This window comes from Salminus brasiliensis, chromosome 22 (assembly GCF_030463535.1).
Source record: "Salminus brasiliensis chromosome 22, fSalBra1.hap2, whole genome shotgun sequence".
NCBI classification, from domain to species: Eukaryota; Metazoa; Chordata; class Actinopteri; order Characiformes; family Bryconidae; genus Salminus; species Salminus brasiliensis.
In genome coordinates, this window is record NC_132899.1 from 12,016,004 (window position 1) to 12,087,472 (window position 71,469).

Here is a 71,469-nt window from a genome sequence, read left to right on the forward strand (position 1 = left end):
CTGGACTGGGACTGATGTTGATGGTGTATGGTAGTCTAACAAATACTTCCCAGTAGGGTACCATATAGACTTGTGTGTAGCATAGACAGAGGCAGGGACAGGTTGGCCAATCTAAGCCAATCTGTGCATTTTCAAAGGTTTGTTAAGAGCTTGGTAAAATGACATACTCTGCAATCATATTCCTAATAGGTGGCTTAATAGTTGCATCATACTGGAGGAACAAATATCCTGGTAAATGTAATGGATGTCACTTGTAGTCAATAGATCTAATATTACACATTAAGACAAGACAACCATATACACCATTTTCTGAAACACACACCGTGACTGTGAGCACACATGCCCAGAGCGGTGGGCAGCCAGAGAAGGTGAAGGGCCTTGCTCAAGGGCCCAACAGTGAAAGCTTGCCGAGTCTGGGTATTGAACCCATAACCCTGTCATCAACAGCCTGAAGCTCTAGCCGCTGAGCCACCACTACACCCCACCCACACCCACACACACACACACACCCACACATTATGATTGACAAATATTTTTAGACATTTGACTTTTAATTGTTGCTAAGGCAAAATTAGTTGGTTAGTAGGGTGGTTTCTATGCCATGTCTGACGGTTGCTAGGGCTACTATTGTACTACAATCATGATAATCTAAGGGGCTGCAGAAACTGTTGGCCATAAAGTTTCACCTTTCATTCATAAGATAAATAACTAAAAACTAAAAACCAGGGAAAATGCACTCATAATTGCATGTAAAAATATCACTATATGAAGCAATAAACGAAATGTTCACTGTCTAAAGGCAGAATCCTGTCAATAACATTCTTGCAGCAATCTCATAATGTAAAATATTATAAATACTGGCTACATTTAAGATAACTTCACTTGCCAAGTTATCATTTATTTTTTATAGTGCATATTTGACCACTTAGGCTGCACCAGCCCAGTGGTTATCCATGAATTGGTTTCTTTATTCTAAGAAATGCTTGGCTTAGGGGAGACATATTTCACAGGTAGGCAGCACGAGCGATATGATGCAGCTAGATTTATTGCCATTGGAGAGAAAAGAAGAGGAAAGCATGAGCACTGAACTAATCATAAAACTGGGCTATGCAGATCCACATGCACACAGCAGCTGTGATAGATGAGTCTGTAAAATTAGAGAACCTGTGGTGTGGATTATCAGAGAAAAGTTGCCCAGACTCCAGCCTGAATTTATTACAATGTGACAATGTAGGTTTAGCCAAAAATCTAATTGATACATATTACACCTATTCCCTAATCTAATGCCAATCAACTTACACATTTTTGGTGACGTTTTTAGCTCATTAATTGTAAAAGAACTTAATTTTGTGAAAATGAAAAAATAATCACTGCTAATCTGCTAAATTCTGCTTTCAAGCAGTAAATATTCTAGAGAAACATTTGAATCCAAGGAGAAGAGCTAGCTGCTCTGCACTGCTGTATGATTAGCTGACCGAGCTGACTGCTGGACGCTGTGTTCTTTTTTTGTTGTTGTTGTTGATCGTGTGCAGGTGTGTTTCTGCATAATATTTCAGTAATAATAGAATCACAATAACTTGTAAGCTAAATCTTATACATTCTCAATGATATAATGAAACCGTCTTGGCACTATACACTGCCCTGCTAGAAAATTCAGCATACACCAGCAAACCAGGCTGGCATAAACCAATGGAGACCATTGTAGATTAACATGGAATTCGTGCTGGTCTGAGCTGTTTGAACATTTCATAATAAATGGACCAATATAAATTATCCAAAATACTTGGAATAACATCATTTCACTTTTTACAGTCTTTTTGAATCAACTTAAAAAAAATCAAGATTTTTTCTTTTCCCTGTGAGGTTCCCATTTTGGAGTTAAGGGTTGGTTAAGGTAATGGTATATAAGATTTAGTAGACAGGGGATTTGCTCAATATTACTCAAAATTATTTAATGTGGATATAAGATTATCATAGGATGGGCTTACATTAATCTATAGTTAAGCTTTTCTTTATTTTAACATGGATTTAAAATAACAAGCAATCCAAAAGTAACTGAAAGTAATCAAAATATGTTTAATAAAGTAATCCTTTGAATTACAGTTACAATTCCATTTTTAAACAGGTAATACATTTTTAAGTAACCCTCCTAACCCTCATCATCACACACCTGCCTCAAATCTCATTGAGTTATTAAGTAATGTCATAAGCAGGTCTATGTCAGATTAACATGGTTTGAGGCAGACGTGTCATGATTTAGACATGCAATCCTAACTGATGGCTATAATCTTCCTTCACTTATTAGCCTCATAGTGCTAGTGCAAACCTAAAGTCGCATGTCTATTGTCTAAATTTGGCTAAATCATAGTTTTAAGATCCTTTGCTCAAAATGACACTTTCTCTGTCACATTAATCCTTTATCTATTACTCCACCAGACATATAACCTAACAGTGTTTTGCTGTACTGTACAATCCTGTACTGGTATAATGACATCAACATTGAATTGAATTGAATTGAATTAAATTGAAAGTTTTTAGTGTCTGTCTTTTTCAGCAGCTCTGTCTTCAATGCTTTCTTGAGCAGATCCACTCTTTATAGTGGATGATCTGACTCAGGAATGCCCCTTTCTCTAAAGAAGAAACCTTGAATCTGTCTACAGAGTTCCTAATGCTGGGATACTGTGTGCTTTAATGATGCAAACCACCCTCTGGCTGCGTGTTTCAGTCTCCCATAGCCCCACGTGCATGAATGAAAGATACTGCCAGGGGTGAAAAGAGAGCAGAGAAACTACACACTGCAGTAAATTGCACAATTGCAGTAAACTTGGGCTGGACTCTGGACTCTGGGCAGACTTTTCTCTATAATCCACATCCACAGGAGACACTGTGCAACAGTGTTGTGCAGCATTTCCACTCTGTCTTTGTCCTCTATCAACACATTCTACTGTTGTTCCATGTCTTTCTCAGCCGTGAGGGTTACGAGTATGAGACAATGCAGTTTTCTTGCAAGAATAATGAACAAGTTGTGGGAGATATGTAACTGATTGGTTAGAAACCTTCCCTGATGACAATTAGGCAGCATAAACAATTCCCATGTTGGCGGTTACTAGGGCGGTTACTTATCAGTGGCAGTGGCATCTCTGATGATTACTAGGGTGCTGCTTGTTTGTGTGGGCGTTTTTAATAGGCTGTTACTATGGTAAATCTGGTAGTGGCCATGGTGTTCAGTAAGTGGTTGCTGCAGTATCTCTGGTGGTTGTTATAGACTTGCTAGGCAGTTGCTAAGATCTTCCAAGCAGTTACTTTGATTGGTGTGCCTAGAAGGTTGCTGGTGCATACCAGGTGGTTTCTAGGGCGGTGATTGCGATGGTGTTGCTAGGTAGTGGCTATAATAGCCCAATTGTTATGGCATCTTGCCAGAGTGTTGCTTTTCGCTTACAATGGTGCTATGATGATTCTTGGGCATCATTAGGGTTGTTTAAGGTGGTGATGGACAGTTGCTATGCAATGGTTGCTGATAGTTGCTGGGGTGTTGCTAGTTAGCTGCCATAGCATTCAAAGGGTTTGAAATAGGGTTTCTGTGGTATCCCAGATGGTTGCTAGTGTGCTGCTAGGTTGTTGCTTTTTTTAAATTAAAATTTTCATCCCTGTTTTTTATACCTTTTCCATGAGCTCCTAACCTGCTATACATCCATATTTCTAACATCCTCTGAACTATCCAGCACAGTCTCACTAGACCCAGCTACGGAGTCAGTCTATGAAAAGTAGATAAGAACGTTCAAGGCTGTTACGCACACTAGCTGGTATAAACGATAGTGATTTTGATTAAATAATGATGCTATTTTATACCACTGTTGAAATCACTCAGGATAATTTATTCTATCTATATGAAACTGCATTTCTTGTCATTATCATATCAAATATATGCTGAGTCTGTTAAATGTTAAATCATGATGTAGGAATAGAAGAGCAGTTGTCTTGCTTTGATAGAACAACCTTACTGAATGGGGAAGACCCACTCCAGTCGAGGACACACTTCGTCTACCCTACGAAGTGTAGTCACCAGCACAAACAATGTCACAAAGCTTGGATCTGATATGTTAGACTAGGGCTGGAAGTGAACTCGTAGGATAGTCTCTATTGGATTGTCTCAAATACTTACACTTGTCTGTATCCATATTCTACACTGGCCATCAAAGTATTTTGGAAACTGACACACCTGTTTTGAGTCTGTATGTATATATATATATATATATATATATATATATATATATATATATATATATATACACCACTGTGACACAGATGTGCAAAGGAACACACACACAGCTTATCTAGTCTGTGTAGAGAGATACTAGCATTAGAATAAGACTCTCTGGAGCAGATAAACATGAAACTATTGGCACCATGTCCATATAATGTTTTTTTTACTATGATTCATCCCATTCTGTAATCCTACATCAGTAAAAGAGGAACATGATATGGAAATAAATGAACTAAATACACAGCAGATCAGAAAAGCTGTTAAGACAAATTACGCCACAAGAGGGAGGCATAACGTAATCTAAGAGTTTCTGTAAGGTTTCCCTTCATACCTTAAATAAACTAGGTACAGTTTTTCCAAGGGGCATCCATCTGAACTTCTGCAAGTAATTAGATGGTATTTATGACAACATGATGAGGACACTTAATTAAATGCACACTGGAGTAGACCCATTTTACTGTATCTGAAGCCCAAGCAGTGTGGCAGCTGAATAAGTATTTACTAATCCACAAATATAATACCAGTCAGCTGATCCTGCCTCCCTCTACAGCTCCAAAGCCCATTTTTCAATCCCCAAACAGCAGCTTGATGAAATCAGATAAATCTGACACTAACAAGACTGCCAATATCTTAATCTGGACACAGTCATTATTCAAAGTCTCATAAAATCCAGCACAGAGGGCACAACCTCTCAGTAATGCTGCTGTGGCACTGCAAGCACAGCTCAGCTGGAAACAAAATCCCTGCAGTGTTGAGCATGTTCATCTGAGGAGCTGTCCTAGCTCCAGCTGATCAAGATATGTATAAGAAGTGATTAACATAAAAGTCACATGGTTATAGTTTATTTATTTATACAACACATTAAATACATATAAAGAAAACACATCTAGTCCATTGTTTAAATGCTAACTGATTGCTATGGTATCTCTTGTATCTTCTGTGAGGTACTCTGTGTATTCAGTTCGCAGTGGGTCCAGAGCCTCTTTGGAAATATTGGGTGTAAGGCAGGAATGCCCCCTGGGCAGGGTGTTGGTCCATTGCAGGGTACCACTTACCCTTAACGCTCACACACTCACATCCACACCTTTTAAAAGTCTCTAGAACCGTCACATCACAAGTTTCTTTATGGATCCAAACGTGGGACCATTTGAAGCTCCTTTATTTCTTATGTATGGGTGTGTGTGGCTCCCTGCGATAGACTGGTTCCCTGTCAGTGGTGTAATCCTGCCTTGCGCCCAGAGATTCCAGGCTGGCTTAAGACCTGCTGCAAACCCTGTCTAGGAAGAAGCAGATGAGATGGATGAGGGTGGATGGTGTTTATTTTGACCACCATTAACCTAGATATCTCTATCTCTATATGTCTTGAGTTTAATGATAAACACACCAAAACAAATGAACTGTCTGTTTGTTATCATGGGGCTTATCATTAGTTCAACTCTATATCAGGTACTGTTAAGATCATATGCTGTGCCACTGAAAGGGGTGGATCAGCTCCCAGCAATGAAACCTCGAAGCAGATGCTTGGATGTAAGATACAGTGATCTTACTCCACTGGAACCAGATACCGGCTTTCTTGTGTGTTATGTCCATTAAGACGCCCAGTTCAATGCACAACCCTAAGTGAATGGCGTGCAACACGTAGCTTACCAGTAGCCTACAGTGAAGTTGACAGAAACATTAACTGAGAATGGAGCTCGAAAGACCAAACACTCGCTCTGTGGGCTTCTAGAAGCCTCTCTAGATCCTCCTTCCTGCACAATGTTGAAGATCTGGGCAGGAAGTCAAAGGTAGCAATGCGCCTGAGTGAGGGGCTTCAATGTCATCGACGTTCATGTCCAAACCTAACAAATGGGCGCGTCTGCAGCAGACACTTCTACGCCTGCGCGCGCGCGCTCACGCTTTCTCTCTCTCTCTCTCTCTCTCTCTCTCTCGCTCGCTCGCTCGCACACACACGCGCGCGAGCGCGCACACGCAGAAGGTATGAGGTAATTGTTTGGTCACGTGACTCCTGCAGTAGCTGTCAAAAGTGATACAGCAGCGCATCCCTGACCAGCCCACCCGCTTCCAGCTGATTGGACTGCCGTCAGGTGTTAGGGCTCATCTACAAATTTCATGAAACGTGAAATGGAGGGAAACTCCTCTGCATTACTGGTTAAATTGGAAATAGAAATAAGCCTCCACCCCACCACGCCAGTAAGCAGGAACCAGGAGCTCCTGTCGTGCAAGGCCAGTGTCCTGCACAATGTCCTCAAACATACCCTAATCATGTGGTAATTACATGTTGGTAATTACGCCTGGTCCAGCTGAAGGTAGTGTGTTAGAGCAGGAACCAACTAAAATGTTCCATGTATAAGTATATACTCTCTCTCCCTCTCTCTCTCTCTCTCTCTCTATATATATATATATATATATATATATATATATATATATATATATATATATTAGAAGTCCTGGGCGATCATGACCCTGCTGCTGGTTCACCACTTGGCCTCCTTTGAACTACTTTTGGTAGTTACTGTCCACTGTATACTAGGAACATCCCACAAGACCTGCTTTATATATTGGACATGCTCTGACCCAGATGTCCAGCCCAGTCATGTTTCTCAACCCTCCTGGTTCTGGAGGCTCACTGCCCTGCACATTTTAGTACTTGTGCTGCTTTAACACCCACTTTTACTCATTAATGTGCTGGTAATGAGCTGATTCGTTGGATCAGGTGTGTTGGGCGCAGGGGGGAACACCAGTAAAGTGCAAGTCAGTGGGCCTCCTGGACCAGGGTTGGAAAATACGTGGCTCCAATCCTCCTGCTTTTCCATTTTTCCCGCTTTCGACCCACACACCGAACGAACCTAAAGGACTGTTCATTTGCTGTCTCTTGTCAGTGGTTTTAATGTTATGGCTGATCGGTGTATACACACCCCTCACCTCTGTCTGAACTTTTGCCTCGGTCCCTTCATCTGAAGCGCTGACCCCGCCCATGTCGGGAGTCCTCTCGTGCAGGCTCGAGAGTCAAAGGAGGTGAGCAGCGCTGAGAAAGTGGGGGAAAGTGGGGCAGTGGAGAGAGGGGCGCGGAGGGGCAGCTTTCACAGGGCAGGGCTGATGTCTGCGGGGTTGTAGAAGGTGTGTGTGTGTGTGTGTGTGTGTGTGGGGTGGGCAGCTGAGGGGTAGTAAGGAGTTCGCCGAAGGGGAAAGAGGCACGCGCGCGCGACCCAGGGCGGGGGGAGTGTGTGTGTGTGTGTTGTGTGAGAAGGGGGGAGAACTACTGAACGCCAAATTTGGGAAGCGGGGAGGAGAGATGGTGCTCCAGCCTTCACTTTCTCTCTGCGAGTAGCAGACAGAGCGGGGCGCTGGTGACGCCTGGAGAGGAAGAAGCAGAAGAAGAGGAGGATGATGATGATGATGATGATGATGATGATTTCGCGTGTGTCATGGCAAACGGCACCGGCACGATCATGTTGAAGTGCGTGGTGGTCGGCGACGGCGCCGTGGGTAAAACTTGCCTGTTGATGAGCTACGCCAACGACGCCTTCCCTGAGGAATACGTGCCCACTGTCTTCGACCATTACGCAGGTAAAGAAACACAGTTATCCACCAGCTTTCCTGGTCAGGCGCTCTGAAGTGACAGCCCTGGCCTGAATCACCAACACAGGGCTTATTGTGCCATGTGTGTGGTTAGAAATGCTGAAGAAACTGGTCTGGAGTGTCACTGTGGCTTTGTCTGCTGCTACCCCTGTGATCAAAACCACCTGTGGGCTTCAAGAAAGGAAGGCAGTTGGTGTGTTTTGTCATCTTCCAGCACCCCCACACACACACTTTTATTTTAGTCCAGAAACCACACGCAGTGCCAGCTTGCACCTCATTCTGCGTTATGTAACTGAACGAGTGTGTCCTGTTGTTGTGTGTGAGTCTTGGATGCTGTTGTAAAGTAACCGTCTCCTAATGTGTTTAACAGTGAGCGTGACGGTCGGGGGAAAGCAGTATCTCCTTGGGCTGTATGACACTGCAGGTCAGGTAGGGACCAAATCCTGCTGTCTCTGTCTCTCTCTCTCTCTCTCTCTCTCACACTCTCACTCTCTCTCTCTCTCCCCCTGATGTCCCTGTGTGTTATTGGAAGTGACAGCAGTTCTTTCCCTGACAACAAAACACGGTGAACCGTGTGCCTGTATTCATCAGTGGAGGGAAGTGTCAGCTTCTGCCTCTGCAAGATGGCTCAGTCTCTGAGTCACTCAACAGGTGATTTGTGTAAACAGTAGGGCTGCACAGTATAACGCTTGTTAATCGTTATTGCAGTACAGATGCTGCAAAGGCTGCGATATGCAAATGCAACCTTTGTCATCAGATTTTCTTTAATCTGCACCGTGAGCATCCAGACCGACCTTAGCTGTTATGGATTGGTGTATTTTCTTAACTTAAGAAACTCCCCTTAAGCTTTTAGTCTAGTCATAGCAATGTTCATAAGTATGTGCAACAGCAGTATGTAGCAATGTAATTGCAGTGTGATGCGTGGTTGCACAACCCTACACTCATGTAGAACTGAAAAGGGTTCTTTGAGTATACAGCAATAATTGAGGTGCCATTTATTTGGTGCTGTTTAGATCCACCTTTAAAAGGTTTCTCTCATATTTGTCATATTTGAGTCATATTTGGGTAAAATCCTAAATTATTACTCTACCACAGGGATGGGCAATAGAGGCGGGAGTCCAACACAGTGTGCTGGTTTCTCTGATCTAACAGACCTACTAAACCTGGCAATTAATAAGTGAGTTCACTTGGGGTTCAGGCTTGCTTACAGAAATCCGGCCACCCAGGACTGGAACTGCCAAACTGAGCTCTTGTCAGCTTCTTTCCCTGCCCACAGTTGGTACAGTTGTTCATGAGGGGCGCCTCAATATGTGATTTGTATTAACGGCAGTGGTGTAATAAGTGAATTGCACTCCCCAACTCTAGGGGGAGCCCAGGAGCAAAAATGACCAGTTATCGCATAATGCTGCTTTAATGCATGTAAAAAAAAAAGACATATATATATAATGTGTGTGTGTGTGTGTATATATATATGTGTGTGTGTATATATATATATATATATATATGTGTATATAATGTGTGTATGTATGTATGTATGTATACGTGACCCTTATGTTATGGACTTACGGACTTGCCTGAAATCACTAGACCTTTGGCTAGGAATCTTGCAATGAACAACCAAACGTTGTAGCTTTTTTCATGTTACTAGCTAGGCATAAGGTCCTCTGTAGGTGGTAGAAGACAGGGCCGCCATCTCTCAAAAAACTGGGTCAAGAGGTCATGGTACATCTTAAACTTGAACATTTTAAGCCTACTACCAGAGGATTAACTAGGAGGTTCTATAAATGCTGGCAATCCTTTTTGATATATTTCAAGACTTGCTACATCGATTGGTTTCTTTTATACTCCTTTTCCAGTTTTGTTAAAAATTGTTAGTGTATGTAGGCTTGGATAACTAAGAGTGTGCCAAGAGTGTGTCTGTTTGTCTTCTCTGTCTCCTTGTCCAACAGCTTGGTGTTTCAATACTGCATAATCAATACAAATGCTCAAATAGTAACACTAGATATATGGTTTTGCTCTGGCAGTGGTAGTATAGAACCATTGCTTTTATTTAAGAAGCATTGAAGAACTACTTTTTAAAGGGTTTAGTTATATGATTTGTTTTAAACTGAGTACCTGTCCTAACATTTCCATGCAGATTACATGGAATATTAACATTTTCAATTTGGCCCACTTTCAAACGATGTTCGGCACACAGTCATAATCTGGTTTAAAACCAAAATGGACACATTAAAAACAAATCTGACTGCACTCAGTGTGTAAATCAGGGAAGTAGCCAGCAAAAGTGCAACCAGATGATCCAAAATGAGGATCTGAAGGAGCTCAGGCGCTCTGTGCATTAATCAGCAGTATATACTGTGTCTGCTCTTCGGGTTTGAGAGGAAGTATTTTTTTTTTCTTTCTTTTTTTCCCCCTTCTTGGAAGGTGGTCTGCTTCGGAGAAATTATTCTCTGTAGGTCTGACACACTAATGAGGAGGCTGAGGAGTCATGAGCTGTTGGAATGGAAGCAGATCTCTTGTGCTGTGTATAAGAGGAGCTCGGAGGCTGAGCCTCCTCTCGTGGGCAAAGCCGAGAGCCGGATCTGACATGGCTGCTGTTTTTCATTCAGAGAGCACTTTAAAGAGTGCTCGAGATGAAGGAATGAAAATGTGGGGAGTGGGCCAGATGTGGAGAGGGGTCAGGGAGGGCCAAACGCTGGGATTTAGTTTCAAAGCAGTTTGAAGCCCAAAAGCTGCTCCCCGCCCTGGCTCCCGCACGCAGCTGGGTTCTATTAAAAACTGTACAGCGACTGTGATTGATCAGATGATCAGAGGCTTCGTTTAGATTGAGAGCGAGAGGGTGGGTCTGCAGCCCCCAATTCAACTAAGGCTGAGATATAGAGAACAAAGGCGAGTTTTCCATGTGTGGTGTTCGCCTCTTTGCTAATTACCATCAGTTTCTTTCCAATCATGCTCTCCGAGATGTAGGTTAAGTGCATAGTAAAGGAACCTGATATACAGACACACACACATACACACACACTCCCTCACTCCCTACTTGAAGAGAGATCAAAGCAGCTGCAGCATTTGGCTTTGGGAGTGTAAGGCGTGCTATCAGCTCGGGGAAGCTTCACCCACACACCATCTCCCCTGCCGGCCCACTTTGAACTGCTCCTCCATGCTGCATTGCATTGCACACACCAGGGCATTGGACAAATACCTCGCACAATAGCGCTTTGACTGGTTTAGCTGACAGTGTCCAAGTTTATGGTTTGGTTGCCAAATGATTCCTAATGCTTTGAAGCATCAAAAGCAGCATGGAGAGAAGGTATGGTGTCCAGAACTTTGTTTGCAACAGTGTATAATGTGGTACCTTCCTGTAAAGCAATCACAGAGATTCGTCTACTTTAGTAGTTGGCTTGCTCTTTAATTTTATCTTTTGATTTTTTTCTGTATAAAAGCTGGAGTCTGGAGAGCCAAAATAGCACCAGCGTGTTGTTTGAAGGCCTCTGTTGTGGCATCAAACACCTGTTTTACAGCACTGTGAGCTTCGACTACTAATTCATACAAGGAATGCAACGTGTAGTGCAAGACAGCCGTGGTAGGGGTGTAATTATCCAGTCTCACAGTTTAACTTGGTGTTTTTTTCAACAAAAATATAACATTGTTGTAAATCCACCTAACAGTGACAGTAGAGCTGGAAGGTGTGAGGCCTGAAGAGGAGAGTATGCCTGATGACTACTTTCAAACTTTCAGCCCTAAAATGGTGTTATATGACTGGTCCAGTTAAACCAGATCCTCAGCATGAATGGTCTCTGGCTTTTTATTTCTGCAAAACATCACTCCTGTACTGTATTTTCATGAGGAAAAAAAAAACTCTACTGCCTAAGGAGCCACACAAGCACCGATTTTTGTTTTTTTGCTTACAGGGTATAGGGATGCACCGAAATGGGAATTGTTGGCTGATGCTAATATCCAGTGTTCTTCATGTACATCTCTGCTAATACCACAGTACTACAGACACTACTGTATAGACATTGCGACTAGATCCAACTGAATTAACATAACAGTGAAATGACGTTATTTTTGTAGGGTTAGAAATACAGTAAAATGAATAAACTGCAGATATTTTAGTGCAAAAGCTCAGCATCACCCAACAATTCAGCTCTTCTGTAATTCAATAAATAGCTCATTAAATAATAGTATGGCTTTGATCTTGTACAACCCTACTTATTTTGATTAATGTGCTACTATCTATAAAATGCACTACCTGGGCAAAAAACAAGGTGTTACATAAACAAGGTGTTCATTTGCTGGCCTCAATCAAGGTCCCATAATATTTGACCCCATTTACACCTGGTCACTACATGTGACTAGTATCTGGATTCTGTCCTGATGAAATTGTAGTCACACGCATTTATATTCGGTAGTCAAATGCACATCTGGATAATCGCTGTGTGGGATGGAATATGCAAATTAGCTTGTTGTGTGGCAGTTACTACTGGTGTTTCTGTTTTACTGGGAGGAGTTTTGGTTGTTGAATGTGTCTTGGAAGGATGGATGCGCTTACACTCTCAGACTACCTGCTGAAGTGGTTTAAGTGATGTAATTTGATTCTACGTGCTTTTTTGTTTGTTTGTTTGTTTGTCATGTTTTTCTTCCATTTCTTCCACCCACCCACTCCCCATGGCACAAGCAATGCGCCCGATATGAGAAGGACAATGATTTAACATGCCTCCTCTGATTCGATCTCCAGCTGATGCAGCATCACTGGGCAGCTAACAGACGGCCACATTTAAGTGATTAGGGGAGAAAGCGCCATCCGGAGAGAGAGTGGCCAATTGTGCTACTAATGGCAAAGTGGCATGGCTCAGAATTCAAACTCCTATAGTGGCAGCATGTTGGAATGCTTAAAGTAGCTGAATGCATTCATTAGAAGAGGTGTCCACAAACATTTGGACACATAGTGTACATTGACGTTGTTTAGTGTGGTTGACGTTCTTATCCAGAGCGACTTACACAGGTAGGAGAATGTAGTGTTCGGAGTCTTGCCCAAGGACACTTATTGGTGTAACATGGTGTGCTTTGCCCAGCCAGGAAATCAAACCCCAGGCACAGGCGGTATTGCTACCTATTATGCAACATTGACTGCATTAGTACCATAAAATATTTGGAATTTATGATAATATTTTATCAAATCAGGATATTGAACCCTTCCCCCTCCAGCACTCTTTTTGTAAATGCGTGCGTTTCTCAGACTCTGGTTTTCTGTATGCATGTCTGTGTGTCTGGCAGCTTCTGGGTATGGTGTCTGGGTTTAGGTGGTGATAGATGGACTGCTCCGTCTATCCGCTACACTCCATATTTCCAACATCCCTCGAGACATCACACACTTCTGACTTTATCTGACAGAAGTCTACAGGGCTGCTTGAGACTGTATGCTGGACAGGGCTATGAATACAGTTAGGGGGGATTTTGTTTTTTGTTTTTTTAAAAAAAGGCTGATCGTTAGCTAAGGTAGCCACAGGCAGGTAGCAGTAATATTCCAGCTGGCTGAGATATCTTGTTGGAAATGTCATCTCTCGTCTGTAGTTTCCTCAGTGGCTCGAAGCCGAGCGTCTCTCAGCTCATTGGCAGATGTGCGTCAGTTGAATGACTTCATACACTCTGTCTGATTGGTTCTGACATGTGGAGTGCTCCAGCAGCAATCTGGGAGAGATCTGAGAATATCGCCAGAGAGGGGAATTTTCCCCTTCCCTTCCACTCTCACTCACTCACTCCTTTTGTTTCACCCCACCTCGCTCCTTTTTCAGAGACACAGCAGGAGGGTGAGCTCCACAGAATCTTCACTGAAGCTCATCCTGTTCGGATTCCCAATTCAGCCATTCTCCCTCTTTCACATTCTTTCCTCATTGTTCTCTGCGTCTTTCATTAGTGCTGGGCGGTAATGATAAAACTCATGCACCTGAAACTCTGGACTAAGGCCTCGAACCAAGGTCAGGTTTTTGTTACGTTGTCTACATTTCAGTTTCACTAAAGAACTTTGCATGATATAACTACGCCCTGGCATCATCACCTACGTGGGCTGCGTCTCCATATACTTGAGATTGATTGGTTTGTAGAAGGTCATGCGTCTGATGTTGGCATGTTTTTTTGACTTTCCAGGAATAAATGAATGACCACAATAATTTAATTGTCATTTCACCTATAATAATATGACATTAATACCAGCAGCACCCACTTCAAGCCTCAGACTTGATACTAGTTCCAGTTTGCCATCGTCAGATATGATCGTCACCATGTGCTACCGTCGCCCATTTGACCTGTAAAAGTCTAAACCAATAAAACAATTGTGTTCACACTGTAAACCAACCGTGGTTCAGTTTAATCTGGGCCGGGACCATCTCTTTTGGTCGGACCAAATTTTGTTCTTATGGGCCATGATCTGAGGCACCTTTCACACCTGCTATTTTGGCTTGGACCAAACTGAAGTTTGAAGGTCCAGACAAAACACTGCTAAAACAATGTCTTACATACCTGATATAGCTTGTTTCACTGTTTTCTTCCACTTTAGTCTCCTAAAATTACACCTAATGCAGTCTTACCTAGTGTATTTCTACCAGTGTGATAACAGGAACATCACTACTTTGTGGACAGTTGTGAAGGACATAATGACAACCTTCTCTAATTAACCAAACCTAAAAAACAAGTATCACTGTTTGACACCTGTACCAGTATGTGGTATAGATGATATATGGTGCATTATGCTGGATTCTAAGCAGGCCTGCTGTTGCTCTGTCTCAGTGCCAGATGTGAATAACAGCTGTGTTGATTGCACGCTGATTTCACTCCATGAAAGCGCCCACCTTGAGCCGAGTGACTGCTGGTGCAGTGACTTCTTCCTGAGAAGGCAGGGCAGGCTCAAAGTCAAGCCTTTAGGTTTTTAAACAGTCTAAATCCAGAGGATTCAGGACTCCTTATCTCTGGTTTTCTTCACCATATGGTCTCTTCCATTTAGTCTGCATGACCTTCTGAGAGGGTGGGTCTGCTGTAGGAGTTTAAAATGCAGCTATACGACTTAGCTGCCTCCGTTTCGAAATGTTGGATTTGATTCTAATCAGTATTAATCAGTATACTGTGTGCTTAGTCTGGTTGACCAAGTTACTATAGTGACAGTCCTCGGTGATATTTAAAACTCATCGCATGGCAGTGTCAGATTTCACACAGTCAAACAATACTAGGCAGCTAAGTTAAGATTATTATTTGAGTCAGCAAGTTGTTCTTTACGTTGTGTCCCAGTTTCATGATAAACGGATCCATAGAAATGCCCCTAAATGAAATCTTATTACAGTGACTTCCATTGAAACCTAAAAAGGCTTTTTCCTTCTCTTGTAAAGTTCCCATTTTGTGGAGCTGAGGTTTTAGATGACCGCTACAAAATACCACAACCACATGTTTACTGAACTGTATGAATGTTATTTTATGTGATAATGATTGAGCTTCTACTCGGACGCTATCACTATGTTTGCTCTCAAGTCTGCTTCAGAAGATTTCGCCAGAAGAAACGCATGCTATTATTAGTAGTAGTAGCAACAGTAGTATTTCTCTAAGGACATCTGCTAATGCATTTGGACACATTAATAATGCTGTTTCTGTAAGCATCAGCAGATGTACCTAAATGGAGGTACAGGTTACTGTGGTTACTTTCCACTTTTTTTAAAACCCATAATTGCCAGTTCAAACTCTCTAGCTAGGACTAGCACAACGATGCTATGCTTGTCACATGTGCTACCCCAGAGACATGTAAAGCACTACTGCATCTTTCCAAACGTAACGCAACATCATTACAAGCACTTGGAGGAGAACACCACTCCAGTTCTGCTACTTCTACTAACAGACACTTGTGCTACTCAGCATTATGGTGAGTTATGGGGGCAAAGAGACACCCTACCCACCCAGAGAACGTTAAGTTCTCTGGGAACTGCACTCTCCCAATGATTGGGTCAACACTTGGACAGTTGTGCCACCCTGAAACTGCGATACGACCAGTCTGCTTGGACCAAAATACATTTTTTAGGCTACTTTCTGCTCAATTCTGCCCTCATTGCAACATTGTTTAAGTAGTGCCTGCAGTCACATTTGCATTTTTATATAATTAATTCTGATTAACACCAAAATTAAATCATTAAATTGTGGGGAAACTCGAGATTTCATCACACAACTGAACTGTGATGAAATTAAATTCTAATAAGCTCCTTAAGATGACCTTCTATTCTGAGTTTTCTGGAAGGAAAGACGATTATTGATTTTGATCACAGGAAGACCACATGCACTCATCATCCTAATGCAGTACACAAACCTACCTACTGTGACCCACACACACACACACAAGTGTCATGTCATGTCATAACGCATCAGTCACTGAAGACAGCACAGATGAAGCTAGCTAATCTCAGCTGATCATTGCCCCTTGAGGGAAAGGGGGAGGGGGGTGCATGTAGCATGGTCAAGGTTTGAGTAGAGTGAGCAGTGTGTGGAGATGTTGGCACATGCAGAGTGTGTGTAATCCCAGGTGCAGGAGGCCAAGAGCATCATACCGCGGCAGCAGAAAAAAGGCACAAGGAGGTAGAGCTTTAGCTTCTAGGGAGGGGTGTGTGTGTGTGTGTGTGTGTGTGTGTGTGTGTGTGTGTGTGTGTGTGCATGTCTGGGAGTGTGCTGAAGAGCACAGCAAGCTTCAATTAATCTGCATCGGATGAGTAAATAGAGGCATGAATTATTCTCTTTGGATAACAGCGCAGACCCCCCCCCCATCACCTTTCTTCCACTGCTAACCATCTCCATAGCACTTCATCTTCTGCCTTCACTATTCTCTTTGCATTAGCTCAGATGTAAATATAGCTGCCTTACATTCACTCTCTCCTGTGCTGCCTTATATAAGGAAGAGGGTGCTGTCGGTAATAAAACACTCAGTCGCAGATTAACCCATTTACTGCTAAACAGCAAACGGCAGATTCCCAGGAGTACAGACAGACAGATTAACGGATAATTGCACAACTTTCTTCCAGACAGACCAGACCAGGCAGAGATGGAATCCAGAATGCGTTGTCATGCACACAGAAAGCCAGACGCACACAGGCGGTGTCATGCAAAAGTTTGGCCACCTCTGGTCAAAATGTGTTCCTGTCAATAGCTTCGGATGACGTTCATCAAGGTCACAGATATAAATTAGCTTATTAGAGCTATGGTTTGTTCACAGTCATTAATAGGAAAGGCCAAGTGGTGCAAAGTTTGAAACTTTAGAAATACTCAAACCATGTCCCAGTTATGAGCTCTTTTGTTCAGCAGCTCTAAAATTAATTATTATTATATAAAATAATAATTGAGGCCCACAAAGCAAGAAAATTCTATAAGAAGATAGCAATACCGTTTCTGCCTGTAGTGTTATTAAGAAATGGTAGTTGGAGTGGTGGAGGTCAAGGTGAGGTCTGGGAAACCAAGAAAACTTTTAAAAGGACTGTTTCTATGATTGCTAAAAGGCAAAAGACAGCAAAATACCTTTAGGAAAATTTAGCAGACTCTGGAGTGGTGGAGCACTATTCTACTGTGCAGTGATACCTGCACAAAGATGATCTTCAAGAAAGAGTCATTAGAGGAAAGTTCTCCCCGTGTTCTTACCATACAATTAATCATCAGATGTTTTGAAGGAGTATCTGAACAAAACGTTTTTGCTGCATAAAATAGAAAAGCGTCTAAAAAAAACCTTTCCAACGGATGAATACAGGGAAGAAACAGTCATGAGTAATGCGTTGAAAGTCAGTTTCCATCATAACGACTTGGTCCCACAAAAATCTAAATGCAAAAACACATGCACTTGCATATGTGCTTATAAGGGGCTTAGAAGAACTAGAAGGCATACATACATTCAGTAAAGCAAGCTTGTAGTTCCTCTAGAGATGAATGTTTCATAGGACCAGCAGTGTGAAAACACACACACGTATGCATAGACAATTTTTTCTCTTCTCTCCAGTTTTAGTGGGAATCGGACAGAAGCTCTGCACAAGCTTTGCAGATGGCAATCTGATCTAAAAGACAAGGGCAGAGGTAGGAGAGGACGGGAGTGGCTGCTTTGTGTGTGTGTGTAGAAGTGGAAGCAGATCTCAGCAGTAAAGCATCTTGACTACAGATAACACACTCCTGATCCCAAACCCACATTCAATACCCAACCCATATCAGACATCTCTGTGGGCATGTGTGTGTGTGTGTGTGTGTGTGTGTGTATGTGCATATTTGTGCTGGTGAAGTGTGTTTAAGAACCACAGACAGTGCTGGATGACTGTACATGGTACAGGAATGTGTGTGTATGTGTTTATACAATTGAGTGTATTGTCAATTGGTGCATACTCGAATAGAGAAAGCAAGCATTGAGAGAGAGAGAGAGTGTGTGTGTGTGTGTGTGTGTGTGTGTGTGTGTGTGTGTGTGTGGATGAGTCTGAAGGCTGCTAGCTGTGAGCTGTGCAGGGCGAGTGGCAGCAGCTGGGGAGAGAGAGAGGGAGCGAGAGAGCTTTATGGTAATGCTGGAGGCACCGAGGGAAGGGTATTTCCAGGTTCACTGCATTAGACTGCTGTCTCTGTTTGTTCCAATCCATTTCCCTCAGTCTTTTAAAAGAGATGGGTGAGTGCATACACACTACACACATACACGTAGAAGCACACGCGCATGCGGCCTCCTCTGAAATGCCCTATACTTCATTATTAACGAGATCTAGATTGTTGCCCCTAGTAATCCGTCACAGGGCGTTTCCAAGGGAGTGAAGTGCTGATCTAATAGCCTATTAAATAGAGTGGCGTTCACATCCGTGAGTCAAAATCGGAATCTGGGAGTTTTGTCTTTATGAGTGCACTCTTACATGACATGTAACACACTAATTAGACTAAACAAGTACACACTGCCATGAACCCTTAAATCCCTGGGTTATTACCTGGTCAACATTTCTCCTATGTTTTTGTTTTTCCAAGGCCAGGTGGTGGTGGTGATGGTGTGCTTATGTGGGGCCATCTCCTGTACATGGTCAGGGTAGAATCATTATACATAATAATTATTTCTAAAATGCTGTTATTTAAACATTTATTTTTAATAAATGCAATTCAAGGACTCTTGTTTGTTACTTCAAACAAGCTATTGACCAGTTTATAATTTTTAGATGTTGGCAGGTTTGTGTTACACCTGCCTCTTACTTTCAGTGCAATATCATATTTGATTTCATGTTATTTAAGCAGACAACTGATCTTTTGATTAAAAAAACTAAACAGTTAGCAGGTCAGCCTATTAAAGCAGCATTATGTATTTTTGTAACCTTAAAATAACAGCTTCAAAATCACTGAGATGTTCCACTGACCTGTAACAGAGAGAGTAGCATCTCTATCACTGCTACTCTGGGCTTGGTATGCTATCTACAGCACTATGCAACAGTGATGAAGTACGCAGGACAATGCTTGCAAGATATTGTCATATTATTATAAATTTCTGTTATTTTATTATTTACTATTAGTAATATTACTATTACTACAGTGTCGGTCCACATGCTTCTTTCACTTTCAGTAATGATGCTGTATATCTTAGCTTGGATTTCTGGATTAAGGAGGTGGCTCAACACACAACTGACGTTCTCGACTATAGGGGGAGCCCAGGTGAAATACCAGTTCTTTCATACTGCTGCTTTAAAAAAAACCATTAATGTTATTTATAATATTTATTGTTTATCAGAAATCGTTGTATCCCTACATTTCAATTACTGTACAGAAGAGTTAGGAGAATTTCTCTGAACCTGAATGTGTTATAGTGTACACTGAGACATTTTACAATCTGATTACTGAAGCATGTTTCTGGTTCCTTAAAAGACTGATAAATACTGTTTTGACTTTTAATAGCCAAAGTAGGAAGTTGTTTGCTTATGTCTGCAAACCTCTTAACTGTGCAGTCTCACTGGTTCCCCATCAGTAAAACAACAAGGTTTATTTGAGTTTCACATTTCTTATCATCTATTCTAATGTGCTTCAACACCATTAAAATTGAACACCAAAAACCAAACATTAGCCTGTCAGGTCCATCTGAATATCTGTATCTCATTTATGCTGGTGCTAATGGTAAGGTTTATTTTTCAGTTATTGCAGTTCAAACTGGCTGGTTCTGAAGTTATATAAGGGGTAATATTTTAGAGGCTTAATAAATATTTGAGAGAGGAAAAATAGAGGTAGAGAGTTTAATGCAAATGTTTTTTAAGCAAATATCTGATGAAACTGATCCAATATCATCATGCAACCCCTTATAAAATTAATATGTATGTATGAATGAGTATTTGCTTTATCTTACCAACTAATCTGCATATGTACACTGAAACAATGATACACAATTGTATTGGAAAATACGTCCAAACATAATTATCGTCAAACAAACTCCTCCCTCACAGGACTGCTGTGCAGACATGGTGCTGCAGTGCAAACATGCAAATTGTGAGCTGTCTGGTGAAGAGGAGATCCGGGGAGATATTGGTCGGGTGGATGATGTGTTGGCTTATTCCACTTTTCAGCTGGGCAGAGGCCAGCTGTAAATAATACTCTGCTCTCCCCCCTCCCTGCAGAATGTTTCAACAGGCCAGAGGAAGGGCTGAGGGGTGTATTTATAACGCCACTGACCCAGCGTGCACACATGAATGGTCACACCACAGACACACCTGCTCAGTGTTGTTTGGCCAGGTCCATTTCCAGTAAACATCAGTTTATCAACAGGACATGCAGGACAAGCAGCTCCACAGATGAAGCAACCCGAACTTAGTCTCAGGCTCAGCCTTGGTAAACAAATGTTTGTTTATGAAGCTAAATGCTTGCTAGCCGTTAGAAGCAAGCCAGTGCCTGCTCTGAGAGATTTGTTGTCACAAAATGTAGGCACTATTGAGACATCTACAGCATCACGTCCTTTAAAAAGGATTTGAGGGTGGTGTTCGTAGCAAGCAAATTAGATGTTTTAGGTGTTTGCTGATTGGGCACATCACTTTGTTTCTCACGGGTCTGTTTTTGTTATGGCACTGTTTGACAGTGACCTCTGAGGAAATGTCATTCCAGTTGACAACATGCAACATTAATAAGGAAGTGCAAGGGTAAGCACGTTTTGCTTATTTCCCATCCCTTGTCTTGTAGTACCCATTTTGTCTGGCTGATTAGTTAATTATATTGTTTTAGAGCACTGAGGTACTCACTTGCCTAAATATATCATTTGCAATGAACATCTGAACTCTAACAATTATTAGGCAGTGAAAATATCAACACACAATGCAGTGTTTTAACCATTTCAAATGGCCCCTTCCTTTTAAAAGTATGCAGTTCTTGATCATGCTACAAGATTCTTTGACTCTTGACGGTAGTTAGAAATGCGTCTGCCTTGCGAGGCTAATGCAGACCCAGTAGAAGATCCGCTTGTGCTATTCCTGTGTCTTTTTAAAGATCACAGGCGATATCAGCTAAGGCTGTGTACCAGCTAAGGCTGTGTTGTGTAAAAATAATAAGGCTCATCTGTCTCTGACCTTTGGCAATGTGAGTCAGTGAGCTAGTGTCAGCAGCCACCAGGTTTGTATTCACTATGGCACAGTGCTCTGGCCCACGGGACAAGAGTGAGGTCATGCAGCTTCACTCGAGGGACAGAGAAGGGCAGCGCTGCTCAAAAAAAAGAAACATGACAATAATAAGAGTGAGACTGCAGCCTGTTTGGAGTCTGAGTCACCCGCTGCTGTGTGCAGATGATGAGGTGGTGCATACTCTGTGATCTCACACACAAACACATGAGCATTGCAGAAGCCCCAGTTCTGGTAAATGAAGCTCTGTCTGAAGCACTCCCAGCTTCTGCCTGCCCCTCTGCGGCTTCGTTTCTGGCAGCGCAGGGCCAGTGCTGACAAGTATGTATCACTAATGAAACGTTTATACGGCAATGCCTGCATGGCCAGAGGCACACACTAACAATTTATATGCTTGCATTTGAAATGAGAGTAATGAATGAATGTCTCCCTCACACACACACACACACACACACACACACACACATATATATATATATATATATATATATATATATATATATATATATATATATATACACACACACACACACACACGCACAGGCACAGGCCCAGACATACATGCACACATAAAAATCTGAGCTCCCAGAAATATCAGTCACATGTCTTCAGCAAATCCAGGCTTATCTGTTGTTGTGTATGGGTGTGTGTGTCTGTGTGCTCTGATTTCCAGAGGACACTGTGCTCTCACACTTTTTCTGCCGCCTGTTGGAGGGCGCAGGGGCAGAGGAGAGAAATGCTAGTGAATAAAACACGTCGATCTGGGTCATAGGTCCTAATCTAAATCAAATTAATGGCTTCTGGATCATCAAGGCCATAGTACATTCAGGCCTCTACTTAGACAAGTTATTAATAAATCACCGCTAAGCATTTGCACTGTATGATTTACTAGCTACAGGGTTGGCTGCAGCCATAATTCTTTCCTGATTGTAACACATTAGAGGAGAAAAGAGACCCTCTTGGTTTCAAACTTGTTTGGTGAAGAATTCATATGAAAAGTTATTTGCATAGCACCACTCAGAATGTACACTTTCACAAAGCAGTTTTGCAGAAATTCAGGTCCAAGCCTTGACTGCGTCAAGGAAAAACTCCCTCAGAGCAAAACTCCCTTTGAGCAAGAGGAAGAAACTTTGAAAGAAATCAGGAATCAAAAGGGGAAATCATCCTCATTCTGGTGGACACCAATACGCAGAGCAAGAAATACAAGAAAGCAATCACAAAGACTGTTAACCCTTTAAACCCTAGATTTGTAATTCTGTTATTAATCCTAATGCAGAAACTATTATTAAGTATTTGGTAAGTGTTCAGCATATCTTGTGACGCCCCAAAGGGTTCTATTTTAGGGCCTATGAAACTGATGTTAATTATGACATTAGCATAGTTAAGGGTGAAAAATATTCTAAATAAAAAAGTTGACAGGAACAGAAAAGATACTGAATATGAATCCTCTTATTTCATGTATTACCCTGCTCTTGGTATATGCTAAACTGATGCCTTAGGCTATTAAAGAAACAGTTTGGCAAAAAATCTAATGAACATGATTCATCACTTGCCCAAGATGCAGCTGGTCAGCCAAGACAGATATTTGATATGTGTGCTTCTTCTATTTTATTTTATCAAGGGAGATGCTAGGCTAATGTTGCTAACAAACACTCGACTTATACTTTATATATCTTATCTCTGTAAATGTATGTGAAATCCACATTTTTTTATGATTTACTAAAACAGCATGAATCACCTTATTTGGAATTTAATTATTGTACGCTTAACATCCCACTTTGTAGTCTGGTTTCAAACTGGACAGCCATTGGCATGTGTTTATTGAGATGGGATTGGGGACAGTCAAAGACCAATGTTTGTTAGCAGTGTTAGCCCAGCATCTTAGTCCAGCAACTGAATCAGGGGTAAGTGATGAATAATGTTTATTGGACTTTTGCCAAACTATTTCATTAAAACTAAGCGAGCAAATATTTTCTCTTTATCCTCAAATGATGCATTGTAAGTAATGAGTTTAGTGTTGAATATTTGCGGCTGAAATGGTAAACCATGTATCTTAAACAGAGCTATTTTTTGTCTTTGCAAATCTGCGTCCTTAGGAGGACTATGATCGTCTCCGGCCTCTGTCTTACCCCATGACGGATGTCTTCCTGATTTGCTTCTCAGTGGTGAACCCAGCCAGCTTCCAGAACGTGCGAGAGGAGTGGGTGCCTGAGCTGCAGGAGTATGCTCCAAATGTCCCCTACCTGCTTATCGGCACTCAGGTATTCCCCTCTATCTAAGGATCACATTCTATGGCTGGATGTGTGTCGATCGCTCAGAGATCAGTGAGAAGAGATTAGTACCGAGGACTTCACAATGTATTGTTATTTAAATGTTCCCAATGTTGGCCTTGCTATAATTGAAACCCACTTGCCCAACATTGTGTAGGTCGGTCTCAAGCCGCTAAAAAGCTCTGACCAGTCAAGGCGTTGACTCCACAAGACCTCCTGAAGGCGTCCTGTGGTATCTGGCACCATGCCATTAGCAGCAGATCCTTTAAATCCTTGTGAGGTGGAGCCTCCATAGATTACACTTGTTTGTCCGGCACACCCCACGATTGCTCGATTGTATTGAGATCTGGGGAATTCAGAGGCAAGGTCAAGATCTTAAACTCTTTAATGTTTAATGTTCTTCAAAGCATTCCTGAACAATACTTACAGTGTCCAGAGAACATTATCCTGCCAATGCCATTATCCTGCCATTAGGGGCAATGTTTACTTTGAAACATTTTTGGTAGTTGCTTACCACTGCGTACTAGGAACACCCCACAAGACCTGCAGTTTTGGAAATGCTCTAAATCAGTCGTCCAGCCATCAGTTTCACATTCACGTTTTTCCTGCTGCAAGAACTGCATGTTCAATTGCTGCCTAATATATATATATATATATATATATATATATATATATATATATATATATATATATATATATATATATATATACACAAAATGATCTTATTTTTTTTACTGCCAGTGGTTCAGTGGTTTGAATGTAATGGCTGATTTATACATATGGCTGACAATGGCTGATAATGCATATTTCATTATGCATTACTGTCTCCATCCAACCAATCAAACCAATCCAGTTTCTCATCAAGATGCTCCCTATTTTCTGGAACTGGATCACACATGGCTCTATTCAGTTTGCCACATTCTGCCACCTAACTCACTATTGGCCGTTCTGCCATATTGGGTTAGAAAATCTATTTGTCTGCAAATGACCCTCATTCATAATCTGTTTAGTAGGGGACCTGTTCACTGCTAATCGATTGTCCTTTATAAGCAACAGACATTAAATTAGTGTACTTATAACAATGACAGCGCTGTTGTCACGTTGACTGAGGAGAGTTAATCCAGCAGGTGTTTTTAGCTAAAGCCAAAATGTAGGGCTAGATGAGGGTACAATCCTGGTGACTGAATGTCACGGTCCTCACTAGTAATGACACAGTAACCAAACTATCTACTGTAAGTATTAGTGACTCGTTAATGCTCAGTAATGCTATTTTCTCTTCAACGATTGGCAAATACAACAGTTGGCAATTTGAAGCAATGTATCCTGTGTGGGTACATCAGTGTACATGTCCATCTTTAACCCTGGTCCTGACGGGGCTTGTTTAGTGCTGTGTCTGCAGATCGTATCTTAATAAGATCCCTGTGTGCGACAAATACAGATGCACAAGTAATCAATAGAAGAGGGGGCTGACCTGAGTCACAGAGCCAAAGACCACATGTCTGTGTGTTTACAAACCTCAGTGGTGTAACTGCCGAACCACCAAAATATCAATACTGGAGAATGTATGCTGGCAGTCAAAAAGCATTGCTCTGATGTTGTTCATCATAATCAGATACACAATAAAAATAATGGACAGCTAAGAGTGCCTTTCAGTATTTTATTGGATCTCCTCTCGTCTTGATGACTGTCCCACACTGCTTTGTCAAATTTTCATAAGGTTTTCTTAAGATTATGAAATGAACCACTTCCCACACACTCTTCCCTGCTGTCCACAGACCTCCTACGGTGGTTGGATTTTTCTTCTCCACACATCACAAGACCATGAGTTCTCCATATTGTTCAAATCTGGTGATTTTGTTGCAATGTCATCACCTGAACTTCCTCACTCCTCACCCCACTCAATCACTTGATTAGCGGTGTGGCATCTTGCATTGTCTTTTTTGTAATTTTTTTAGATCAGTGTGACATATGGACATCTAAACAATTAGTTTTGATCAATGTACACCAATCAGCCAGAACATTAACACCCCATGCCTAATATTGAGTAGGTCCCCCTTGTGCCTCCATAACACATCTGACCATTTGAGGCATGGACTCCTCAAGACCTCTGAAGATGTTTTGTGGTAATGGTCACGAAGACGTTAGCAGCAGGTCCTTTAAGTCCTTTAAGTCGTGAGGTGGGGCCTGCCTCCATGGAACACATCAGTTAGCCTTAGGTACCCGTGACACTTACCAGTTCACTGCTTGTCCTTCCTGGGAGCCCCTTTGGTAGATACTGACCACTATATAACAGAAAACCCCCTAAAACCTGATGTTTTGAAGATGGTCTGACTCGGTCATCACAATTTGGCCCTTGCCCATTTTTCCTGCTTTTAACACATCACCTTCAAGGACTGTTCACTTGCATGCCTAATATATCCACCCCTTGACAGATGCTATTATGGATTAATTATGGATTAATTAATGTTATGTCAATTTCCTTTTAGAATTGATAGCTTCAAGAAGACACCATGTAAATTATTCCCTCACAAGCCCATATACACCCGTTTTTTGCCTCAGAATGAATCGTGCAGACTTTCCTTTTATGGTGGGCTCATGGAAAAAGAAAAATACATATATACACCCTGCCGCTATTGTTTGGTTGTTATGGCATATAATAGCACAGTTTTAATGCTAACAAAAACACTGTCAATATTTTTAGTATTCTTGGCCCAGTGTGAGGTTAGCAAACTGAAGAGAATGTAGCCGGATTAGCTTTTTGCCTTGAGTCTTACCAGGGGAAAAAAAGCTGCTGCTTCCCCATTTCGTGTGTGCTTTGCTCCTGTTTGGTTCAGCTTCTGTAGTCCAGTTCGTTTTAAGGGAGTGGACTAGGGCTGCACCTTCATTTTTTAATCAATGAATCTATCTATTCTTTTTTTTTTCTTCTTTCCGATTCGTTTTCCTTTTATGGTGGGCTCATGGAAAAAGACAACTGATGCATGCAGACGATTTTTCTAGCTATAGCTTGCACTACGGATAAATCCATGCTTTCGATAGAAACGGCCATCTTTGCGATGCATCAGCGTAATTTTGTAATCAATTACGTCGACGTGTCGCCCCAGCATTAGATGGTTAAAGCTGGTTGGCTAGCGTTTTGCTTTTAGCCTAGCGTGGCTCCCCATTTGCTGTCCAGTCATAGAAGTACCACACAACACCACCACCATATAGCCCTGGAGTAGCCGTTGCGTATGATCATATAGGGCTATAGGGCTCCAGGCTTTCGTTAGTGTGCTGTGTGTATGTGAAATTTTGTGGGCCTAAAAATAACAAGCAAAGACTGTTACAAAACAGTTTTGGGGTTTTGGAATTGGCCCATTTTCCACACTGCTTATGCCGGAACACAACCTTTTGAGATTCATGTGCACCAGCATCCTATACATCCAGTGTCACCAAGTTTGTGTGATAAAAGAAAGTGCATTGCAGCTGAGTAGGGCTGGAAATCAGTCTGAGCAGTGGGGGAATTTTAATTGGAACCAGGGATATATGAAGAGACAGAGACCCTCCCCGTCAACTGTAATGGAGCTTTTTAGGTGAAAGGGGAACGCGTGCAGACGACTGCCAGCATCTGGCCTTGGGTTAGATTTCCTGGAGCCTTCTGCTCTAAAAACAAACCCCAACATATGGAATCCCATCCACCACCCTCAGAATAAAGACGCAAGGCACTCATGAGATAATGCAGCCCACCATTCCTCTCACTGCCTCTAGCAAAAGTAAAGTCCAAAATTTACTGAAAGATTTCTTCTGTTATTCTTCCATTTTCTTTCTCTTCATGCTGTTTTCTTTGTGGCAGATTGACCTAAGAGACGACCCGAAGACCATCACGAAGTTAAATGATGTGAAGGAGAAGCCAATTGTGACAGAGCAGGGGCAAAAGTTGGCGAAGGAGGTGAGGCAAGAGCTCCAAACTGGGTCTAAATGTAAATATGAGGCTTTTACTGAAATGAAAAAACATCTAAAACGTACCAGTTTCTTCAGCAACACATAGTAAGTCAGTATGTACAATCTGCATAATGTTTTATTGTTACTGTTTTGTGCTGCTATCTCCTAGGACCAAATGTAATTATTTTATTTTTATTTTCTTTCCTACGTAGATTGGGGCCTGCTGTTATGTGGAGTGCTCCGCCCTGACGCAGAAAGGCTTAAAGACTGTCTTTGACGAAGCCATTATCGCCATTCTGGCTCCAAAGAAGGGTGCGTTAAAGCGACGGCTTGGCCCACGCTGCATCAACTGCTGTCTGATCACGTGAGCAGCCTGCCACACCACTTCCAGGGCTATTAGGGGTGGGTGTGAGAGCAAGAAGACACTGATACCCCACTGTTGTTGGAGGGGGAGGGGGGAGTTCAAGAACAACTGACAACCAGGACCCGAACTGTTCATAAACAGGTGACAAAAATGGAAACACGTTGTGAGGCAGGGAAGGTGAAACCTGAATACAAGATCTTTTACTGCTCAGAAGCTGAGACATATGGGGGGGAGTAATGAGAGAAAAAAACAACAACAAAAAAAAACAGAAACACTAAACATGAATGAAGCAACACGAGAAAAATGACATTGACTTTCACAAACACAGAAGCACAGAAAAGAACAACTTTCCAGGGAGAGACGATGAATGGCACACTGGAACACTCTTGATACTAACTGAAATGACTGAAACTCAGCCATATTTCTTGTCTGCTTCTGTATGCATGTTTGGATTGGAGAGAAAGGGAAAAAGAGCCCAGACAGCCTAATGAGCACAAGCAAACTCACCAGACATTTACAGAAGTAGGACTTTATTTGGCTCCAAAAAAAAGGGAAACCGTTATCTTGCAACATGGGGTTGCAAAATGCTTGCCTTTGAAAAATTCTTCCGAGGTCCCTCATTTACCAGAACAATAAGCGGAATGGTCTAACAGGTACATCACCACTGCAAACGTACAAAAGAACAAATAAATTAATACCCGAGGGAAACAGACAGTCATTTCCCTTGCAGTGTTCGACCTTAGAGAAGATTCGGGACAAGCATGTGGAACCTGTTCTAGGTTGGGTGCTTTTTTTTTCCCTGACTATCACAGACCTTTGGCATCCATCGACAACTTGGCCTTTGCCTACAAGTTCCTGTTCTTCACTTGAGCTTGTAGGTGAGCTGTTTGCGATGCCAGCGGATCCAAAGCGGCGCTGCCAGAAGCCCGGTCAGAAAACCAACAGTTGCCCCCAGGGAACAGGAAATGGGCCACACCTAGAGGAAGGAAACAACAGGAATCAGCAACAACCAATCAGTCCTGACCGTCAGCGGCAGGGGCACAACTATCTGGCTGCAACGAACAAGATCACTGTGGTGTTTTAAATGGTCAACTTTTGTACTTAAAGCTTTAAGCTGCATTTTGTTTGGTTTTTTTACTTTAAGGTTTGATATCTGTGTGCATTTCTGAGGCCTTGCCTCTCAGCTCTGCTCTTGTCGATTTGAATCGTCAAATTTTATTTAGAAAAAAAAAAGAAAGAAAAACCTAAGCCAGTGACTAAAAGCATCAGTTGCTATTTTAAAAGGACTTTGTTGCACAGTACATGCGAACAGTGATATGAGTGTTTTTTGAAGCTTCCAGCATCTAATGATTTTTAAAAAACATTATGAGAACCTAAGAATATTATGGAGTAAAGAACTAGTCACTTGCGAGTTGAAATCTACATAAAGTTTAAAAAAATGGCGCAATTATTTTCTTAAAGTAAAAAAAAGCTGCAATGACTTTCTAAGCTCAGTGAACAGTGATTCATTATTTCTGTACATTTTGTTTGATGACTTGCCTCAAAATGATGATTGCTGAATATAAAGTTGTTTTTTTCATAAAGGTTTATCCCTGTTCAGTCTTTCTTGCTTTCATCTTCTCAGAATGTATGTAACAAAAAAGCACACTTACTGGACCTTTTAACATACAGAAAAAAAACTTTTTTTTTTTTGCAAGTAAAACAGCTGCTGGAGTAGCAGGGCATCTGATCTGATCATTGCTTGTGACGCTACATGGCATTTATGTAAGCTTTAATAAATCTGTTATGGTCTGATGATTAATATCTCCCCTAATGGCGACCTTTCAAGAGAAGGAGAAGTGTTTGTTGTGCTCAGTTGTGGCTCGGGCTTTCTGGAGCTTTAACAGTGTTAGGACTGTCATTTCACAGCTTGCAAAAACCTGAAAAATTATGTTGTGCCGTCATGCAAAAGCCTTGCATCTTTTGGCCTTTTTTCACTTTTGATCTAATGTGAATAATGTGGGTAAACACGTCTTCTCCGATACATGTGAAGTCATCCACCGCCTCTTTTTGAACTGCTGGGCAGCAAACATGCTCAGAGGAAAGCACCAGGCCCCCAGCTCCACCACACCAGATAATAGATGCCTGTGCTGACCAACCAATCATCTAAGAGTGATGAGGAGAGAATGAGAACATGGACTCTTGTGGATTCCAGGCGCTGATGGCAAAGTGGCATGGTTCGGGATTTGAACTTGTGATCCTTGGCTCATAGTGGCAACGTATTAGAACGCTGAGCACTCCGAGCCTCTTCTTCACGTGTGTTTCAGTTTCAGGGTGGGCCAAAATAATAGAAAAACAATTTTGTTATGTGTGAGCTGTGGTAGTGCTATGGGCTTCATTACAGCAGGGTGTCACAGTGCTGAGAGTTGTGCGGCCTGAGACCTGGCCTGAGTCACAGCGCACACGCTCTCGCTCTGCTTTTCTACAGCGCTCTGCCATGCCATCTCCTCCATGGTTAAAGCTCCTTTCATCATGCCTTGTTCGTATGAGGAGCTGCTTTATTGCTTCCCCCCCCAGTCTAACTGCACAAACCGCCATTCCTTCACTGCCTGTTTATGTCAGCCGCCATCTCTATGGTCTAGTCTAGACATTCGCTGCGTGTGTGTGTGCGCGCGCGTATGTGTGAGAACGCACACATGGGAGACTTCAGCTTGACATTTTGAGGGCACGCCGAGGACAAACACAAGCCCCCTTCTCTGATCGAGGTCTCCGTACAATGCATGAATAATTCAAGTCGCAGTGCAGTCCTTCCATGCTTTGTGAACTTTTAATTTTTCATGAACATTGCTTCACTCCTAACAAAACCTGCTTTCTGGCACTCATTAGCGATTTCCTGGTCAGTTCTATGTCCAGCAGGGTTTTTGGTTTCAGTTTGACAATATTAATGTTTACTATTTGACTGTGGTTTCTCCAGTGTCATTATTAGGATTATGTATGAAATGCTGTGGCTGAATCTTTCTGAAACTTAAAACTAACTGATCACATTATAGGAGGTGATTTACTAAAGACTGCAGAGTACAATTAAGACATCAAAAAAAAAAAGAAAAGAACAACCACTGGCCTACATTTGAAAGTAACATTACACTCAAAAGTTTGTATTTTAGTGGGTTCCTTCAGAGTCAATCCTGAAATCAGGTCACTTTGCAGGATTTAAAGTAGGGAAAGAGCTAGAGATGTGTTTGCTGAAGGAATGCTCTGACGGAGTTGTTAGAACTGGTGCACGGGATAAAAATAGAAGCCTTTGTGAAATGATCTATCTATATCTATAAAATTGTCACTAATGTAAAAACCTTTTATCTGCATGTTTGTACATCTGACAGTTGTTTCTTGCATTGTTTCAGAATTTCATGATGAATGGACCAATAGAAATGCTTTACTTTGAATAATATTGAATAACACTGGCTTTCATTGAAAGGGGAGGATAAAATCCTTCTTACACCAATCAGCCAGAACACTAGTACCACCTGCTTAATACTGTGCAAGTCCCTCTTGTGCTGCCACAACAGATCTGACCATGCAAGGCATGGACTCCACAAGACCTCTGAAGGCATCCTGTGGTAGCTGGCACCAAGATGTTAGCAGCAGATCCTTCAAGTTCTGTGAGTTGTATGGTAGGGTCTCCCTGGATTGCATCAATGAGCCTTAGGTGCCCATCACCTAATCGCTGGTTCACCAGTTGTTCTTTTTCATACCGGGAACACCCCACAAGACCTGCCTGATGTTTTGGACATGTTCTGACCCAGTCAGACCCAGATTTTTCCTGCTTTTAACACATCACCTTTTAAGAACTGACTGTTCACTTGCTGCCCAAGATATCCAACATCTTGACAAGATGCAGCTGTAGGTAAAGACAAGCGAATGTTTTTCCACTACACCCGTCAGTGGTGCGAATGTTATGGCCGATCAGTGTTTGTATGCCTACATGGAGAGCAAATTCACACTGGGTCAGCACACGTATGGTATAAGCCAATATTAAGAGACAGTAATACACTGCCATCTACATATAATCAATCACTCTTATCTTTAGAGGTACTGAATTAAACATAATGCAGTATACAGTAACATTCTACTGGAAGGTTACCATCATTTAATTTAATTCCCCTGTGACAGCAACACTAAGTGACAAAACAGGAATCTTAAAAAACAGAAAATCTAGCAGTTTCCAATTTGAGAAAAAGTCAGAACAATTAACATTACTAAACGCCAGCTGGTCGCTGTTTTGTTCAACTAAATGTTTGTTGTTCTGAATCTTTGGCGTGGATCTAACATACATGGATAGATTCTGGCCCACATTGTGCTGTTCTTCTGTTCACTGACTGAGCTTCATCCTGGGTGTTCTCCACTGATACTCCACCAGACTTTTTATTATTAATAATGCAGCATATAGGCATGTGCTGTCTGTGGCCAGTGAAGGGACATAAGTTGCGAGGACAACAGCCTATCAGTACATGTAGTGTATACATGTCCATGATCTACAGTACTTCAGTTGTTCAGTACTGACCTGCCAGGGTCTGTCCCAGTCAAGGGGAATAGGGAAGGCTCCAAGCCACGCTCCAACGATGCTGCAGCCCGTAGTGATCTGAAGGGAAGTGTCCCACACTGACATCGCTCTGCAACAGGCAACACTATGGTAAATAGACATCCGATACACGCTTTTCTTTAAATTTATTGTTATATTAGGATATTTAAATATTTAAAAATTGTTAGAAATGGTGTGCAGGTCTGTGTGCAGTGATTCGTCTATTGTACAGTGTGTTCTTCCACTTACAGACTGTTAACCCACAAATTAAGCTATGTATTACACAGGCATAAGCAAATGAACAGGTTACTAAGTTCAAAGCCAACAGGAATTCTGTAACAAATCCCACATTTCATTGCAAGTCAGTAAAATTGCAGTTGTTTATCTGTGCAAGAGAAAAATGTCCCGCAGCTCTTAGGTAGAGATAACACAGCTGTATAAACACTGGGCATTCCGGATCAGCTCAGACCTTCTGAGCAGATCTGTCCATGTTTCTAATAAGAATGCAGCCTTTCAAAACATACACATTCTGTCCTCTCACCTATTCAGTTTGATCTGTTTATGAAAGTTCTAGATATTGTATTTATGCAACACAAATAGTTTCTTTTTATTCTCAAACAGCATACACTATACGGACAAAAGTACTGGGACACATGTTCACACATGGTTTCTTTCCAAATAAAGTGTATTAAAATAAATAGTTTATAATATTTTTTTAAAAAATAGTAATAATATTCTGCTTTTGTTGGAGTAACTGTCTCTACTGTCCAGGGAAGGCTTTTTGGAGCACTGATTGCATTCAGTGACAAGAGCATTAGTGAGGTCAGGATGCTGGACAATCGCCACCCCACCTCATCCCAGAGGTATTGGATGGAGCACCATAATTCCAGAGTTTCACAGTTGTCTACAGTTCAATGCTGGGAGGGGGGGGGGGGCTTTTTAACTCTCTAGCCCATGCCTGGCATTAGGCATGGTTCCAATAAGTTTATGTTTATCTGCTCCAGAGAGTCTTGTTCTATCTGCAATACTTCTCTACATGGACTAGTTGTGTGTGTGGACACACAGTGTAACTGCATGGACCCTTCAGAAAAATATACCTAGGGTCAGATTCCCAGAGGTAGATTAAGGCCGGTCCTTGACTACAGTGCATATTTATTAAACTGAGGAATCTTGCTTCAGATTGCTGCATAGTCCAGTAATAGTAATAATCACTGTCTGAGAAACTGACCCCTTGAGTACTACCACCTCCAAACCAGGTAAACTACATTCTGTAGATTGAGAACTGTTAACTTGAGACCACAGGCACAAGACATGTCTGTGTACTAGTTCTAACTACTTAAATGAACACAGGTTTGACTGCCGTTGACAAGAAACCTGTACTTCTGCTCCCAAGTATGTGCAATGTCGCCACCTAGTGGCTTCAAGGTGTCAGATAAGGAGTCACCTGAAATGATTCTTTCTACTATTCGTAAAAAGGACGGTGGATGAAACTGAGCATTTCATCAGACAGCAGTTAGATACAGTTGTGTGTGTATACACACACACTTGATAAGCAAATAATGACGATCACAGACGATGACAGAACGACTGCACACACAAAGGCTGAATGAACAGCACTCACCCATCCCTACTGAACACTCGAATCCATGCCTGCACATTTGGCCCAAGGACACACAGACATCTCAGTGTGGTGAGAGTGGAGAGCAGCACAGCCAGGGAAAATGTCTCCAGGGCTGACCTTGCCAATGACAAAACAGGTAACAACAGTATAGTATTAGGTGTCTTTGTGCTTTGAAGTATCTCTGTGGCAGATATCTCTGTCTTTAAGTAGTTGGTAAAGAACCCATATCGTAGAAACCCATATCTTACTCCCTTTCTGAAACAGAGGAGTTTGATGTTGTATGTGTATACTGTCTATGCACTATAAATGTGACATTTTCAGTGTGATATCACTGAAAATAATAATAAAAATGTGTATATATTGCCTACAGCAGATTGGCTCTACCACCACCAATACCACTTGCACTGAAGCTAAACTGCTCAGAGTGCCTTTTAAATGACAAGCAACACAAGGCAGCATATCAGAACAGGGCTCATATAAATATAGTAGTCTTAAAGGCTTAGTAAGAAAAACAGGCTGTTTAATTAAGAAGTAAAGAGGGGTAAGAAATAATCATGTAAAAGGAAGTACAGCTGTTTTTAGGACATTAGGTCACACAAATGTCATTAGTCGTCCTCAAGGAAAACAATAACACCACCCCCCACACCCAAAAAAAAAAAAAGTGATCCGAGCTTTTTAAGTGGCCTAAAGTCACTGTTGTGTTTTGACAACATAAAAAAACATTTTCACAAAATGGGTAATAAAGACCTTACACAAGACAAGCACAGTGACCATTTGTGTTGGACATAGATGGAATATGGCCTCCGCCTTTAACCCATCCGTGCAGTGAACACACACATACACACTAGTGATCAAACACACACAGTGACAGTGGGCACACATGCCTGCCTAGAGCGGTGTTGCTACAGACGCCAGAGGAGCAGAAAGGGTGAAGGGCCTTGATTAAGCTTGCCGAGCCCGAGTATTGAACCCACATCCCTGTCATCAGTAGCTCTGTGCTCTAACCGCTGAGCCACCACTGCCCTGTACTTACCTGTACTTGTAGTTAACAGTGTTTTAAATCGTAGCCTACATGATTCTGCTTTCCATGTTTCAGTTCACAAATAAAGAAATTGGTACAAAGTCATTCAAACTTTTTCCATCTCCAATACCAGCCACATTTACACAAACACCGCTTCAGTAAACGATCACATAGTGGCAGTACAATTTACATAATGAGATCCAAACAGAGCCTTATTTACACACAACACTCACTCCAGCAGCGGCGCTCCATACAGTACAACCACCGTGTGGAAGAAGAGGCATGATAGCAGGAAATACACACAGGATCTGATCAGCTTAGACAACTGAAACAAAACCGAGAAGAGAAGAAACGTTATAAGTGGAGGATCAGATCAATACAGCGTCTGATAAGTTTTGTTTATGTCCTTAAACATTAACATCTGTACCTTGTAACTCAGCGTGTTCTTCTTTGTTGGTGGACTGATGCCGAGAAGCCAAAACACAGCTATGTTGACCACAGCGACAGAGGCCGCGACAGAATATAGCCAAACCAAGTGTGTCCCGTACACAGAAAACTTCTCCACTAGAACAGCTGGCATGACTGTGGCCATGAAGATAGAGGCAGCAATAATGGCATGGGCCGAAGCCATGCCTCTGATCTCGACGTCCCACATGATTAAGGTTCTTCTTATTAGACCATGTAAACAAAAACAACAACAACAACAACAACAACAAAAACATTAACATTAAAAACATTGAATATACTCAAGTATGTACATATACTTTTAGCACAGTTTAACTGTTTTAGCTATATAGCTAATCACCATTTTGTACAAAGGAGTTTCTACCTGGGATCTTTGGTTTTAAAACAAAATGAATAGCTAGCTATGTTTTCTGAGTTAAAACGGGCTGGATGTGTGTAGTAGCAGCTCTGCAGATTCAATACGTGACTCAACACATCAAATATTTTTTTATTTTTTTTAATATCGACACCAACAACGCTCATGTCTATGGTTACAACCATAACAGCTACTTTATAATATAATATAATAAATGCTGCTTTGAACATTAGCCATCTGTAAGTCATGGGTTAGATAATATTATATTAACTACCTACGTAAATGAATATGAATAATATGAATAAAAACAATCAATCATTCTCGAATAATCTGCAGCCAACAAATACATAAATAGCTTATTATTATTATTATTATTATTATTATTATACATTCAGAAAGACGTAGCTAGTGCTAGTTCCTAGCAGTCAGTACTTACTTAGTGCTGGAGAAGAGATCTAGCTTCTGCTCTGTTCAGCTTGTCTTGGCTGTGCTTTTATTGCTGCATCTGATGCAGCTAATGGAGTCGAAATCAACACAAAACAACGAGCTATCTAACTATTTGGTTTCTTCAGGACATCGCTGTACAACAGACGACACGACTGACTTCATGTAGCTAGCTGTACATCCGGCAACATGAGGCGAGCTGAACGATCTACCTTGGCGACGCTTAAAGGTTAAAGCTCTTCTGTATCAAAATAAAAGCCTCCTGCATCGTCGTCCCGTTCTGTAACAGTTTGCTAATATAAACACACAGGAATGCAATTCATATTTGTAACATTATAATGATGATAGTTATTGTGAAATAGTTAAGAAACATGTACGTTTCTTTCTTGGTGTTTTGCATTTTATAATAATACGAAGAAAACCGTAACTAAATTTAGCAGCTGCTAAACAAATAATAAAATATATAAAAGTAATATTACCTTTTAAATACTGTATATTTTAATTGATAGTGTAAACAGACTTGCTGTGGTATTATATATATATAAAATAATAAAAAAAAAACTTCCGTAAAGCTACGTGTTTTTCTTCTTATTTCAGGGGGGCTTTTATCGTAAAGTAAACGCTTGGTGTAGTTTCGAGCTTCACGTCTTTAACAGGTCGCCTGCTGTTGTTTTTGTCGATTTCAGGCCTCGGGGTTGTGTTATAACGTTCACAAAATGGTCTGTGACAAATGTGAGTAGTTTAATTTTAACAGTAAGATCATATATCTAATGTCATTCAGTTCTTTTAGTTCAGTAGATACGCAGAGTCCCGGTTTCCGTGTCTGGATGTTAGCCAGCTGTGAAGACTAGCGTCGGCCTTCTCGCCCAGAAAATGAGAGGCTTTAACACGCTTACTGGTTTAATGGCAGATTTTCTAGTTCAGTAAACTTTCCAGCTCTTTGGCGAACTTACGAGCTAAATATGGCTTCATGAAATGACTAGCATAGCTGTTTAGGCTAGCTTAGATTAGCCAACACCATTAGCGCTAGTGCTGTTTGGGTGCCCCTGGGAGTCCAGCAAGTCAACAGACTGCCCAAGCCTTTGCCTCACCTGTATGTGTTTGTGGTATTGGTCCCAGCAAACCTACATTTCTTAAGCCAAACCTTTTGCGATTACCCCTGCTCAGGGTAGAGGTGTTCTTACAGGAAATATTTTTAGCCTTAAAGCTTTACTTTGTTCATACTGTTATTGGTTTATGTGCTTTTCTTATTCCCTGATTGTAACACACTTGTTCTCCTGGACTCTTTTGACACTTTACTTAAATATTTATTCAGTTTTGTCATTTATCTGCTGATATCTGCTCCTCTTGCACATCATTCATTCTTTCTTCTTTACCACTGCACTGCCTTTTATCTCCGGTTAGGCTCAAATGCAAAGCTTTGAAAAAAGGTGCAGGTGCATGTATTTGTCACTGTACAGCGAAATGTGTCCTCCGCATTTAACCCATCTGGTAGTGAACACACACTCACACACACACACACATGTGTTAGGGGCAGTGAGTACACACACACACCCAGAGCGGTGGGCAGCCACCTCCAGCGCCCGGGGAGCAGAGAGGGTAAAGGGCCTTGCTCAAGGGCCCAACAGTGGCAGCTTTGCCGAGCCCGGGAATCGAACCCACAACCCTGTTATCCCTGTTATCGATATCCCGGCGCTCTAACCACTGAGCCACCACTACAGTGATAATTTGTATAGTTGTAGATAGATTTTTTTTTTTGTATATATTTTCTATGACTGATTGTAGTATCTGTAGGTTACGGTAGGGCTGGACGATATGGTAAAAATACTATATCATGATATTTTAAAGCTTTTTAACGATTCACGATATTCATCACAATACATGTAATCACAGACTAAAAACACCCGTAGCAACATATTCTTATATACTACAATTCAGATTCTCTCCCATATTGAATAGTGAGTGGTTAGTGCTTCACTTCATCTAATTAAACCAGGCTAATTACACTGTTAGTAATGAAACCTGCAGCTAAACAGTGTTTATTAAGCACTAACAGTATCCTCCATACGCTTAGAAAAGCATATTGTTATTACATTAAAGAATTTATTACGATACAATAAAATATTGTCGTCATTTTAACTAGTTACTTTATGTCTCATTGTAATAATGGTATCCTCTATAGTTAATATTGTTTTGCTTTGCCTGGATTACTTCTTTTTTTATACTGTTCCACCCTTATTAGTGTATTGTATCGCTGTGCTGTATTGTGTAACTGCTACTGGCTGCTAAATTTCCGTCTGGATCAATAAAGTATTTATGTATCTGTCTATCTGTCTGTCTCCCCAGGTGAGAAGAAACTCGGCCGGGTTATCACTCCAGATACCTGGAAAGATGGTGCAAGAAATACAACAGGTAATAGAAGTTCAGTAATACATTGTTCAAAATTCTGTCTAAATCAGTTAAGAAGGGATATTATGTTTTTACTTATGGAGAAGTAAAGAATATTGCAACAATCACACTCTAACTGATGTGCTTTTAACAGAGAGTGGCGGACGGAAACTCAATGAAAATAAAATGCTGACGTCAAAAAAGGCGAGGTATGGTTATTTTATATACACATATATAACATTTTTGTTTCTGCTTTGTTTTTGTTTGCTTTTCCATTGACTGCACTGCAGTAATCATTCTTCTGTCTTTTGTCTGTGTTAGGTTTGATCCCTATGGAAAGTCTGGTTTCGCCACATGCAGGATATGTAAAAGTTCTGTTCACCAGGCTGGGTCACATTACTGCCAGGGATGTGCTTATAAGAAAGGTAAGCTGAAGAGCAAAATGTCCATCCATCTTTCATACTTAATAAGTAATATTGGGCAGCTGTTTTTGGAGGGCGGGGGGGTTGTGATATATCATATTACAGTTGCAATATTCAATACTCAGTGGATTGTTGCCTCATACATTCATATGGTCTAGTGTGACCAGATGAGATCCGATTTTACTTTCATGTGTAAAAAAAATAATAATAATAAAGAAAAGAAAACATTAATTAATTTCCAGATTACTTCCTGTAACCATTGTATACTTAGTAAAACTGTCCTGCTGCGGGAGCCGTGAACAGTTTCGAGGAACGATGGTGGTTCTTCAACGTGGCATAGTAAAAAATGGTTCTCTTGTTCCCGAAACAGCTCTAGCAAAAAATGTGAACGACTGTTTAAACTGTGAGGGAACTCTGTAACACTGTAAGCATATACCAGTAAATAAGCACAGGATTACACACAGAGAGCATGAGGGAGATACAGAGAGCAAGAGTGAGAGAGAAGCCACAGTAATTATCACTCAGATCAACATTTTTTGACAGATGTTTTGCAGCTTGCCTGACAGAATTCAATCACAGGAAGCACATTTTGTTTACACCTTTATTAAATGTGGACGAGATCCATCTTTGACGACCTTCGAATGTGGTTTGAGTGATCTGATGTCCTAGAGGTGTCTACAAGTGAAATCTGAATGTGATCCGATCACCAAAAATGCATGCTAATGCCCAGGGTAAACAGGCTCAGAGATGTGAATCTGGATTAATTATTAGACCAGCGCTGTGTTCAGTGGCAAAACAGCAAACTATTCTATCTATAATTTTCACAGAGAAGGCACGGGGCACGGGGGTTCCTTCAGGACCAGGCTTGTGAACCGCTACTACAATAGATTAACCCCTAGCAGTGTTGATAGTATTCTCGTGTAATTATTTGTGCACTAAATGGTGGTTTTCATTTTGACAGGTATCTGTGCCATGTGCGGGAAGAAGGTTCTTGACACCAAGAACTACAAACAGACCTCGGTGTGATTGCCATTTCATTGACAGACAGGCTGTGATCGTGGAGAGGTGAGGGAGGGAATCTTGGAGGTGATAATGACTTTACTCAGAACTCCTATTTGCATTCAGTTTGTTAACTTAGTGGAGTTAGGAGTGTTCACCAGTTTGTGGTGTTATATGTGTGATAGTCCAGCATAATGGTGCAGTAGTTAATAGCTGTATCAGAGCTGATATTCCTCCCTCTGTAGAACACTTTAAAGCAATATATGGGCTTGCACTGTTTGAATTAAATTAGATGCCTTCCACAAGTGAAGTGTAGGGGGGTGTTTGTTTTGTGTACCACTTAATGAATATTTTCAAGTAAAACATCTACTGTTAAATTCAAACTCACGCTTTCTCTGAAAGGACCATGTTGTTATGCAGGACCTACTAGACTGTTTAATAGTGGTTGTTCATTGCTAATATCTTGATTTTTGCTGACAATGCCAAGTCCAATCTGAGGTCCAAAATTTGACATTTAAATATCATCTATTCCCTGAGGCAGTTCTTCATTTATGACTCTCTGTTTTCCGGTCTAAGCAACATTTACGTAATAAGTCAATTTAATAGACAGTTATTTAAGTAATGTGAGCATAATGCTTTATGTACTGTTTATTGTGTATTGTCAGTTATCATATTCACAACAGCTGTTTTATTCTTTTTTTATTATTATTCTTATTCACTTCTGTAAATCTGTATGCTTCTGTGCCTCTCATCATTTTATGCTTGTACATTTTTTTTTTGCTGTTTAGACAAAATAAAATGGTAGAGGAATCCAAGCTGAAATATTTTTTTTACACGAGAGAGGATGGAATATGACATTTTAGAAGAGCTTTATATTTATTTTGAATATAGTACAGGGTTTTATTTAACAATGTAACCTAGCTAAACTGTAATTTAATAGTACACAATATAAATGTCAGTACAACAATACAGGGCAAAATGCTATGTTTACATACTCTGCACAAATCACAGCATATGTAAATAATACTCCATACAATGACATTTCACAGGAAAACATGGCTCAGATTTAAACTAACCATCCATTTGTGCATCAATTTCTTCTAATAACAAAAATTGTGCGGACAGAAACTGCGACAGTGTTGTTTGTATCCACTACAAAATATGGACCGGTTCATTCGGTCCCGTTCGTATGCTATGAAAAGTCTTTAGTTAAAGACGGACTCCTTGCATGCGTGTAAAGGCACAAAGCTTTTCATTCAGAAGCTGGTTTTAAAGGTCCTGGGGTTCAGTAAAATACTGTAAAATAGTGTACATGTAGACTTCTATACTGCTTCATCTTCAAGATTGTGTGACCTGGATAGAATGGACTATGTCATATGTTCTGCTTACATTTACAGATGCCACAAATGCATCGATCAGACAAGAAACAGTAATCACGTGCACTTGAACATCTGCCTTCAAAAAATTAGGCTGCGTTTGTAATGACAGTGGCAGACACTGGAGGCAAGAACACAATCACTCAATGAACCAGGCAGGTAGGCGATTAAAAAGCATGATCAGTTAATATATATATATATATATATATATATATATATATATATATATATATATATATATATATATATATATAGGCAAAAATTAAAGCAGTTAATTTGTCAGTTTTTAAGGCAGCTATAATTCAAATAATTGTGTAAATTGCAACAGTTGTATTAGATAACATTATAAAATACATATGTAAGCTATGTAAATAATAAATGTAAATTATAGTCAACCCAAAATCATTTCCTAGGTTGGTTCCTACTCATTCTGCAGTGCAGAACTTATGATTGAGGTGATGCATGGCCTGTGCTATTCAGCTTTTCACCTCTCAGATTGGCTAGAGTAGTATTGGTATCCATAACAATCAGTGAAGACCCCTGAGGTTCAGCTGTAGGCGATACAGTACACTGAAAATGTAACTAGGTGGCTGGTAACCAGCTCTAAAGCTCTGCCTCATCTAATAGCACCATAGCAAGTTTGATTATTGAGGAACCTGCCAATCCTTGCCCTAAAAGCAAGGCTCTGGGGGGTCCCTAAAGGAGATAAGGGGTGTGTGGCATGGCTCAGTTTGCATTGCCAGTGTTGCTCTGTAGAAGTGCTGCTCAAGTTGGAGGGGATTAGGAGTGGAAGCTCCTGAGACTGTACTATGAGGTCTTGGTCAGGGCCAGGAACTCCTCCCGGGTTTTGGGATCCTCCCTGAACACTCCCAGCATGGCACTGGTCACCGTGCGGCTGTTCATCTTTTGGACTCCACGCATGACCATGCACATGTGACTGCAGCAAAATACAAAATGCTTTCAGTTTATGGGTTGCTGGATGTATTAGGTGTATGGCCTACAGGTGTGTGTAAGTCTGAAGAACATGTCAAACAAAGTGGTTCTTCTATCACTTTTGCAAAATGTAAATTAGAAAACAAATGGTTTCTCCAAAATGTAAATCAGAAAGTTCTTTAGTAAGTCTAAAATGTATTTTTTTAGTGACATTAATTGAATATTTAAAGATGGGCATTCTCAAGAAGGTTCTTGAAGGTTCTTTAGCAAATCAAAAATTAAGTTGAGATCTGAAGAGGGGCATTGTGAAGAAACTAAGCAATGGGTTTGAAGCTATATTCTTTGTGTGTGTTTGTACTCATTTATGGTTTGACTGAAGGCTTATTTAACAGATACTCACGCTGCCTCAATGACTACTGCTACTCCTGCTGGCTGCAAGGCCTCAGAAATGGCCATGGCGATTTGCTTTGTCAGGCGCTCTTGTACTAAAAAAGATTGTAATATTAAAGCAACGGGATGGTAAAAGTAACACAACACAGCAGAGTGTATATTCTCTGTCTAGCCATCTATCTATGAGATATATTGACTAAACATGCGGAAGCATTCACTTCGTTGACAGCGGCGATAATTACCTTGAAGCCTGCGGCTGTAGATTTCCACAATCCTGTAGTGCGACATTATGGAAGTGCGGCGTTAAATACATCACATTTTCCAAAACGAGGGCAATAAACACTGCTTTAAATATAGATCTGTCTGATGATCTAAGCTGGTCTTTAATGTGGAAGTTGTTTGAAAAGCTGGCAATTCAGGCGAAAATATGCCTTATGCTGGAAAGCCAGCTCTCGACAGGCATAGGATAGGCGTAGTCTACCAGCATGACCAACTTAACCAAGATGTCTTCACGCTGGTCACACTGGATTACCAGTTTGGTAAAGCTCCTCAATCAGCATGGTCATGCTAATAGACTAACTAGCCCATCAGCCCACCAAAACATACTCCTTGATGGTCAGAAACTAAGCTGGCCATCCAGTTTAACCAGCTTAATGTTTTTGGGGTTTTTTTAAGCAGGGAAGTTTCTTGTTTACTGTGCTTCAGGCGTTTTTCTACAGTGTACGTTGAATTTCCCTGCAGTAATCATTAATCCTATGATCGATGTACTGTTTTTTCTGTGTCTGGCAGCATGTAGCCCATGAACAGAAGTCCTACAGTGACCTTCTATAGGTTTGGAGGAGGGCCATCAATCATTTACATCTTTTTCTAGGTATACATGCAAATGTTTAAAAAATCACTGCATAGCCACAGGAGCAAATGGGGTGAATGGGCATTTGACCCACAGCTTTTTTGGTTTAGGCCCTTTATTTATGGACTATGGACTGCTTATGCTTATGGACTGCTTATGGACAAGTCTGGAGCTAAGCAGCGTAGACTAATGTAGACTGGTTGTACATCACTAATGCAGAGTCAGCACCAAAGGGCTTCTTGCTAAATGTAGTGAGAGTGGCATAGGCTCAGTTGGTTTCCCACGGCTTGGTAGAGGGGGGAGTTGAGGCTGAGGGGGATTTCCTCAGCGCCAGAAGCGAGCTGGCCTGGCTGTTTCCAGATGGAACGGGATGCAGTGCCAGGCTTTAAGTCTAAGCCTCAAGTCAATGGACTATGATAACAGAAGAACTCATTGGCTCGTGATTAATGCGTCGCCTTATTCTCTCCCACTCTGATGTAATAGCATGGGCCTTTATCACCAGTACGAGCTGGCATGCTAAACGCTATGTATATACAGTATATGGACAAAAGTATGGACGGATTGCACTTAGTGACGAGAGTGTTAGTGAGGTCAGGATGTGGGATGATCACCGCTCCAACTCATCCCAAAAGTATTGGATATAGCACCATCATTCCAGCCAACACAGTTCTCCCACTGTTCCTCAGCTCAATGCTGGGGTGCTTGGTGTACCCCCTAGCTTATGCCTGGCATTAGGCTCATAGTCCATAGGGCCAAAAGGTTCATGTTTATCTGTCCTAGAGAGTCCTATTCTATTGGCAATACTTCTCTACGACAGCTGAATGCATTCATTAGAAGGGTTGTTCACAAACATTTGGACATATAGTGTGTGTGTGTGTGTGTGTGTGTGTGCGCACTGCTTACTCACCTGGCAAGTTTACTGAGGCCGACCACTTTTTTACTTGGCAGATATCCTATGTGAACCTGAGGGTCAGAGAACACGAGAGTATGTAGTTTAATCAGATCTGAGCTGTGTGTTTTTTTTGGTTGCCCTTCTGTCCTACTTAGCAAGAACCTGGTCACCTCTCTCTTTCTATCTACAGTGCTCTTAATCGGTCTATATGTTTTAAAGAAATCCTACATATTTAGGTTGATCACATCTATTTGCCACATGTCTTTAAGCTTACCTTGCCAAAGAAGGGAACTAGGTGATGTTCACAAAGAGAGAACATATCAATGTCTTTCACTATAACCATCTCATCGTGGTCTTCATCGAAGATGGCATCATTAAGGATGTCTGTGGGCAGAAATGAAGCATTGCTTTATAGTTGTGTTGATTTCCCCACAAATTAAACTTCCCCACAAATAAAAATGCAGTCAGACATGCTGCTAAGCATATTACTGTAAAGAAAAAAAAATGTCTGTTTAAAACTGTCGTGTGGTAACAAGCAATTTAACAAGTTTTATTCAACTCTAATATAAAACTAAATACTTGTTTAATTCAACAGATTAATTAGTACTGAACTAGTTAAATTACTTGTTACCACATTCATTTTAATGGGTTTTTCACAGTGTGTGCAGATTACAGAGTGAGAATGGTGGCAGAGCATCAAATGGAAAAAAATGGGAAAAAATGGAACATAGTGGGAGAATTTTTACAAACAAACTACATTTAAAACATAAAAAACTGAGAACCTGAAAACCCTCCTGGAGAGCTACCTTTCGGCAGGTTTGTACTCCAACTCAAATCTAACAGACTATATAATCCTTGACCAGCCAATCAAGGACTCCTGAAGGCAGTAATTAGTTCTGTAGATTGGGTCGATAAGGGTTGGATCTAAAATCTGCAGGAAGGTAGCTCTCCGGAAGCAGGGTTGGAGACCACTGTTCTACACACTCTAAAAACAATTGGTGACTTAAAAATGATGACTTCATGTGGTTTATTCAGCTAAAAACACTTTGAAGGAACAATTTGTGCATTCAAAGTATTTATTGGAGTTTAATAAAATGTTGGGAACCACTCAAACATTTTACAGTGCATGTACTCAGCTTGGTACAGTGTGTTAAAAACAGCTGGCCATGCTTTTTATTGCTCTGACACTGAATTCAGGCTGAAATACCTAACATGTTAAGTTAGCCAACTAAAGATACTGTTAAGCTACATGAATAAACTTTATACACTAAATCTATCGTAGCTAAATGGTAAGTGCAGCTAATCAAGTGCTGACAAAAGTAAGAACAGGTAAGCATTCCTGTGTGAATGAGGAAAAGATGTACATTTAGTACAGCGTATGCAGTACAGGTGACCTACAGCACCAGAACTGGCATAAATGACAAGCCCCTTTAACCGTGCCATGCTGTTCTGACTCTAAAGCGCGCTCTTGGCGCAGAGCGCGCACCAGTGCGTCACGACGCACGTCCACTGGACGAATTACGACATGTGTAGCCCCAGACTTCTTATGTACATCATGACCCAGGCTTATTGTTGGTGAACTGAACCAGAACCTCCAGTACATACCGTAAATGGTCTCGTGGTAGCCCTTGGTGAGGAACTGCATGGCCTTTGCTGCGCGCAGCGGTGTCTTCAGGAGTCCCTGGCGCTCTGTGTTCTCGCCCAGGCCGCGCAGGATGGTCGTGTAGGCAGCCTCCAGAGCCGGCAGCCGCGACTCGTCCTCTGCCTTCTTCCGGGACGTCTCGCTCTGGTCCTGGACGGGAAGTTTCTTGGACTCGATGGTCAGCTCGCCGAAGCCGTTCCGGCACAGGTACTCTGTGACCAGCTTGCTGTTGCACATGCCGTTCATGTCTGCGCTGCTCTGGTACTCCATTGGGTTGGATTGGGTGTGAGGAGGTGCACTGCTCAGGTGTGACGGGAGCTGTCTTCGTGCGTTCGTCGCAGGAGGTCAGTGGTCACCTGTCGGCTGCAGCTCGGCGCTGGTGTGAGTTCTCCAGTGCGTACACCTGTACTTATACAGCGCGCCTTTCCTTCCCACCCGTCTTCGGGCAGGCTCCGCCCTCCGGGCTGGGATTGGCTGCTAGGTAAACTCACATTAAGATCAGCAATTGATTGTGAAAAGTGGAATAGTGTGACTTCCTCCAGAGACCAGGCACGTGGACGCATCATTATCAACCCCCCTCCCTCCTTCTACTACATAACTCGCCAGACCGGAGACCAACAAGTGGGTGGGACGTACGAAGCAAGTGGGCAGACACCAGCAAGTGGGAGGTCTATTCGTCACCAATGAAAGTGAGGCTAAGAAAACGCTTTTTGCTTTTCATCTTCAGCAGCTTCAGGTTATTACTACTGCTTATGTAGTTCTTAATATCAAGGCTCAATGAAAATGAGTGCACACCATTACTGATTTCTCTCAGATCTACACTCATTAGTTATTTTATCAGGTATCCTAGAAGTGCTCTGTGCAGGTTTAGAATTACTGACTGTAGCTCTTCTGTAACTGCGCAATGTATCAGTGCAGAACAGATCAGTAGAAAGGGAGCACCAGGGGCACAGTAGTGAATTGCCCTCAGTTTGGCAGTGTGTTAAAACTGTAGGAACACTTTAGTATCCTTTACACTCCCTCCCACACCACACACACACTACCATATCAGTGTCACTGCTGTGCTGAATGGCCGACTACTCAAGGAACATCTACAGCGGTTTCTTTTCATTAATGGACACTTTAGAAGCAGGGCGAATTATTTGCACAGTAGCAGACAGGTAACAGTAAGTACCTGTGACCACTTAGTCATAGTGCAGCTACAGCTACAAAACACAGTTAGTATCTAACAAGGGTTAGTAAATTGCAGAATTGTGCAAAAAATAAATAATAAATAAATAATCAGCATTCATCCTTCCCTCTAACTTCAGCATTAACCTTTCCCTCTAACTTCAGCATTCACCTTTCCCTCTAACTTCAGCATTAACCTTTCCCTCTAACTTCAGCATTCACCTTTCCCTCTAACTTCTCAAGCTTTCCAGAGAATGCTGCTGAGAAACATCACCGCAACATGATGCTGCCACTACCATGCTTCATAGTGGGATGGTGTGTTTGTGGTGATATGCCATGCTTTTTGGACTCATCAGAACCTCCTTCCAGTTGACCTTGGAGTTTCCTATATGCCTATAACTGTGAAGTGTAATTTATTTTTTAATACTGGTGAAGAACCTAGGCAACGTATGCAACGCCTCTGTCATTTTAGCTGCTGAAGCTTTTAACTCCTTCAGAGGAGTCATAGGTGTTGGTGTCTCCCTCAGTAGTCTCCTTCTTGCACAGGCACTCAGTTTGTGAGGATTGCCTGCTCTAAGTAGATTTACACGTGCCATATTCCTTCCATTTCTTAATGATAGATTTTACTGAATATTCTCTGTCTCCTGTGGTTACCGTTTCATTGTTGCAAGAACATTAGTTCAGTCTGTTATGTGCCTGGGGTGGGCTGTGGCAGCACAGTCTGTTCTTTGCCTGGAGTGGGCTTTGGCAGCACAGTCTGTTCTTTGCCTGGAGTGGGCTTTGGCAGCCCAGTCTGTTCTTTGCCTGGAGTGGACTGTGGCAGCCCGGTCTGTTCTTTGCCTGGAGTGGGCTGTGGCAGGCCGGTCTGTTCTTGGGCTATGGTGGCTGTGGCAGGCCGGTCCTGTTTTTGGCCTGGGGTGGCTGTGGCAGGCCGGTCTGTTCTTTTCCAGAGGTAGGCTGTGGCAGGCCGGTATGTTCTTGGGCTATGGTGGCTGTGGCAGGCCGATCTGTTCTGTGCCTGGGGTGGGCTGTGGCAGGCCAGTCTGTTTTTGGCCTGGGGTGGGTTGTGGCAGTCCGATCTGTTTTTGGTCTGGCATGAGCTGTGGCAGGCCAGTCTGTTATTGGGCTATGGTGGCTGTGGCAGGCCAATCTGTTCTTTTCCAGAGGTGGGCTGTGGCAGGCCGGTCTGTTCTGTGTCTGGGGTGGGCTGTGGCAGGCCGGTCTGTTCTTTTCCAGAGGTAGGCTGTGGCAGGCCGGTCTGTTCTTGGGCTATGGTGGCTGTGGCAGGCCAGTCTGTTATTTGCCTGGGGGAAAATATAACAGAAAACAATGTATGTATGTTAAAGTATTTAGTATAGGCCCTGTTGTCTGCCCAGGATTTATAATATCAGGACCCTTGCAGATCCTGGCATGCATGAAAGGTAGGGGCAGTGCCAACACTCTGGGCAACTGGGCAAGCCAAACTGGTGGCAGTAAGGAAGAAGGAGGAAATAATAAAACATTAGCATCCGAAAGCAGATGCGTGTAAGTAGAGGTCTTTTAAAGACAGGTGGAAGCTGGTGATTGGTCGTAGGAAAAGGTCACAGTGCATTAGGGTCTCCTAGTAGAACTTTGTACTGCCTATTTGGAGCTTTACTGCCCATTTGAAGTAATTTCACACTCAAAAGCATATATCAGACAGACAGACAGGCAATTACACCAGAGGTGTAAGTGATAACTAGTTGCATGTACTCACCATTGCCTTGCCGTGCAGTGAACACACACACACATAACTGAAACACACACAGTGACTGTGAGCACACATGTCCGGAGCAGTGGGTATCCAGTGCTGCGGCGCCTGGGGAGCAGAGAGGGTGAAGAGCCTTGCCCTAGGACCCAACAGTGGCAGCTTGCTGAGCCCAGGTATCGAACCCACAACCCTGTTATGAATAGTTATGTAACTTTTGGTTACATAAAGAACCATGGACCTTATTCATTACTTGTGCTTAAGAAGAACCCGTTGAGCATTGAGCTGTGGTTCAGTGGAACTGTATTCTCTGGAATGATGCTGGTGCTCCATCCAGTACTTTTGGGTGAGTTGGGGAGTTGAGGATGAGGTGGGGTGGCGATTATCAAACATCCTGACATCACTAACAAATCACTTGCCACATGGTTTGGTGGAATACGGGTGGAAACAGCACCGTTATCTAAATATGACATTTCAAACTGATGCAAGGAATACTATCATGAAGGCAAAATCGGTTTGTGCCATTAGAGGCAGTCAAAGGCTAATGTCACACTTATGGTTTCTTCGGTAGGCATATGACCTCACGTGCTCAAACCCATACAGTAAGCAGCACTGAGCTGTGTGAGTGTGTGGACTTCAACTGTGAAATGAAAGGGTTCTCATATTCCTTTACAGCCTTTAAAATACCAAGCATGAGAGAATGTTGCCTGAGCTTTGTGTGTGTAACTTGGAGGAGGTCATACGATTCACACTGCTCAAAATCAATCAATCGCATGCTGTCGTGTGTCCAAGACTGATCTAATGGACAAAGCTCTTTTCTCCAAAGAAAGTTACAGTAGATGATTTCGGAGTCAAGCATGTGGTGGTGAAGTGCTCTTCTGACAGCACCACTCTGATGTGCTCTTACATTAGGGCCTTGTTAAACTGTCTAATTTACATTATGAACCAGTTTTCAGAACATAGATAGTTTGGGCCAAATTCCAGTGCCACTGGAAAATCTTTATAGTCTAGAATTAGCCCCAATCTTGGTCTGGGAAACCAGCCATAAGTGTCTAAAGGTATCCAGAAACTGCTTCTGATTAGTGAGCTCAGCTGGTTTAAGATGGTACAGGTGTTTAATTGAACCTGATCTCCGCAGAAAAGATTTGCCTGTAGAACTAGAGCAGCCACACATGACATCAACTGGAACGGTATAAAGCGCCTCAGGCTTGGCCGGGAGACCAGTGAAATTCACATATGTTCTTGTGGCTGAATCGATCAGATCTTCATAGCAGTGGTCCAGTATATAGCGTAGAGGCTGTTATCACACTAAAAGAAGGGCAAACTTTATATTATATCCTTAAGTTTGGAAGAAACTTTGAAATAGCAAGTGTCTGCAAACATTTGGACAAACATTAAAACTACTGACGTGAAGTGAACAACTTGTAGGGTTCCTGGTATGCAGCGGTTACTACCTACCAAAAGTGGTCCAAGAAAGGACAGCCGGTAAACTACTGACAGGGTCATTGGTACCCAAGGCTCATTCTTGAAATCCATGAAGGCCCCACCTTACAACTTACAGAACTTCAAGGATCTGCTGCTAACGTCTTGTTGCCGGATACCACAGGACATCCTTAGAAGTCTTATGGAGTCCATGCCTCAACTGATCATTGCTGTTTTGGGGGCACATAGGGGACCTACACAATATGAGGCAGATAGTTTTAATGATATGACTGATCAGGGTATGAATTATTTTCCTGAACAGGAATTAAGCTTAGTTCTGAAATAAGCTTTTCTTTTAATGAAAAATCACTTTAATTAGTATTCATTTGAATGCCTTATTACAATGGTTGGTCCTGGAGCACCCCCAGCCCTGCACATTTTAATCTTTAGTGTTTGCTCAACACACCTCAGATCAGCTCAGCAGTACTCTTTTACACATTTTTATGCCTTACATTCTGCCTTTTAGACTCACACTACTTTTAAATGCTAAGGGAAATAAATGTATACTTTGGTTTCAGATCATTGATTTGAATGCTTCTAATCTGAATCGGAAGGATTAGTGAGTATAAGTATCTTGACATATGACTAGATAACAAATGTACTTTTAAAAACCATGTTAACAAGCAAACTGAGGCAGAAAATGGTGATATACAAACATGCAGCAGCAACAACACTTAACCTTTAGACTTTGTATATCACTCTGCTTTAAGATTCTTTATGGGTGACCCCTATAGCATGCTCCACCTCATACTGTATGTTAAAGTTGGTTGGTTGTCTCTTGCTGTACATTGAGAAACACACTGGCTTATATTTATTTTTAAAGCACTTACTGGCCATATGCCATCGTACATCACAACAATGCTCATTGAAAATAAATGAATTACCAGACAAGTTCCAGTGATTGCATCACCTTTCAGGTACCAAGAGTTTTTACTGAACTGGGAAAATCTGCTTTTAGCTACAGTGCACCAGTGAGCTGGAATTTACTACAAGAAACTCTAAAGCTCAGCTCACTGGTGTCACTCAGTCATCCACCTCCACACAGCCTGTGACGGTTTTATTTAATTCTATCTGACATTTTATATAATATTGACTATTTTAGCTGTCTTTTACCCTTCCTTTAACATTCTTTTACCATTTTTATGTGTTTTTCCAGATTAATATTTGTAGTTACTGCTTAACTAGTTTTTTTCACTTTAGTTTTTAGTTTATTTGTATACCTCTGTTTTTACTCTTTGACATTTTATCATTTTTTACAAATTCTAATGGTTAAATTAAAGAATTAAAGAATTCCCCTCTTATTTTTAACTATTATAATTTATCTTTAGTTTTATATCTTACTTATTTTACTATACAAATTTATATATAGTATTTATATTTATATTGTGTCGCCTTGGTTACATTGTCACCCTTAATGTACTCTGAGTTTAAAGAATTTACATTGAATTTACAAGCCCTTCCTGAGTTGAAGGTTGTGTGTTACAGAAGGAAACCAGCCAAAATGTGCAGGGCCGGAGGTCCTCCAGGACCAGGGTTAGGAACCACTGCCTTAGTACATCCCACATAGTTTGAATTTTAGGTGTTCCCAAGTAATCTTGTTCTCGAAACCCCTCTCTTGCACAAGCACCTTGCTCTTGCTATTTTAGTGTGCGCAAATGACCTAAAGCAAAACCAGTAGAAGACAGCGTGTTCAGTGATTATTTGTTTATGCAACCTGTTAAAGTAGCTCATTGTACTGAAATAGCAGCTATATTGCATTAGCGCGTTGCGTCACCTGCCCTTTCTTCTGTGCAGCTCTGGTCAGCAGTGGAGGGCTAGGGAAATGGGGGAAGGAACGCAGGACCTTATTGGCTCCAGAGGCCATCTTAAACTGCTCCTGTGTTTTCTTTCTATGACGGCTTACCCAGAGCCATGAATGGTAGATGAGATTGGTGATGTGAGCAGACCTGGTGTGGCCACGCCATTTGACAGGGCCTGTTTTTTTTTAGGGCTCCTTGTAGAGCTGCTGTGACGTGGCTGGAGATGGCTATGGAACTCTGCTTTCCACCTGCCCTGACGCCATCGGTTAATGACAGGGTCGCAGTATCAGAACATGGCATGAATCACTGCAGCCCTGGAGCCAGATCTAATCAGCCCCGTTGCCATGGACACCAGGCGACCGGTTGGCTTTTAGAGTAGTGTGTGACCCCATGTGCTTGAATCGTCTAGTGGTAAGAGACAGATAGGTACAGTGAACATTTTGAGCATCTGAGATGTGCTTTTCACAAACAATTAATAACATTATAATAACATTTCCCCATCTGCTTAATGTGGGTCAAGGGTGCATGTCATGCCTTATGGAGGAATGGCGCTAATTTCCAAAGTTTCTTAAACAAAATGTTACAAATCATTTTCTGCGATAGGTTGACGCAAACACAGCTTAATTGATGAACTGAACACCAGGTGAGTGCTAGATATACGCTCAGTTTTAAAAACTGTACCAGTCAAAAGCTTCTACAATGTGTCTGTGAGGGTCAAAACTGGAGCTAAAAGAGGGTCGCCTAGTCCAATGAGTCCTGGACTGGGTATACATGCACCAGTTATCATAGAGAGTAATGACACCAGGATGCACTGTGGGAAAACACCAAACAATTGGTGTCAATGTAGACATTGGTTTAACTAGTTGCAGACCATGTACAGTCCTTCATGGTGATAGTGTACAAAGACTGCACTGTCCTTTTTAGTAGGATAATGCACCTCCCACACCGCTGTGGTTCTGCAGGACCAACATCTTGGTACATGATACCACAAGGCACCTTTGGAGGTCTTGTAGAGGCCCAAGCTGCAAGCTGTTTGGCAGCATGTGAGGGACCAACATTACGTTATATGGACAAAAGTATTGGGACATCTGCCTATTATTTGTTTCTTCTAAAATCAAGGGTATTTATTCAATTGATCTCACTTTTGTTAGGGTAACTGTCTCTACTGTCCAGGCAAAGCTTTCTATTAGATTTTGGAACATTGCTGTGAGGATTTGATTGCATTCAGCAACAAGAACGTTCATGAGGTCAGGATGTTGGATAATGACTGTCCCACCTCATCTCCAAAGAATCCCAAAAACATTGGATGGAGCACCAATTATTCCAGAGAACTCAGTTCCACTGCTGCAAAGTCTAATGCTGGGGGGCTTTATATCCCTCTAGCCCACGCTTGGCTTTAGGCATGGTACCAATAGGCACCGGAGAGTTATATTCTATTGTGAGTACTTCAGTTATTAGGCAAGCTGTGTGTGTAGTTAAAGGCATTGATTAGAATGGGTGTTTCCACAAACATTTTGACATATAGTGTATATTAGGCAGGTGGTCCTAATGTTCATCAGTTTATATACTTGGGCAGCTTAATGAAAAAAAAAATGTGTGAGAAGCCACCTAGGATGCTTTTACAGCAGTCCTGAAGAAGTTGCACTTTTATTTATTTTTTAAATATATCTTTTACATTTTTCCAATCAACATCTTATAGACTTTTTGTTTTAGAAACAAAAGACATGCATTTAACATCAAAATATCTCTACATTTAGGAGGAAATATGTAAAATATGTCACTGTAAAATATGCCATTTTGCTCAAAACATTGGCCATTTAAAGGCTTTAGCCCACAGCAACATACTGAACCTTGCTCGAGTGCACATATGCAGCAGTAAGAGGTAATCAGCTGGAATCCAACTTGTGTTCTTCCACTTCATGATCAAGTCCTCTGACCACATGGCCTTGACTATTCCATGCAAGTTTTATGATTAAAAAAAAAAAGCAGATTATTGATATATACTGAGAAATCAGATATAGTCTACATGGTGGGAACTCAAGAACGAGGTGAACTTTTGTAGCTCAGTCAGATCAAAAGATCAGCTCCCTCTCACTGTAGCACATGTGCTCCCTGCACGGGACTTTTCCCTCACGCTTGAAAGGAGGGTCGTATGAGAAGCCACGTGTTCTGAGACACAGCATGCAGCAGTGCCCTCACCCTGATCGAGAAACCAAAAGAGTAGACTAGAGGAAAACACAATTTAAACAAAAGGAACTATTACAGTTTTAATTGATCATGATTATTATTATTCATTGTCTTCAAAGGAAGTCATGACATGGAAATGTCATGAGTGGTCAGATCATGGTCAGCTCACACAGCAGGCAGTTCAGTGCTTTCAAAAATACTAAATAAAATGCATGCATAGTAGTCATAGTAGTTCATTTAACTTTATTTATAATATAAAAGTTTGGTTTTTATTGTTTTCATAATTAATGAACAAGATAAATACATTTATTCAGGCAGGTCAAGATTTGTCTGAAAGTGTAATTACCAAGCTCCATCAGTTTGTTTAGAAGTCATTGTAGTTATTGAATGATATAAGCCTTACTGCATTAAGTGGTAAATACATTGTCTGACTCTCATTTGACACTTAGTTAAAGGTGCCCTAGAATTGCAAACTGTGTTTATCTTGGCACAGTTAAATAATGAGAGTTTGATAGAGTTAGTTTATCACTAAAACGAAAATTGGGCATACCCAAAACCGAGCTGTTAAACAGCAGTTCCAAAACCCCAAACTGTTTACTAACTGTCTTGAATTTATTTATGCCCCCAAATTTGTAAGGTAAAGGTGCTACAAACGGTTCTTTGAGTGATGCCATGGAAGAACCAATTTTGGTCCCATATATATTATATATATATATATATATATATATATATATATATATATATAAAGGAAATATTAGCATGTTCCATTCTGAAGCAAAACAAAGTGGGCTGGTAAAACCATATCTGAGCATTTTTCAACCCAACCCATGACTGAATTACTATTTAGACACCAAAGAACAAGATACAATTATAAAAAAAAATACCTTTAAGGCATATTGTGAAACTTCTGTAAGTTATAATGGATAAATGATGGAAATCAGAAAACACTCACAGAGACTCCAAAAAAGTATACTCCAAACTCATTACATATTGATGTTTGGTATATTCAAATACAAGCACACTGGAAAAGTTTTGGACGTGAACGGGAAAATAGCAAAGCTGTATAGCAAAGCAATATCTCTGTGCAGATGGGATAATGGGTTGTTCCAGTGGGCTAAATTAGTGGAAGTTACCACCAAAGGTGTCTTTATTTCAGAGCACGTACACTCACTTGACCACAGTACCCTCTAAGTATAAAGGGTTCCATATAGTACTGAATTATGTACGGTATGTACAGTAGCTGTATATTGTTAATACTAGAGATACACTCACAGCTTGTTTCTTATTCTGCAAATGGTTCTTTGACTCATGTGAAAGCGTGTTTGAGCTATAGAGAACCATTTATAAAAGGTTCTATATAACACCAGTAACAACAGGCAGAAATACAAATATAAAACAGTCAGAAATATAAAAATGACTAACCAATGAAAATCAGACCTAATTAGAATAGGTCAATTGTTCTATTAAAGTAAACAACTTTAAACAACTTAAAAGAGCAACAAACTCAGTCTCCACTGTTCTGAGACAGAAATTCACTGTGTTCATGTGTTCAAATCATTTAGTAGTATACACATCTATACGGCCTGCATGCTTCCTTGTAACATACCCATGTTGGTCATTCATCTCCCCAAAGATCTGAACCATGTCATCCCAGCATCTTGTGATTTCTTACAGTTCTTAAGAATCACATGCTTTCTCAAAGCATTCCAAATCATGGATATTTCACCAAGCTGAATTATTTATTTTCTATCCAAATATTATATTCCTTAATGACTGCTGTTGGATGTGTTTGGATGATCATCTGACTCTAATTACCGTGGGTTCATTGTAATGAATACAATCAGTCCGAGTGTGTTAGAGGGATTTCCTTAATGCTTTTAGAACAGTGAAAAGGCTGAATCAGACTTATATTAGATCATCTGCAGAATGATATTATGGTATTATGTTGTTACCAGGGTCATTAGAGTAAACAAAGATTAACACTAAACTGAAGAAAAGCACTTTTGTAAACAGAAATGAAAATGGATCAGTCACTAAAATAAGGACAATAGCAACTGCCATTAAAATACACTGACAAAAATAATGTTTTTTAATGATGATTAGTTTTGACTGAGAATAATATGCCTAATCCTGAATCCTGCAATGCTGGTACACTATATGGACAAAAACGTAGTGGGACATTTTACATCTACAGGAGTTTTAATGACATCCTATTCTAAATTTAAGTTGGTCCCCCTTTGCAGCTCTAACAGCAGGTTCGGAGTTCTGCAGTTATTTAGTCAGTAGAGCGTTGGTGACCTTTATGCACTATGCGCCACAGCTCTTCAGGACCACTAAGTCCTTTACAGGTATTTGTAAAGGCACACTGCATGTCTAGGTGCTTGATTTTGTACATCTGACTTTAATGATTAAGAGGTGTGTCCCAATACTTTTGTCCATATAATGTTTTCACAGTTATAAGAAAAGCTATCACTCTACTTGTATGATTCATTGTAGATGCCTCATAGATGCTCACCAGACATTCAGCTAACATTCAACCGAATGTCTACTAAATGCACCTCCAAACCTAATCCTAAAAGGTTAAGGTCAAGGTTATGGCCAGGGTTAAGTGAAGGGTTACATTCAGTAGATAATCATTTATATTTAACTTAGAGTTCAGTTGCATTTAAGAGACATTTAGGTAAATGTCAGGTAAGCATCCACAGAGCGTCTGTAGTGAACCATTCAAGTAAAGAGTTACTTGAGAAGAGACTCAAAATACAGTGTTTTTTTTACTAGACTAAACTGAAACTGGAGAAGCAGTACTGATCTAACAATCGTTTATATCCCTTTGGCTTATTGAAAATATGTTTCACTTCAACGTATCACTTATCACATAAAGTCACTAGATGGCAGTATATCAAGTTTCATAACATGGTTTTTAAAGCTAACTAAAAAGAAGAGGAATGTGGAAAACTATCACAATGACCAAGGCCGAAGACTTCAGAGCTGTGTTAGTGCACACACTATTCTCATTCATAAATGCAGTGCCAATGTGCAGAATGGCACACTTTACAGCCATTGCACAGTATAACAACAGAATCAGTGAAAAGGCTGAACACGAACACAGCCACACACACTAGTGAAAAGGACACTGAGAGCACACACCTGGAGCACTGGGTGGCCACCCCAGCCCCCCAAATCATTGACTTGCTTAAGGACACCTTAGCCATGAATGTTGAGGTAGTAGGAAGCACTGACCCCCCCCCCCCCCCCCCCCCAACTGCCAGCCAGTCCAAGGGATTGAATCAGCAACCTTCCAGTACAAAGCCTGCTTTCCCAAGGGAGTGATGTAACTAACTCACAGGCTCATTTTTACTAGTGCAACAACAAAGCATCAAAAGATAATGACCTCGCTAAATTATTATTATTACTATTATTATTCATATTAATGATGATATTATATTATTGTTGTTGTTGCTGCTGCTACTCCAAGTAACTCTGGCTAAATATTATTTTCTTTTCAATCTTTTCCTTTTTTGTAACATTTCCTTCTTCACATAATTGCATATGAAGACTCCACATGGCCACATGCTATTTATAAGGCAGTGACCACTGTTCACCGGACCACTGTTGTATACTGACCGCTAAAGAAAGAGGATTATCCCTGTGCAGTAATTTCCAGAATTCCCTTTAAGGAAGTAAACGTTTGTATAAACTTGCTCCTGAAGTTCAGAGCACTGCCTCTTTCTGATCTAGACTAAAGAAAAGCTGTGTTCCTGGAAAGAAGGAGGAAGGCTTTCCCAGTTCTGTTTCAGCCGAACGTGCCTGCATTTGACAGGGCTGTGACTGGACCAGCAGCTGAAGCCTGGGCTCAAAGAAGGAATTAAGTGTGGAACAGTCTGCCTTTGTCATACAGCGCACATCCATGTCGCATGACCTGGTGGACGGGAGGGGACAAGGCACAAAGGGGGACTTTGTCACATGACCAGGGACTTACAGTGTTCTTGACTGTCCATTTCATTACAACAAAAATAATACACCCCTGCACACACACACACATCATCATTCCAGAAAACACAGTTCCACTGCTCCACAGCTCAATGCTGGGGGCTTTACACCCCTCTAGCCCATGCCTGCCATTAGGCATGGTGCCAGCAGGTTCATGTTTATCTGCTCCAGGGTGCATCTTAAAGTAGGTGAATGCATTCCTTATAGGGGTGTCCACAAATATTTGGACATATAGTGTATATCGATTCGTACAGACACAGTAACAAAAAACAGCCTGTTTGCTTCTAAAGGAGATAAGGAGATGTTGGACAATGGTCATGTAAATAAGATTAGTAGTAAAAGAAGACGAAAGTAATAAAGAAGGGTAATACTGACACCTTGTGGTCTTTTTATGTTATGACAGTATAGAATAGGGGCTTCCACTGATAGATTAAACTTTGTTGCCCCCTGTGTTGAAACTGCAGTAAAACAGAGCTTACATATTTAGACTTTTCAACTGTTGAAAAGAAGTTGTCAGCATTTAGTTGGTAAAGCACTTCTCGTTCAAAACTGAAGCTCATCTCAGCACATCTTAAAGGTGCACGTATTTATCACTGTACAGTGAAATGTGTCCAGTGTATTTAACCCATCTGTGGTAGTGAACACACTCTAGTGAACTAGGGGCAGTGAGTACACACACACACCCAGAGCGGTGGGCAGCCAACTCCAGCGCCCAGGGAGAGGGTAAAGGGCCTTCCTCAAGGGCCCAACAGTGACAGCTTGCCGAGCCCGGGAATTGAACCCACCACCTTGTTATCGATAGCCTGGCGCTCTAACCGCTGAGCCACCACTGCCCCCCTGCCCTCTGTCCTCTTCCTTCCCTCCAGAAGGCCTGGACACTGGCGGCACCTGACGCAGCTGCCTGAGGCCACAGCACACTTGTTTGTCCCAATTACAGCACTTGCAGTCCTGAAGTCTCGCTGTCCTGAGTTGCGTGTGCATATGAGGACCACAAGGCTGTATGGTGGTCTGTTTCTCCTTCTGCCATTCAGAAGAGTACTAGTGCCCTCTAAAGGCTCTTTTGTGGGAGATTGCATTAATGCAGACTCAGCCGATTCCTTTTATTGTTCCAAAAAGCAGAAGAATCCATCAGATGAGTTTAAAGAAATGAATGCAGCCGTTCTAGCTAGTGCTATCTACTTGCTTTCCGTTGTTTGTTTCCCAGCCCTTACTGCTGCTTAGAGGGAGGTGTAAATAATAAGTATCTACTAAGGTCTATGTACAGCTAGTCTGAGTGGTGCCAGCCTTTTTAATACAGTAATGTGTAAACCTGACTTTGTGTAAACTTGCGTACAGGTGAGGCACAAGTAGGGCCGACTCCCAATCTGCGTTCCTAACTGTACTTGTGTTCTTGTGGACTTGTGAAACGTCATCAGTAGCAGTCCCGATACAGTACTGTTACATTCAGAAGTCCCAACGCCCGGATGTGTTTGTGTTATCGTCATGCATCAGGAGGTGACTGTACCTTGTATCAAGAACTGGGGTAGGTCTTTATTTTTACTTTCAAGTCAAGTCAAGTGGGTTTTTATTGTCATTTCAACTATATACAGAGTACACAGTGAAACGAAACAATGTTCCTCCAGGACCATGGTGCAACATAGACACAGTGCATACAAAACACAAGTGCAACACGAGAGAGAGAGAGAGAGAGAGAGAGAGAGAGAGAGAGAGAGAGAGAGAGAGAGAGAGAGAGAGAGAGAATGTAACAGAAAAGACATCAGTTCAGAAGTTGAGTTGTGTTGAGGAGTCTGATGGCTTGGGGGAAGAAGCTATTGCAGAGTCTTGTCGTGTTGGACCGGATGCTGCGGTACCTTCTTCCTGATGGCAGGAGGGAGAACAGTCTGTGTGAAGGGTGGGTGGAGTCATCCACAATGCTGGTTGCTTTAACTTGACCGATGTTGACAAATCTGTAAGCATACACAGAGGAATGAAGTCAGCTACATTTGTTTTTGCAAAACAATAGCTGTAGAAAAATGAAAAATCAAATGATGATATATGAACAGGGCAGCAGGGTAGCAGGTAGTGTGATAAGGGCTACAACCAACCCCAGGCCCTGCTCTCCGTCTGTCGGTTTGATGTGTTCTCCCCATGTCCACATGGGTTTCACACATGGTAGGAGAACTGGCAATGCTAACCTGCCCCTAGGTGTGCGTCCAAATGTGTGAGAAGTATCGTGTAATGGCCTAGCCCCATGTTTAGGGGTGACTATTCCTGCTTTGTGCCCAATGATTCCTGGGTCCACAACCCAGACCGGGACAAGAAGATGGTTATATGAAATATACCCAATGATCAGTGGCGAATGTAGGTGAAGTCCTTCTGTAAAACCTGCACCCTAAGGATGCCTTGCCTTCTACTTCCTCACGTCGTTGAAGTCCCCAACCTGCACTTGGAGGCACAGTCCTTATGTAATCCCCATTCCACCCGTTTCCAGACAAATCCCACCCCCCTGCATCAGGATTGGGCTGGTGCCCTCCAGTGTCGGCTGAGATTGGCTATAATGAGCCACTAAGCGTAGAAGGCGGAATACGGGCGGGTTTGGTCGGAATAGGGGTGGAGAGGAACGAAAGAACGTGTTCACGGCTTCCACCGAGGCCTTTCCCCATCCGTATCCGCTATCGGAAGCCTAAATCCGGGCACTGCGTGTGATTGGAGTCCCCTGATGTCACTCAGGAGCCGCCTGCCATCCCTCCTCCCTCTCGGGCTCTCTCCCCCTCTCCTGCTTCTCTTCTTTGCTGCACTCGGCGACCATATCGGCCGTCAAGGGAAAGAGAACGACAACGGGAAGAAGGGAATGGGATTGTCTTAGTGTTTTCCCCACATTATATACAAAAAAAAAAAGACTCACATAATGTCGACGACACGATGGAGGCGCCCGTTTTCAGCTCGCCTCTCCATAAGCCCCCTCTGCTGAGACGAGACGTGTCTGTTTGTGCGTTTAGCTGCCGACTTCTCTCGACACGGCAAAATGGATCCCACTTTTCTTGATCGCGTTTTGGTCGCAAACAAAAGAAAACCCTCGAGAAAATAGTGCAAGAGCGCCACGGAAGGATCGGTAAGTTCGCCCGGCCGCGCTGTGTCGCCGTGCGGCGGTCCGGCTCTCCGGCTCTCCAGCATGTTGTTTCGAGGCCTTTAGTGGCTCGTCTCTAGTGGGCCCTCACCCAGGTGGGGAGCCGGTCTCGGCTAAAGCAGCCATGGTAGCTGCTACTTCACTCTGGGTAAAGTGACATGTGCAGGATTTACACGTGGATAAATAATCCACATGTCTGAAATGCATTGGGTGTGTGGGATTCCTTTAAATCGGTTCAGTGCGCAGAAAGTGACCCAACAGGAGAGCTGCTGTCTGGGGTTAGATAGAGCCGCTATGTCCAAGGCTGTAGCCTGAACTCTGGATAGCCTGTCCGGCACTTCCCAGGGTTTCCATTCTCGTGTTAAAGGCCTTAGTTGGCCAACATGTAATTTAGTAGAAATTTCAGGTCTCTGCTGTTATAAATGAATGGTGGAGATTATGATGATGATGATGATGATGATGATATTATTTTTAGCACTGATTTGTAGACTGGCGATATAAACGCTAGCTGCAGCGCATGTGCAGATCGAGGCCAGATTTAGTCTATTAGTTCTGCTGAAGCTCATTTGTCCCAAAATCCAAATCTAGCTTATAATCAGCTGTCATTTGTGCACACAAACAAACCTACCTATTGCAAATGACATCATGCTTTTTAATATGTAGAAATCTGTACATTAATGCAATCATTGTATTGCAAGGCAAATGTTACTCAAATAAGCTCAAAAATAAAATGTGTGAAATCAGACACTACATTTTCTTCAACAAATGCTGATCCTGATCCGTTTTTCTCATTTAAAGCTTCCAAGCTGAGAAATGAATATGTAATTTCATATTTAATTACGTCCCCTAACTACTCAAACACTGCTACCCTCCCTTAGAGTGACCATGTGACCAGATCATGTGGTTACTGATGTTATGAGTTACAGTCTAACACTGGAGGAAATCAGATGCATGCACTCTTCACTCAGGTTGCTGGTTCAGCATTTTCTGCATATATCAACACCTGGTATCAGATTAGTGCCGTCACTACTGAAAGCCAGCCTTTTGCATTAACTCCTATGTTCTTTGGCCTGCTCACAGCTCACAGTGTGCTACTTTCTACTGTGGGTGCACTAATGCTCTGCACACACCTGATGTGAGTAATGGAGGCACAAATAGGTGTCTGGGTATTAGAGTTGGGTGTATTGGATCTTAACTCTTCAGGATGGGGCATGTGCTGCTTTACAGTACAGATCAGTGATGTAAAGCCTTGACTTGCAGTCGGACCTACTGCAAAATATGAAAGAATGCACAGCAAGGCAATAGTGTTTAGTGTGTGATTTTCATGAACACATGAGCACACAGAGCTCAGCACTTGGGTTTTTTGGACCATATGTCATGGCAGATACTTACATGACCAAGTACAGAGTGTATATAGTCTGCAGAGATGAAATGTCCAGTGCTGTAAATCTGTTCTGAAGGAACTTCCATGAAATATCCATGAAATAAACTCATAGAAAACATTTTCCCAGAACCCAGCTTTAAGGAATACACTTTTCACATGTGAAATTCAGTTCAGTGGCATGCGTCCCTGGAGCATTCATGAAGGTTCTTCCAAATAAGTTGGGGTTTCACAATGCATGAAATGATCCATTTAAGAGCGTGGTTGGCACGAGAGACATTCCAAATGGCAGTAGTTCACTGTCTTGTCTTCAGCGGGCAAATGTTGCATGCCGATTTAGTAACAGCCTCCCAGTGCCTCGTACCATGGTTGTGGACCAACGTCTTCATCTCTGTTCCTGGATTTTGCTTGGCTGAGGGCCATTTGCATTTCACATGCATGTTTCAGACCAGTTCCAGATTGGTAGTGTTCCAGGAAAATGCTCTAGGAGGACATTTGGAAGTATTCTTGTTGTCATTTTGCTTGCACTATTGCAGCACATTTGGCCTTATTTAAGTTTCTAAATATTATACAGTTGTTTAGCACATTTCTACTTCTGTACTTGCACCCAGGCAGTTAAAGGAGCAGAAGGAATATTGCAGTGTGACAAACATCTCATGCCTGTAACTGCATTTTGTTGCAGTTAAGCTCTACACAGGTGTTTCAGCAAGCCTGGGGCCTGCAACCGAGGGAGCCTCAGTGGAAGTGATGCTGCAGCCAAATTCATAATTTATTTTTGTAGATTCATTAATCATAAATGCAGAAATGTGTTAAAGAGTAGGAAGCACATTGATACTGGAATCATACCGGTAGGTGATTCCTCAAAAAATTAAGGCATCAGAACGCTCAGATTTGACCAGTATTTCAAACTGCAAACTTCTGGACGCAGAAGTGCATCTACACCTGATTTCTGCATTTTGTAAATGCTTGATAACTTGTATAAATACACTATGTCCAAATGTTTGTAGACACCCCTTTAAAGGAATGCATTCAGCTACTTAAGTTACACCCATTACTGACACAGATGTGCATATTCACACAACTTGTCTAGTCCTTGTATTGCTGAAACAATACAATTGCCAATCCGACTCTGATGCCTAATGCCAGGCGTGAGCTAGGAGGGTATAAAGCCCCCAGCATTGAGCTGTGGAGCAGTGGAACTGTGTTCTCTGGAATGATGGTGCTCCATTCAGTGATTCAATCCTCATAGCAATGCTCTACAATTTAGCAGAAAGCCTTTCCTGGACAGTAGAGACTCCAATTACTCCAACTAAAGCAACAAATGTACATAAAACATATCAAATTTCCTCCATCCAATTTCCATATGTGCCTCCCTAATAATAAGATAACCGGTCCACCAGTCTACAAAATTAAAAGTTGCTGTACAGTTCTAGGAGGTTAAAATAAAACAACTTTCAGTTCTTATTCTTGAAAAAAATGTTTTCTGTACACATTCACAAAGACATTTTTACATGTGTAATATTTAATATCATTTATAATAAGGAGGATCAAAACTAGGGGTGTGTGATGTGATGTAAATGCCATATCACATAACCTCAAAAGATGTGATAAGTGGGCAACACCACCAGCAATGAACTATTAACATTAATAGTTAATAGAACTATTAAAAATTATTTTCAGCATTTCACACTGCTCTGTTCTACAGCCAATTAACCAGCCCTAATACAGACAGCTCCGGTTGCAATGAACCATGTAGTTGTTTGGAAGTACCAAAGATCTCCATGGTATGATCAGAAAAAGGATTTTGGGATTAAATTGATTGTGCTAATGATAAATGCTGTTACGTTGCCCAGCTGTAGTCGGGACTGTACTCTGAACTTCACGCCTAAAGTGAGCTGTAGAAGCTGTGCAAGAAGTCACTGTTTCTTATGTCTGTCAGGAGGTTCTGCTTTGGTCTGCCTTTCATCAAGGACATGGATGTTCTCATTATCAGCTGTTCATAAGAATCCACTTAGCATACTTATTACAACAATACAACACTTATTAACATATTAGCCTACTCTTGTGGTGCTTCAGCTAATTGTCTTACTGTGATTATGAAAGGATTCCACTGGGAGCTCGGCTTCATTTGCTGGTTGCTGAGATGTGGAAGTCCAGTGGTCTAATGAGTTCCTTTAATGAAGATACCTACAGATTCAGATGCAAAGCCCTGTCTGCTGTTGACATGAACTGTTTCTTTAAGCTTCGAGTTGTTCATGTCTATCACTTCATGACTTTTTAACCTGGTGTTGCCATCCAGGGATTTGTGAAAGGGTCACTAATCGTGGCATTTTGTGGTGGATTCTGTGGATGGTGCAACTGAAGTACTTGGTCTGTAATATTGCACCCAGTTGTTGCATTACCTAACATTGAGGGTGCATGTGATTGAATTTAGGAATTTTAATTGATTAAAACCGATGAGATTTTGTCATGATATGTTGTGTTGACGTGGGTGTCAAAGTTTAGGTAGTCTCTTTGATGAGGAGTGAACATAGTATAGGGTTAACAGGACAATGCAAGGAATCCACTATTTTTTTAAAGCTGATGGTTTGGATGGATAAACGTAGGGGCACAATGTGGCGGAGTGGACTGATGTGCTTCCTCCACTTTGGCTTGGATGCTTGGTGGTGTAGAGTTTGGCTGCAGTATCAGGTGGAGGGGAGAGGGGGAAGGGGGTAGACCGGGGGGAGGGTTGGTTCTGGACTACCAGGAAGTGGCAGCTCTGCATAAGGCTCGTTAACGTTCTCGGGAGCAGAAACCCAAGCCGAGCAGAGAATAGCCTAGTATTAAACAGTCCTAATGTTTTGTGATCTGGTGCCAGGATTCATCCAGAGGCCGTTCAAGTTCATCCAGACGATGGTGGACAAGGGGGCTGAAGGGAGACCTCCTGCAGTGAAATACAGGGCTCTGTGTTCCGCTGTACATCCTGATAATTCTGAAGTAATATTTCAATTCTGTTTTTGTTCATGCACAAGGCGAGTATTTTACCAACCGTACTAAAATTAGTTACTGTCCCATCCCCCCTTTACAAATTCAAATTCAGGGAAAGCCCTGCAGAGACCTGCAGAGCCCACTAAAGAAAATGCAGTTACTTGGAGAGACGCATAAAATAAAATGCAGCTGTACACAAGCAGCTGAATGTTGAGGACATTTGATAGGGCTGAATGTTTTTAGGGGTCAAATACAAGAAAAAAATAGCCAATAAAATGTTCTACTCAAAACCTGCATGACATTTTCACTGCTCAACAGCTTGAACTGTTGCTCAATTTAGCAAATACATATTTAAATAAATCTGTGTTTTAAATGTAGGGCAGCACAGTGGTGCCACAGGTAGTGCACGTGTCACACAGCTCTAAGCCTGAGGGTTCAATCCTCACTCTGATCACTATCTGTGAGGAGTTCGGTGTGTTTTGAGTGTCTACATGGGCTAGATGGGTATAAATCCCCCAGCATTGTGCTGTGGAGCAGTGGAACTGTGCTCTCTGAATGATGGTTCTTTATCCAATACTTTTGGGATGAGTTGGGTGGAGATCCTCCAACATCCTGACATCACTTTCTGCTCTTGTTGCAGAAAGCAATTAAATCTCACAGCAATGCTCCAAAAATCTAGTAGAACGCCTTCCATGCACAGTAGAGACAGTTATTCCAGAAAAGCATTTAATTTTTTTTACATTTATTATTAGTTTTTAAAAAGACCCTTGATATTGGAAAAAAACAATGGATGAACTGGTGTCCAAATATTTTTTTTTCCATAGAGTGTAGGTGAATTGACTATACTACATTGGCCCCAAGTGTAAGTAAATGAGTGTGTGGTACCCTGAGATGGACTGGCACTCTGTCCAGGGATCTTTCTGACTCGTGCCTAGTGTTTTTGGGTTGACGCTGGACCCACAGTGACTCTGGGGTCACCAGGAAAAAGCGGATAAGAGAAATAAATGTTTTGACTGCAGTTTCAGTGGAAAGTCAATTCATTTTTGAGGAATAAGAAAATATTGATATCAAAGTATTGCAGTATTATTGCCTATTGCCTTTAAATCCTTAAATAAGGATATATTTCCTTATAATATTGTAAGAAAAAAATCTCTCAAATTACAATGAGTTTCACACTCAGTGTCTCCTAAGACCCTGTCAATTACTGAAAGCTCGGGTCAAGCTTTCTCTTCATGGATGAAGGTTTGTCTTGAGCCTTTCATCTCTGCCCCACCTAAGCTTTGACATTTGTGTTTCTGCTTAGTGTCCTTCAGGGACAGCACAGCCAGCCCTGTCCTTCTGGTCTTCGTTGTCTTTTTGCTCTAGTGAGTATAAAGGATGGTGTACATTTATTAGCATGAACATAATTATATCTGGGGTCAGCACTTTACTTTTCAAAGAGCTCTATAAGTACTGATGCGATACTAGGATCGGATATTGGTCCCGATACTAACAAAATTAGCTGGATCGGGTATCGGATATTCCATTCACTGAACCTGATTCCCACACTGCTGGTATGCTAAGCTTCATAACTAAGAATCAGTGTAACTTACAGATATGATGCACCCATCACAACGAACAGCAAGACTAACCCTATCTAACCAGCGTCATCAACTACCAGCAAGTGATCCAGCTCAGAAAAACAGCTAAAATCCATTTTAGTCTGACCATATGTCCTGTAGTCCCTGCCTCAGTGTAGTGGGTGATCAGGGTCAGCAGAGTTTATGAAATGTGTAAAAATTAACTGATCTGTTGCTTACTTGCATAGCGCTAAATATTCTCTTATTTATGAATTCTGGCAATTTTAACATGCCTCATGTGTCTGTTTACAAACAAATTATTAGGTGCTACCTTCTATTCTGTAGGCTTGTTGCCCCCTCTTTTCATCATCACTTCATGGAGTCATGTCTTTGATATCGCAGCGTGATCAAGTCTTCTCTCCTCTGCTCATCGCCTTCAGCAGCCTGCTCTGTTTACTCAAGAGCTCTCATACACACACACAGGCACACATGCAGGCAGGCAGACACGGCCTAACACTGGATTGAGTTCCAGAAGTGTCCAAAATCAACAGACTACGTGTTTTCTTACTAAATATCAGTAGATTCCAGATTTAACTCCCGTCTGCATTTTAAAAACTACAGCTTTGCTGTTTCTTCCGTTGCAGAATAGAAAGAGACGAGAGCTAAAGTATTCGGCTGGAGGCTTGTGCCTGTAATGGAGGACAGCCGAGAACAAGGAGGAGGGGAGTAATGACCTCACGGCCACAGCTGGCCTTCCAAAGAAGGAAACGGAGAAGAAAGGAGCTGCTCCTCTTTGGTCTTACAAACTTAACATTTCTGAATAAAAGTCCTGAGCCCAGACAACACTGTGCCAAGGTCCAGCTCCATTATTTATTTTTAGTAACCAATGGCTAGCAATTTAGTTCATTTATGTCTGTGTTGATTTGTTATAGTTTGTTTTCCAAAGTTGGCAAAGAAATGTTTAGGTCCCCACATGGGGAGGTTTATTAATTCATCGGACCGGTAACAGAACAATGACCATTTATTTATTTATTTATTTATTTATTTATTTAAATAAAGGTGCTCCAAAGGTGGTTCTTTGAGCGATACCATAGGGGAACCACTTTTGGTTCTACAAATAACCATAGAGAGAATAATTGTAGTGGAGATGTGAGTATGAGGATGTTCTTTAGACCCTTCAAAGGTTCTTTACACTCGCACATCTCTATTATAAACATGTTTCTGTGGCATTGCTCAAAGAGCCATTTGAAGTTGATTTCCTAGAAACGGTACATAACGTAAGTGCAGTCTTTTGTATCGTATTGTAGTCAGTCGCGTAAAGGTGCCTTAACGGCATAGAATGGAGTTCTGGGCCGCAGTACAGGATTATAAAGTTCTATTTAAAGCGTGAGGTGTCCACTGCAGTTAATAAAGGCAACAGCTCTGAGGGAAAAGCTGTTGGCGTGCACCCGAGGGAAGTGGTTGTTAGAGGTGATGTCCAAGGTGAAAAGGGTAAGCTGTAGTCTTGCCAGCGCGCTTCGTGACCCTGCTGTTTTATGTCTTGACGCGTTGACAGAGTGCACCTGATGATCCTCTCTGCTGTCCTGTTTATGCGCTGGAGTTTGGCTCGTTCTTGTGAGGTGGTCGATTCAAACCAGATGGCTGTGGATAATGTGAGGATGGACTTGATGATTGCTGTGTAGAACTGGATCATCAGAGCCTGTGGCAGGTTGAATTTCTTCAGCTGCTTTGGGAAGAACATCCTGTCCTAGCTGTGCTTTCTAGACCAAGACCAGGTTTCCCTCCCACTTCAAGTCCCTGGATATGCACAGGAACTTGAGTGACTTCACAGTGGAAGTCACAGAGCCATAGATTGGGGGGGGGGGGGTTCTTTTGTTCATTCAGCAGCAGGTGGTTGTCGTATCATTCTCAAACTGGAGGATCTTCACAGATGGGTCCTTTGAGAAGCAGTTGTAGGTGTAGAGATATAGGAAGAGGAGTTGGAGGACACCTACTTGTGGTATTACTTTTACTGAGGGCCTGGGTGTCTGATGTGTTTCCTAGCCTGGTCAGGAAATCTATGCTACACCAGCAGATGGGATCTGGCACTGACAGTTCAAAGTTTGACATGCAGTAGCTCTGACTCCATGGTGTTAAAAAACTTGGCTAAAGTCACCAAACAGAGCTCTAGCATAGGAGGTCCCTGGACTGTCAGGGTGCTGTAGCAAGAAGTGCAGGGTCACATAACTTCTCAGGGGTCCAGTGTAGGGTCTGTAATGTTCAGGTAGACCAGGCGTTCAAAGACCTGCAGGACTACTGAGGTCAGGGCAACTGCATTTAGGTGTGTAATGTATGTTTTAGGGGACTGTGGTGATGATTGAGGACTTCCAAGCATGTGCTAACAGAGCAATGCTTCTGTGGAAATCAGAGAAGATCAGAGCAGCTCTATTTTTTCATTTTTTTGTCTCCTAAAGAGCCTTCTAATGTCCTGGGCATTGATACTGGAGTCCAGTAGAACTCCTTCAGGTTGTTGGTGAGCTCATGTTCAGATAAAAGGGAGTTTCTCACACCTTGTAGTAAGTAATCTCCTGGAGATTATGTTCATTATTTCCGATATCGCCCCATTTTACTAGATACCAAGCCCAACATAAACCACTTACACAGGACTGGTCCCTGCATTAGGTTTCGGACAAAAATTTACTTTGAATCCTTGTGCATGAACTTGAGCAGACTCTAATACATGTTCAGACTGCGTGGATTGTTATTGCAATTTACACTGATCAGTGTATAACATTAGTACCACCTTAATATTGAGTAGCCCCCCTGTGGTATCTAGCACCAGCCCTGCAAGTTGTGAGGTAAAGCCTCCATATATCGCATCAATGAGCCTTAGATGACCATGACCCTGACGCCGGTTCACCGGTTAATTCATCATCTGCTGCTCTTCATCCAATTAAACCAGTCTAATTACACTGTTGGTAATGAAACGTGCAATTGATTAGTGTTTATTAAGCAGTGAGGACGATCTTGATACGCTTAGAAAAGCACGTTGTGTATCACGAAAACAGAATTTATCACAATACAAGGAAATGACGTCATATTGCCCAGCTCTACCGCCTGCTTCTTGCCAATATACAACTCTACACAGGCTAGTGGAGGTAAGGCAAATTCATAAGGTAGATGATCACCAGCGTTCTGCTGTTCTGAGGTGCTCTTTGTGTTTAAGTGGCCCAGTTGGTAGTGTCTTTGAATAGCCTGTGTGTGCTAATTCCCACATACAGCCTCAATGGGACTCATTTATCTAATGCACTCCAGCATGAGTGGTTGAATTTAAATAAAGGTTGTTTAAAAAAAAAAAAAATCCTGGTTGTGTAACCCTGGATTATCAGTCCAGTCCACGGTTTCTTTCCGCCCCCTCTTGAAGCATTTTGTACAGAGTTGTTTCTAATTTAATTAGGCATGCTTTATTAAGTCTTATTTATGTTTATTCATGTTCTGATGTCCACATGTCTTTTGACCAGTTTGCTCTCAAATTTAAACGTGCTCGTTATATGAGAAGCCCACACATAACTGAACCCACTGACAGGTCACTCTATCATGAGCACAGCCTCTCAGCCTTCCTGCATTGTTCAGCACTGAAGGTTTAGTGTAAAGTGCTGTAAGGTTATTGAGTTAGTGGAAAAGTCAAGCTTGTTGGCCTCCATGCAGGTTGCCAGCATAACTGCATGACCATATCTGAGTATTGATTTATAGTCAAGCTTT

The 71,469-nt window shown here is 41.7% G+C and overlaps 5 protein-coding genes across 6 annotated transcripts in view; 3 read left to right on the plus strand and 2 right to left on the minus strand.

Moving 5' to 3' along the window:
* The first annotated feature begins 7,384 nt into the window (after positions 1 to 7,384).
* rhoq (ras homolog family member Q) lies at positions 7,385 to 29,601 on the plus strand. Its single transcript, XM_072667878.1, has 5 exons — positions 7,385 to 7,834; positions 8,217 to 8,275; positions 23,547 to 23,711; positions 27,550 to 27,645; positions 27,851 to 29,601. The coding sequence occupies exons 1-5, from the start codon at positions 7,693 to 7,695 to the stop codon at positions 28,004 to 28,006; spliced, it is 618 nt and encodes a 205-aa protein (XP_072523979.1). The 5' UTR covers positions 7,385 to 7,692; the 3' UTR covers positions 28,007 to 29,601.
* Positions 28,516 to 36,669, minus strand: pigf (phosphatidylinositol glycan anchor biosynthesis, class F). Of its 2 annotated transcripts, none has more exons than XM_072667877.1 (6): positions 36,459 to 36,669; positions 35,630 to 35,867; positions 35,436 to 35,527; positions 34,182 to 34,298; positions 32,543 to 32,651; positions 28,516 to 28,978 (listed from the first exon to the last, which is right to left on the minus strand). In XM_072667877.1, exons 2-6 carry the CDS (start codon positions 35,855 to 35,857, stop codon positions 28,865 to 28,867), a joined length of 660 nt encoding a protein of 219 aa, XP_072523978.1. In that variant the 5' UTR covers positions 35,858 to 35,867; positions 36,459 to 36,669; the 3' UTR covers positions 28,516 to 28,864. The 2 variants fall into 2 exon arrangements, with proteins under 2 accessions (XP_072523978.1, XP_072523977.1); XM_072667876.1 differs by having other exon boundaries at positions 35,630 to 35,870.
* Positions 36,670 to 37,098: 429 nt separating this feature from the next.
* cript (cysteine-rich PDZ-binding protein) lies at positions 37,099 to 41,090 on the plus strand. Its single transcript, XM_072667373.1, has 5 exons — positions 37,099 to 37,198; positions 38,813 to 38,878; positions 39,009 to 39,063; positions 39,176 to 39,279; positions 40,238 to 41,090. Exons 1-5 carry the CDS (start codon positions 37,183 to 37,185, stop codon positions 40,300 to 40,302), a joined length of 306 nt encoding a protein of 101 aa, XP_072523474.1. The 5' UTR covers positions 37,099 to 37,182; the 3' UTR covers positions 40,303 to 41,090.
* A 922-nt stretch (positions 41,091 to 42,012) lies between these two features.
* gch2 (GTP cyclohydrolase 2) lies at positions 42,013 to 46,720 on the minus strand. The gene is made up of 6 exons (XM_072667513.1): positions 46,322 to 46,720; positions 44,991 to 45,100; positions 44,732 to 44,787; positions 43,217 to 43,248; positions 42,985 to 43,069; positions 42,013 to 42,588 (listed from the first exon to the last, which is right to left on the minus strand). The coding sequence occupies exons 1-6, from the start codon at positions 46,626 to 46,628 to the stop codon at positions 42,459 to 42,461; spliced, it is 720 nt and encodes a 239-aa protein (XP_072523614.1). The 5' UTR covers positions 46,629 to 46,720; the 3' UTR covers positions 42,013 to 42,458.
* A 14,726-nt stretch (positions 46,721 to 61,446) lies between these two features.
* The window catches only part of socs5a (suppressor of cytokine signaling 5a), a 13,139-nt gene continuing 3,116 nt past the window's right edge, over positions 61,447 to 71,469 (plus strand). Inside the window, exon 1 of the mRNA XM_072667258.1 lies at positions 61,447 to 61,803. The gene's annotated coding sequence lies outside the window, so the exon portion shown is untranslated. The remainder of the gene's footprint in view (positions 61,804 to 71,469) is intronic.

Bases quoted from the DNA above. Each gene is read 5' to 3' on its own strand.
- rhoq (XM_072667878.1), top strand. From the start codon at position 7,693: ATGGCAAACGGCACCGGCACGATCATGTTGAAGTGCGTGGTGGTCGGC. The intron at 23,712-27,549 runs GTATTCCCCTCT...TCTTTGTGGCAG, and splicing joins ACCTGCTTATCGGCACTCAG to ATTGACCTAAGAGACGACCC. The intron at 27,646-27,850 runs GTGAGGCAAGAG...TTTCCTACGTAG, and splicing joins GGCAAAAGTTGGCGAAGGAG to ATTGGGGCCTGCTGTTATGT.
- pigf (XM_072667877.1), bottom strand. From the start codon at position 35,857: ATGTGGGACGTCGAGATCAGAGGCATGGCTTCGGCCCATGCCATTATT. The intron at 34,299-35,435 runs GTGAGTGTTGTG...GTCATTGGCAAG, and splicing joins TATGGAGCGCCGCTGCTGGA to GTCAGCCCTGGAGACATTTT. The intron at 28,979-32,542 runs GTCAGTACTGAA...TCCTTCCTCTAG, and splicing joins ACTGGGACAGACCCTGGCAG to GTGTGGCCCATTTCCTGTTC.
- cript (XM_072667373.1), top strand. The intron at 38,879-39,008 runs GTAATAGAAGTT...TGCTTTTAACAG, and splicing joins TGGTGCAAGAAATACAACAG to AGAGTGGCGGACGGAAACTC. The intron at 39,064-39,175 runs GTATGGTTATTT...TGTCTGTGTTAG, and splicing joins CTGACGTCAAAAAAGGCGAG to GTTTGATCCCTATGGAAAGT.
- gch2 (XM_072667513.1), bottom strand. From the start codon at position 46,628: ATGGAGTACCAGAGCAGCGCAGACATGAACGGCATGTGCAACAGCAAG. The intron at 43,249-44,731 runs GTGAGTAAGCAG...GTCGCACTACAG, and splicing joins GGCCTCAGTAAACTTGCCAG to GATTGTGGAAATCTACAGCC. The intron at 42,589-42,984 runs GTGAGTATCTGT...ATTTTGCTGCAG, and splicing joins GCAGTAGTCATTGAGGCAGC to TCACATGTGCATGGTCATGC.